The sequence below is a fragment of the Temnothorax americanus genome, unplaced genomic scaffold, assembly GCF_048541705.1.
Source record: "Temnothorax americanus isolate GAGA-0224 unplaced genomic scaffold, ASM4854170v1 Scaffold69, whole genome shotgun sequence".
Lineage (NCBI taxonomy): Eukaryota > Metazoa > Arthropoda > Insecta > Hymenoptera > Formicidae > Temnothorax > Temnothorax americanus.
The window spans coordinates 516918-589006 of NW_027509791.1; the positions used below are offsets into that span (position 1 = coordinate 516918).

Sequence of the window (72089 nt, forward strand, 5' to 3'; positions counted from 1 at the left end):
AATCCACGCAAGAACAGCATCAGAAAAGCCAATCTCCTTTAACTTGATAAGTAGCTTGAGATGTGGAACAGTATCGAACGCCTTACTAAAATCGAAGAGGATCATAATTATAATAAGACCCTTATCAATCGCCTCTTTGATGTCATCGCAAACCCGCAGAAGAGCTGTCTGTGTATTGTGACATGGTCGATACGCAGACTGTCTCGGATTTATGAGGTTATGTTCAATCAAGTATTCAGTAATCTGCGAAGCCACAATCCTTTCAAGTAATTTAGACAGCTCTGGCAAGTTAGCTATAGGCCTTGTATCAGTAGGGGATAAGGGAATACGAATCTTCGAATGCGGGCGGATTAATGCGCGCTTCCATTGACATGGAAAAGAAGAAGTTTCCAATGAGTGGTTGAACAAAGTAATGAGATGCGCCGAGATTATAGGCCAGGCAATCCGTAGGATATAGAGCGGTATACCATCTGAACCAGATGCATAAGAGTGGGCCGGTCCCATTGAGATAAGTTTAAGGACCGTAGCAGGTGTTACAGCAGAGAACACAAACTCTGGTCTCTGGGATGATCGAGTCACTAAAGTAACAGTAGAAATAAAGTCAGTAAACAAGCAAGGTGGTTGAGCATTAGAGACCGAAACGTAGAATGAATTCAATTGACTAGGTGTAAAAAAGTGTAAAGGAGAGACTAAGGTTGACTTTACAAGACCAAACCGCGCCAGTTCTCTCCAAAGTTTAGCAGGATCAGTGATGTCTTTGAGAGAATTAAGTTGAAATTCACCTTTGACACGTTTGATGTCCGAATTAAGTTGGTTTCGGAAAAGTCTGTAAGTGGCATAGTCAAGCAGATCATTGGAGCGTCTAGCCTGCCTGTATAATTGGTTGCGATTACGAATTCGAGCTTTAAGCTCATCCGTCAGCCATCGCACCGGAGGCCTTTTAATTATAAATGTTCGCCTAGGGGCAAACACATCCAATGTTTGAAGTAGAGCTCCCGACAGTCTCATACAAAGCCCCTCAGTCCCACCAACGCCTGGTTGGTCATTTAGTCCCAGAGAGAGAGAGAGAGAGAGAGAGAGAGAGAGAGAGAGAGAGAGAGAGAGAGAGAGAGAGATGATGATGATGATGATGATGATGATATGATTTATTTATGCCCAAGCATAGGCTATAGGGCAAATACAGAATAATACAAATAACAAAATTATACATCCTCTCTCTAGCACATGTGAGTTCACAAAGCATGATAAGTGAGACATAATCAAAAATAACAGCGCAAATTAAGTAAGCGCGCAACTTAAAATAAAAATATGTACATTATACTAAAACTAACTTACCACTAACGCAACTAAGAACTAGCGCAACTTAAATCTAACAGAATAACGCAACGTAAACAAGAATACTAAAAGAAAAAGAATACCAAAGAAATACAAAAATAGGAAGTACGCAAAAACCAAAGAAGGAAGGAACAAAGACACGTCACTCCGATTCAGTTGAAAGCAAAAACATGCGAAGTAAGCTCTTAAATGATGTGAGAGACGAAGCTGATGTAACTGAGTTAGGAAGAGAATGCCAGAAGTAAATAGAAGAAAGCTGAAAAGAATTTCTGTAGGTGACGGTTCTATGAGCAGGAATGTGGAAAGTTAGAGTAGATGATGAAGCGAGCCGGTCAGACTTCCTTAGAGTAGGATCAGGGGAGGTAAAAAGTTCACGCAGGTAAGATGGTGAGCTCATATGCAGGATACGATAAATCTGGCATCCAAGAAAGTAGTATTGTCTGTTTTCAACAGAAAGCCACTTCAACCTACGTCTATATGGGGTGATATGTTCATCACACTTAAGGTCATAGATAAACCGAATACAACAATTGACAAGTCTCTGTAACTTGGTATTTAGTTCCTTGGTCAAACCATGGTATACGATGCAACAGTAATCAATATGCGGCAAAATCAAGGTTGTAACGAGCTTAATCCTGAGATTGGTGGAAAAAGAGTTTTTGTTATATTTCAAATTGTATAGTGCATGATGGACCTTCTGCGAAACCAACGAGATATGCTTCGTCCAGGATAAGTTGGACATGAAGATGACACCCAAATTCCGTACCTCACTCACAAATGGTAAAGGCGTATTGTTTACAACGATAGGTGGTATACTGCCAAGATCAATGTCATTCACATATGCTTGACTGCCAAATATGATGACCTTAGATTTGGCAGGATTTAGCTTAAGTCCGTACATATTAGCATAATCAAAAATAACATTAGCATCCTTAGTGATTAATTCTAGAGCCTGAAGAATATTAGCAGGTGAACACAAACGATAAATCTGAATATCATCAGCGAAAATCATATGAAACACATAACGTAAAATTTTATATATATTGTTAATATACAAAGAAAACAGCAGAGGACCAAGCACCGAACCCTGAGGGACACCAGAAGAAGTGAGTATCCAGTCGGAAAGATTGCCAGCGTCGTCTATGACCGCCTGAGAACGGCCAGTTAGATAAGAGAAAATCCAGTTTAGAACGGCATCTGAGAAACCAATCTCTTTAAGTTTGATAAGCAATAGTAAATGGGGAACGGTGTCGAATGCTTTGCTAAAATCAAAAAGTATCCTAATAGTGATAAGCCCTTTATCAATCCCCTGTTTTATATCATTACAGATACGTAGAAGTGCTTCCTTCAAACCATGGTGACTGGTTTATTTTATAATCTAATTTGGTTATTTTAAACGGCGCGAATTTATCTAACGCTTTAATAATCATATCTATGAAATCGTGTGCAACATCTACTACCTGTATTTCATTTACATCTTTCTCTTTTAAATATTTGCCTATCTCATGAACAAACAAATCATCATTAAAGCTTGTAAAGTCTCTAGCAGATCTTGATTGCGTTGGTCTACATACGTTTTCTAATTCTGTATTGATAACAATCATAGAGTGATCTGTAATCTTTGGTGTATGCTTTGTTTTTACTATTACTTTAAAGTTTGAAAACACCAGATCAATCAATGTGCTAGACTTATTTGTTATCCTTGTATTCTCTAGTACATATTGCGCGAAACCATACGTGTACATAGCATCGATCAGTTTCTTTGCATAATAATCATTTCTGTTTATGTCTATATTAAAATCTCCTACAATAATTACTTTATTAAATTCTATTAGATGTTCCCTCAACTCCTTTATAATATCTATAAACTCTGAGTCACTGGCATTTGGTGAGTGATATAATGTACATACAATTATATTTTCTTTATTATGATTTCCTATCTTTATGATGGATAACCATGTATTTAAATTAATTTCTTTAATTGCTATAATTTTTGTTTGCATATTATCTTTTACATATACAATTACTCCACCAGTTCTTGAATTACTTGTGTTACATCTAATTACATTATATCCATCAATCTGCAATTCATGATCACTCACCTCCTCAGTAACATGCGTCTCAACTGTCGTTAATATGAGAGATTCTCTATTGTATACTATTTGTGAAACGATTTCGTCAATATGTCCCAACAAACCTTGTGCATTTAAATATATTATTTCACCAAATGATTGCTATGCCCCCGTATAGTCGGTTTTACTTATTTTCCTATTAATCATTTTTATATAACACGGACAATCCCTATAGTTAGCCGTATGATTTGTCTCAAAATTATTCACTTTTAACTTACTTGCTAATTTATCGCAATTTACGCATTTCTTACTCACAGACTTACAGTCTTTACGGTCATGTTGCTCCGCACAAATTCCGCATCGCACGCAATCTTTACAATCCTTTGCCAAATGATTAAAACCCCAACATTTATAACATCGCATAATATATATATCTTCTAATACTCTATATTTTTTCCATCCTATGTTGAGTCTTCCTCTTTTTATTATTTCATTAAACATCGCTGGGTCACTCTCAATACTAATTGAAACATTTTTATATTTCTTATTTATTTTCTTATATATCTTATATATCTCTCGCAGTTGCGGCGGTGTCCGAATCTTCCCCTCGGACCTTGAAATTCCAGGCGAGGGCCACGTGGAGGTGTCGCGCCGGTTCGTACCCATATCCGCAGCAGGTCTCCAAGGTAAAGAGTCTCTAGTCGATAGACTAATGTAGGTAAGGGAAGTCGGCAAATTGGATCCGTAACTTCGGAATAAGGATTGGCTCTGAGGAGCGGGGCGTGTCGGGCTTGGTCGGGAAGCGGGTTTGGCTGACGTGCCGGGCCTGGGCGAGGTGAACCGATCGGCGTTCTCGCGCCGGTCCCGGGGATCCGAGCTCGGTCCCGTGCCTTGGCCTCCCGCGGATCTTCCTTGCTGCGAGGCTTCCGTGGCGGCGCGAGCCGTCGTGGTCGTCCTCTTCGGCCGCCATTCAACGCTCAGCTCAGAACTGGCACGGACTAGGGGAATCCGACTGTCTAATTAAAACAAAGCATTGCGATGGCCCTCGCGGGTGTTGACGCAATGTGATTTCTGCCCAGTGCTCTGAATGTCAACGTGAAGAAATTCAAGCAAGCGCGGGTAAACGGCGGGAGTAACTATGACTCTCTTAAGGAGATATGGAGACATGACGGTCTTGCGCGAGTCATACGGGGAGGCGGGGCAGGTAGCGCGTACTAGCCGGAGCCGTCCACCGACAGCCAGAGGGATTCATCTCGAAGGCCTAGGTGAGGGCGCCGCCACTAGCCCAACTCGGGTGGCGGATAAGGCCTCGCTCTGGGATCCTATAAAACTTATCAAGGTTCAAAGGATTTTGATTAAGACTGGTACGGCGCCCGGATTGGACCAGATTACGCCGAGGATGTGGAACGCTGTTCCTCTAGTTCTCCGTGCGCTTCTGTTCAATCTGCTGCTCCTGGCAAGAGCGGCGCCCTCGTTGATCGCCACAACTAGAACAGTATTCCTGGAGAAGGGAGGGATGTCCGACCGGCCATCACCGGCGGAATACCGACCTCTCAGTATAGGATCAGTCATGGTTAGACACTTCCACAAAATTCTTGCCAGACGTCTAGCGGCCCTGAACGTGTTTGACACTCGCCAAAGGGGTTTCCGGCCGGTGGATGGGGTGTGTGAAAACGTCACAGTCCTGTCCTCCGTGCTCGGTGATGCCCGGAGGCGGTGTCAAACACTACATCTGGCGTGCGTTGACCTGTCGAAGGCATTCGACACGGTCTCGCACCCAGCAATACATAAGACTCTCAAAGAACTGGACCTCCCTTGGGAGTTTAGGGAGTATATCAGGGCTGTCTATTCGGATGCGCATACGGTGATAGGATCCATCACCAGTAGTATATCGGCCATTAAAATCGGCCGTGGCGTGAGACAGGGTGATCCGCTATCGCCGCTGCTGTTCAATCTGGTCGTGAATAGAGCACTAGCAATTCTCTCGGAGGATGTTGGCTATCAGTTGGGAGGCGAGCGTATCGGCGCCTTGGGCTACGCAGACGACATTGTGCTCCTTGCCTCAACCAGGTCTGGTCTGCAGGAGAACCTGACACGGCTTCAGGCTGCCTTTGGGCGTAATGGACTAACAATCAACGCAAAGAAAACAGGAGTGCTGTCCATGGTGGCGTCCGGTAAAGACAAAAAGGTGAAAATTGACACAACACCTTACTTCACCGTGGGGGGAGCGCTGATCCCGCAGAGATCCCCTGTCGATGTCTGGGCGTACCTGGGCTGCATGTACGAGGGTGCTAGAGAATTCGCTGATAATCCGCCCTTAGCTCATTCTATCGAGCAACTTACTAAGGCGCTTTTGAAGCCGCAACAGCGGCTGAGGCTGTTGCGTGACTTTCTCCTGCCAAGGTATTATCACCGTTGGATAGTGGGATCAGTCACGGCCAAAACATTAAAGGGCGTCGATGTTATGGCACGCACTGCCATTAGACGATGGTTGCGATTTCCCCATGATATTCCTGCTGGATACTTTCATGCGCCGATACAGAGTGGCGGGCTTGGTCTGCCTCTACTTAAGACTCTAATTCCTATTCTGAAGTTTGACCGACTGCAGCGGTTGTATCGCAGCACTCTGCCCGCGGCGCGCGCCGCCGCCGAAACCACATTTGTGGCGAGGCGGTTGGTTTGGTGTGAAAATCAGATGCGCATCCGGGGTAATGGGGTGCGTACGACCGCTGAGCTCAGACAACAGTGTGCAGCCTGGTTGCGCGAGTCGTGCGATGGGAACGGACTCAGGGAGGCGGAAACGTCAAAACTGAGTTCGCATTGGGTCTCGGTGGGAGCCGACCTTATACCCGGAGCTGACTACGTGCACTATCATCACATACGGGCCAACTGTATTCCGTCTAGAGCGAGAGTCTCCCGAGGTCGTGGGGGGCGCGAGGTTCGTTGTCGGGCTGGTTGTCCCGATATCGAGACGCCGGCCCACTGCGTTCAACGTTGCTTCAGGACGCACGGAGGGAAAATCCTACGGCATAACGACCTGTGCCGTCGAGTCGGTGGCTTTCTTCAACAGAAGGGATGGCATGTCGATGCGGAATTAACCTATTCGACCTCTGCCGGCCTGACGCTGCCCGACCTGACCATTGCTAAGGGTGGTGAGGCAGTGGTCGTAGACGCGCAAGTAGTATCCAGCGAAACTGCGTTAGAGGTGTCGCATGAGCGCAAGGTGGAGAAGTACCGATCTTGTAATGATCTAGTGGACCGGGTGGCTGAGCGCACAGGGGTGCCGCGTGATAATGTCTGTTTCACCGCCATTACTATCTCATGGCGAGGTGTCTGGAGCCCTAGGAGCGCGGGTGAGCTGCGTAGTCTGGGCCTAACGCCTGTCCAGCTGCGTACGCTCACGACTCGTGTCCTTTGGGGCTCATGGCTTAATTGGAAGAGATTTAACGGAATAACAACCCGTTATGTACCGGGGCGGAACGTAACCGCGATTAGTGGTGCACGTCGGGGTGGCACGTAGAGTTGAGTGCCTCCGCATCGACGGACGAGTAAGAATGTGAATGTGCATGAGTAGTAGAGCGAGAGCTGCTAGACAGCTCCTTTCAAGCACTTCCAGGGTGTTAGCTGCAAACACCGACAGCAAACCACCCTGCAATATCGTTATAGGTTCAGAGTAGATGTGCATTATTGCGGCCGTTCTGCCTTAAACGAAACAAGTAGCCAAATGCCTCGTCATCTAATTAGTGACGCGCATGAATGGATTAACGAGATTCCCACTGTCCCTATCTACGGCGGGGATAGATGCCCATATGCGTATGGGCTGCCATGATGGCCGAACCGTCGTAATAATTAAGTATATGCATTATGAAGAACTCTAAAAACACCTCCAACCCGTACGGACAAAGAACTGTTGACAAAAAGGCAAAAACAGAAATGGACAAGGCATCGGATACGGACAAGACTGAGACTAAGACGGTGTCTGGACAAAAAATAATTACGAAGGCAGTGACGGTGGCACTGTCTAAAGTTGACGCGAAAGTTTCGGAGAAGACACCCACGCACGAACTAAAAAAGTGGGCAAACACACAGACGCTAGACGAGACAGGGACGGACGAGGAGAGCTTGGTGGGTGATCCACTCCAACGCACGTTCAAACGTAGTGGGAAGTTGAGGAGAAGCCCGCCTGGCTCTCAGACTATTATGAGGGTCACGCAGAGCGAGTCGAACGAAGCGGTAAGAGGAGGTATGGCCGGAGGAACCGGCCAGCAGCGGGCAAACTCGGCCCTGCCCACGTTGGGTGACAGCAGCGAGAGCGCGAATGACAGCAAGTCTGACGACGACGACGTATTTGTTCGGGACGGTGCGGGGAAAAAAGAAATATTGGCTGCTGGGGACGATGCATGACATCCGACTCAAGTTGGAGTGCATTTTGTCGGACCCCAATGCTAAATTCAGTAAGTTAACGGCACAAAAGGTCTCTGCGCTGTTCAGCGAAACCAATAAGTTAGTAATGCAATTGGGGTGCGAAAATACGTTTTTGAGGGGTCGTCTGGGGGAGAGGTCGGAGGCGAACAGACCACCGCCAGCCACGTTTGCTGATGTGGTCAATAGGCAGAAGGAGCCTCGTCGCAAGACCGAGGCGGGGGCCTCTGCGGTGCCGGAACCAAGCAAGGCAAGGGATTACTCGGTGGTCGTGGCCAGTAAGGCCGAAAAGAGATCGGTAGACGAGGTGAGAAAGACGTTGCTGGAGGCGATTGATCCGGTAGCGTCTAACATTAGAATTAAAAATGTTAGGAAGACTAGGGACGGCAGAGTAGTAGTACAGACACACTCGAAGGAGGATGTAGATAAGCTGGTAGCCAATCAGGCTATTAGAGAGAAGGGGCTTACGGCGGATCTGCCGATGGCCAGAAGGCCCCGTATAATTTTATATGATGTGCCCAGGAGGTTAGAGGTCAATGGTGTCCGCCAAGCGATAGCTAGGCAGAACCCGGAGCTCCTTCAGGGGGTGGGAGAGAGAACCTATCTGGAGGAAGTCGTATTCCGATTTAGGATGGGCAAAGGTGACGAGGAAACTGTCAACTGGGTAGTAGAAGTAACGCCCGGCATGCGTGACAGGTTTAAGAAGGCATCGCGTATCTATGTAGGTTGGAGGAGCTGTAGGGTCGCAGATTTTACGTCATTGACCAGATGCTATAGATGTCTGGATCTGGGTCATGTCGCGAAATATTGTAAAGCGGCGAAGGATGCCTGTTCTCACTGCGGCCTCGACGGCCATCGACAGGACAAGTGTCCAAACGCGACAGGGCCGAAAGTATGCGCGGTCTGTAAAAGACGGGGACGGCCGGCGAGTCATGCGGTTAATGACGTGGGGTGTCCCTCGTATAAGATAGCCAGGGACAGGTATGCGGGCACCATTGACAATGGCTAGGCAGGACCCGCAGGGTGTCTCGAGTATGAATGTGGTACAGTATAATTGTCAGAGAGCGTATGCGGTTATGTGTGATCTGGGTGAAATGTTGTGTGAACGTAGAGTGAGTGTGGCACTGCTGCAGGAACCGTGTGTGAAGGATGGAAGGGTAGTTGGACTCCCGCTACGAATGGATGTGATTGTGAGTGAGAGCGAGTATGTCAAAGCAGCAGTGGTGGTGAATGATCCCAGTCTCGATGTGTTGTGCGTAAGGGAGTGCTCGGATGAGTATAGCGTGTGTGTATGGTTGAAAGGAGACTTCGGCGAGATGTATGTGGTGTCCGTGTACTGCCGGTTCGGTGAGGACATCGAGCCTTACCTGGCGTACATGGAAGGGTGCGAATGGTAACTAGAGGAAAGCGTGTGCTGGTGGGTATGGATGCGAATGCCGTCTCTCCCTTATGGTACAGTAAGGGTAGGGGCGGCAGTAGAGAAAGCGAAATGCGTGGCAGAAAGCTTGAGGAGTGGATTGTCGCGAACGGTATGATTGTGTTGAATGAGCCGAGCGAGAGTTACACGTTTAGCGGACCCAGTGGGGAAAGCGACATCGATGTGACTCTCGTAAGCGATGCGCTTGGGGGGTGCCGGTACGAATGGGGAGTCAAGAGCAATTGGGGTATCAGCGACCATAACGTGTTGCTGATACGTATGACCTATGGCGAGAAAGCTGAGCGAATGGAAGGTATGCGTAGATGGGTGTGTAAAGACGTGGACTGGGAGGGTTACATGAGCGATCTAGCGGAGTATGCGTCGGAGGATGCTGTGAATGTGATGGATGACTGCGACGCGGAGAGCTTGGCGGAGCGCGTCACAACATGGATCCTGAGGGCGAATGATAATAGAATAAAAAGGCGAGTGTGTGGGGTTGCGAGGAAGCTTGTGTGGTGGACGAATGAGTTTGAGCGCATGAAGAAGGATGTGAGGAAGCGTAGGCGTGCCTACCAGCGAATAAGAGGGAGAGATCGAAGTCGAGTGGAAGGATGTTTGAATGTGTACAAACGTGCTCTTAGAGAGTACAAAAGAGCGATATGGAGAGTGAAAGAGGAGAACTGGAGACAGTTCGTGAGTGACAAGGGTAATCGGGATCCATGGGGTGATGTGTATAAAGTATGCATGGGTAAGTACGGACGTGATAGACTGAGTGCTATGAGAGTGGGTGATAGGACAACGAGTACGTGGGAGGAGAGTGCGAATGTGCTGCTAGATCGCTTCTTCCCGGACACGGGAATGGAAGATGTACGATTGGCAGAGAGAGAGATGACTGAAAGAACGTTCGAATGGAATGAAGTGGATGTGGCTGTAAGGGCGATGAAAGTGGGTAAGGCACCCGGGTTGGATGGAATCACGGCGGAAATGGTGCGTGCCGTTTGGCGCGCAATTCCGGGATGGCTGAAGAGAGTATATGATGTGTGCCTGAGTACCAACTGCTTTCCAAAGGTGTGGAAGAAAGCGAGAGTGGTTGTATTGCTGAAGTCCCCAGAGAAAGTGCGGTCGGACCCCGGGTTTTACAGACCGATCAGCCTGTTGTCTGTGCTTGGGAAAGTGTTGGAGCAAATGATGGTGAATAGGCTGGAGCGATTGATGAGTGGGAGAATGTGTGAGGCACAACACGGGTTTGTGAAGGGACGTTCGACCGAGAGTGCGTGAAATAGCGTGCGTGAGTGTGTGAGTGGGTCCGAGTACAAGTATGTGTTGGGAATTTTTGTGGACTTCCAGGGTGCATTCGACAACCTGGAATGGCCATGTGTGATTGAGAAACTGTGTGAGGAAGAATGTGAAGAGATTGGGTTGTGGAGGAGTTACTTTGATGAGAGATGGGCATGTATGATAGGAATGAATGAGGAAATGTGGGAGAAGGTGCTGCGGGGCGCACCGCAGGGATCCATCGGTGGCCCAGAAATATGGGTCCTACAGATGGATAAGCTCCTGTGGGAACTCCGCAGACGTGGATGTATGGCGACGGCGTATGCCGATGATCTGTTCGTGCCTGTCAAAGAACAGAGCCGGGCAGATCTGGAGAGAAAGGGGAACGAGTGGATGAGGATAGTGAGCGAATGGGGTGCGAGTGTCGGTGTGAAAGTTTCAGAGAGCAAGACAGTGATGATGCTCCTGAAAGGGAATATGTCGGAAACGAGACACCCGAGCGTTAGTGTGAATGGGAAGCATGTGAGGTATGTGAAGAGTGTGAGATATCTGGGTGTGTGGATGGGCGAGCAAATGAGTTTTAAGCCGCACCTGGAGCGTATGAGACAGAAGTGTGTGAGCGTAGTGGGAAACTTGAGACGCGTGATGAGGAGCAAATGGGGTTTGCGAAAGAGAGCATGGCGGGTGATTTATAAGGGTTTGTTTGCCGCGTGTGTTATGTATGGTGCGAGCGTGTGGTATGAAGCCATGGAGTACAAATATGCGCGAATGGCGATCAATAGGTGCCAAAGAGTGGCGATGAGCGCCTGTTTGAATGTCTGTAGAACGGTCTCCACGGAGGCCATGCAGGTGTTGATGGGCGGTCTTCCGTGGGACCTGGAGTGCGTGAAAAGAGGTATGACTGTGAGAATTAAGAATGGCTGGAGATTGGGTGAAAGAGGTGTTGTGAGCGAAGAGGAAGTGAGGGTGAGAGATGTGGATAAAAGTTTGGAGTTGCTGAATGCTAGATTGTATGAAAGATGGCAGAATGAATGGGATAACGGTGCGAAAGGACGAGTGACACATGGCTTCATACAGGATGTGAGGTTTGCCGAAGCTTGTCCGGGGTTTGAGCCGAGCCTATGGCTCGGCTATATCCTGACGGGTCACGGCAGTCTGAATGAGTTTCTGCATAAAAAGGGATTGTCTGAGACTGAAAGTTGCGCGTGTGGTGCTGAGTGCGAGGATTGGAAGCATGTGATGGTTGAATGTGAAATGTATGAGGATGTGAGGAACTTGGACGAATGGGGAGTCGGAGTGAGTGAGGATGGTAGAGTGGACGTGAGCGAGGTACTGGAGCAAAAGGAAAGATACGAGAGTCTGAGCAGGTTTGCGGCTTGTGTGTTTCAGCGAAGAATGAATGTGAATGAGTGAGACGGGTGAATGCGGCTTACCGGGGCCGGGTCTGCAGGAGACCCAACCGGGAGTGGCTTCGGCTGCAAAGATCCGACCAGTGATCTAGACTGGTACCACGGGGACCGGTCGCCCAGGGAGCTTGCTCCCGCCGGTCACGGGTAGGACCATCGTGGTGGCAGTGGTTCAGCCAAATGCTGGCTAGGATACCCGAGTTCACGAACTTGGGTGTCCGACGGGTGAGCTTGCGTCCCCACAGCTTGGGTGCCAGCCTGCTTAGCTGGCAGAGCGTGGATAGTCGCTCGCCCCGACCAGTGGGTTGCCGCGGGATCCTGCAATCCTGCGGCGCACTAGTAGTATCGACCTCGGTCGGTACGCGCTGATTGGGCGTATCCCAATCCTCGCGTTCATGGGGGCCGTGTGGATGAGGCTCTACGAGCAGGTGCCGCACGTTAAACAAAACGACAATTTCTGTCCCTATCTACTATCTAGCGAAACCACTGCCAAGGGAACGGGCTTGGAAAAATTAGCGGGGAAAGAAGACCCTGTTGAGCTTGACTCTAGTCTGGCACTGTACAGAGAGAGAGAGAGAGAGAGAGAGAGAGAGAGAAATTGATTGATTTTGATTGATTGAGCTTTATTAGCCTTCTCGGCTATTTTTACATAAAATATCGTTAAATTAATTCCTCTACATGAGGTACAATATATTCTCTTAACCTACGTTTGAAAGATTCAATTCTTTCGCATTGCTTAATTTTTATCGGCAGGGCGTTATACATGTTTAAACCTTCATAAAATATACTTTTCTGTGCGCTTCTCGTCCTGCGATATTAAATTCTAATATTCTCAGTCTGCTTCGTTTGCCGTCCACTCACATCTCCTACTATTTCTATCCTATTACTTAAATGTTTTGGCATTATGCCTCTTACTATCTTAAAAATAAAAATACATACATTGTACATTAGTCTCTGTCTTACATTCATAAACTTAAGGGTTTGCAGCATCAATTCTACCTTTGTATATCGCGAGCATTGCAGTATGACTCTCATGGCACGGTTTTGTGCCACTTGCAGTCGATTCAGTTGCGTCTCACCCATGCCTATTAACATCGTTGCGCAATATTCAAAGTTGTAACGGCCTGCCTTTTGGCTGTTTTTATCGAACGCGGACTAGCTCGCCGGACCAGGAGTTCGATGGTAGGCCCAGAGACAGAAGGCAGTTTTGATACGAAACGTGGTTTATTACAGTGGTTCAATTACAGAGTACGGAAACGCATTCGGTTTATGCGGCGGACGCGGGCGGATTATATGCTATAAGACAGCCGCGATAATTACAACGCATTCGGTGTATGCGGCGGACGCGAGCGGATTATATTCTATAAGACGGTCGCGATAATTACAAATTTCGGGAGCGCATCTGATTTATGCGGCGGACGCGGGCGGATTATATGCTATAAGACGGTCGCGATACTTACAACGCATTCGGTGTATGCGGCGGACGCGAGCGGATTATATTCTATAAGACGGTCGCGATAATTACAAATTTCGGGAGCGCATCTGATTTATGCGGCGGACGCGGGCGGATTATATGCTATAAGACGGTCGCGATAATTACAAATGTCGGGAGCGCATTCGGTTTATGCGGCGGACGCGAATCAGGTGGTCCGCGCCGGCGCGATGCGGTACGCGTGCGAACGGGCCTTGAGGCCGGCCAATGGCTGGTCGGCCCGCGGCGCGAGAATCGCGGCGCGGGCGTGTGTGTGTTATCCGGCGCGGTTTCTTTTCTCGCGATATGATCCGGTGTTAATTATGCGGCGCGGAGGTAAGGGAAACGAACGGCCAGGGGCTAGGCTGGTCGATCGGTTGACGAGGAGGTCCGACTGTTCCGGCGGCAAGAACTCTTGTCGAGAGGCCGAGCACGCTCGACCCCTGGTTACCGTGGCAGACGGGGTGTCCCGGGTAGGAAGGCGGTCAGCGCTCGAGAACTCTCGAGCGAGGCACAGAACGCTGTACCCCGTTTCGTGAGCTGGCCTAGGAAGCGGAAAGGTACTCGTCTCCGAGGGTAGCGGAGCACAGGTAGCTAAGCTCGGATTGCGAGTGTCGATCTGTCGCGGCGCCGGTATTTTATACTCGCCCGGGTGGTACGCTAGGGAGGGGAGGCCGATTCCCGCGTGAGCCGCGCCGCCGGCGGAGCGGAGCGGGATCGGCGTGGCGGTAAGCGTGCTCGCGCTCGGCGGCGTTCGGCTTCTCTCGGTGTCTGTCGGAGACCCGGGAAGATGTCGGTGCGGCGGAGTGCCGCGCACACGATCGCAGTTCCTTCGTTTAAAAAATAAGGTGGGCGCACCGCGCCCTTTCCTCGCCTGACGGAGATCGTCGGGCGGCATCCGGCAGTTCTTCGCCGGGAATGATGCATGTGTGGGGGTGCATCGTTACAAAGTGAGGCGCTATGATAGACTTATACACAGTACATCTAGTGTACGCCGATATATCATTTCCTATTCTATTCAGAAAACTCACTTTTTTCCCTATTTTCTTTAACATATAATCACAGTGATTCTCCCAACGGAGTTTACTATCGATCATTACACCCAGATGTTTTGTTATCTCGACACGCTCAATTATAGTTCCATCCAAACTTTTTACTATTATGTCTGTTTTTATTTCTTTTCTTATACTTCTAACTATCATATATTTGGTCTTATCTGCATTCATTTTTAACATATTCACATTCATCCATTCTTCAAATATACCGAGCACTATATTTAGTTTTATTTCTAATTCCTCACAACTTTCTCCTGTTACACTTGCGGTCGTGTCATCTGCAAATAATCTAAATATACTTCCCTCCGGACAGACTTTAACTATATCATTTATATATAAAATAAACAATAGAGGTCCTAATATTGATCCCTGTGGCACGCCATATACTGTCTCAATTATTTTAGAACATATATCATTGAATCTAACTTGTTGCTTTCTATTACTTAAATACGATATTATCCATTCCAGTACCACTCCTCTTATTCCATACTGATATAATTTTTCCACTAATCTTACCCTATCTATTGTCTCAAACGCTCTCCTAAGATCCAGGAATAACACCCCCACCATTTTTTTCTTTACAACTAACTCTAATACTTTTTCATATATCGGTAACATATTGATCGGTCTATACTCGCTCGCTTTTTTTGGTTTGTTTACCTTTGGTATCGGTATTATCGTGGATGTTTTCCATCCTTCTGGAAATTTACCTGTCCTAAGCGAATCATTTATTACACCTACAAACTCATCTTTTATCACAGGTAGCACCATTTTCAGTATATCACTATTTATCCCTTTCTCTGTTCCGTTCTTTCGTGGTAGTTCCCTAACAATTTGTTCCAGATCACTTGCACTAATTGGCTCAAAATTTTCCATAATTCCCTTATTCTCGATTACATAAATAGGTCTCTTACCTGTGCCTTCTATCCCCTTATTACTAATAGATTGCACAATGCACGGGGGGGTATGAGGCGCTCCCCGGATTTGCGATTGGTCAACAAAATTTCTCGAAGGAGCAGAGGGCCCGTGCCCTCGCAAAAGCGAATAAAGCGATCAAGCAAGCGAATATAAAAAATGCGAGGCGACTCACCGTGTCGTTGCCCGGCGCCTCCTGGGTGTCGACGTCGTCCTCCCGTTGGCGAGATCTCTGGCGTGCAAGGCGAAAGCATGCAACAGTCCGGTATAGCAAGCGATCCGGTATACTAATCGCGATCCACCGACGTTTCGCTAATAGGCGCGATAATTTAACTTGGTATAATTAATCAATGTGAAACGACAACACGAAATCAATCTTATAATTAACTACTATTTACACTATGATACACGGCGGTGCGCCAAACATTACCGCCCACCAAAATACACCGTATTTTCTATGTTTGAGCAAGTCCCTCCGGTGAGCCGTCCATCGGCAGAGGGCACAGCTTCACCAGAGGGCGACTAAGGAGGCCATCCGCCGTCCTCACCGTAGCGACCCGGGCGACCCCGTCACGACCCGGATGCAATTTCTCGACGCGCCCTCGTCTCCACGCCAGAGGAGGGGCGTTTTTGGTTTTTAGAAGGACCAACGTGCCCTTTGATATCGCGTCAGCCGGCTTCAACCACTTTGGTCGTTGCTGGAAGGTGTGTAGATATTCTTCATGCCACTGTTTCCAGAATTGTTGGTGCATGTGCTGCACCAGCTGCCATCGATCGAGTCTGCCTATCGGCACCGGGTCTAGGTCGGGATAGGGAACCGTTACGAGCGGCTCTAATGTGATAAAGTGCCCCGGGGAGAGCACCCCGAGGTCGTAGGGATCCGAGCTGGTGGGGCACAAAGGTCGGGAATTCAGGATGGATTCTACCTGTGCTAGGAGGGTACTGAATTCCTCCACCGTGAGGATCTGCGCTCCCACCACGCGTTTTAAGTGGGTCTTTGTCGCCTTAACCCCCGCTTCCCAGAGGCCACCAAAGTGTGGCGCGGAAGGGGGGTTAAAGGACCACTGGATTTGTTCTCGCCCTGAGGCCGCCTCCATGCAGCTGACGAGCTCGCGCTGAGCCCCCACGAAATTGGTGCCGCAGTCGCTGTAGATCCGCGAGCAGCGACCGCGCCTAGCGATGAAACGCCTCAGAGCCGACAAAAACGAGTCTGTAGATAAGGAAAAAGCAAGTTCCAAATGAACCGCCTTTGTGGTAAAGCAAACAAAAATACACACGTACGCCTTCAACGGCGTTGCCCCGCGAGAACGACGATTATATACGAAGAAGGGGCCCGCGTAGTCGACCCCGGCGATTGAGAAGGGTTTGGCCTGACGTACCCGGTCGAGCGGTAGGTCCGCCATGGGCGGTTGCAAAGTACGCGGGTTCGCCCGGAAACATTGGTAACAACGCGACAAACAACGTTTGATGGCCTGATAGGCCCCCAGAATCCAAAAATGCTGCAGTAGTTGGTAATGCAACGCTCGACGCCCCGGATGCAAGTGTAGGCGGTGGGTGCGCTCTACTATCAGTTCCGTGAGCCGGTGCTTACCGGGCAACAACGCGGGATGCTTGGCCTCATGAGATATTGCGGAGTGCGTGAGTCTACCGCCCACCCTGAGGACTCCGCGCGCGTCCACGAAAGGGGCGAGTTGTCGCAGAAGTTTGGAGCAATTCTGATTGCGTTTCAATCTATCGAGATCCTCTGCAAAGCGACAAGATTGAACAACATTAACGAGGTATAGCAGGGTCGAATGGAATTCGACTTTGTCTACAACAAGAGTTCTGTGAGGTGAATTCGACTTGAGTCGATTAACAAAACGAAGACAATCAGAGAATATTCTAACGAGCTTATCCAATGACGAAAAACAATCGAGAAGCGAATCAACAACAGAAGCAGAGTTTACGACATCAGCAGGATTTACAACAACAAAAGCATGAGATTTTTCTTCCTCCGGAAAATCGTCAGTTTCCAATATCGTTTCTGGAGTGGGTTCGAATTTGGCGAGCCACGCAGGGCCAGTCCACCAAAGCTGGTAATCCACTAATTCTTGAGGAAACAAGCCCCTTGAGCAACAATCGGCGGGGTTAGACTTGGTGTCGACATGTCTCCAGCAAGAGATATCTGTGTTGGACTGGATGCGGGCCACACGATTACGCACAAACGTCTTCCAACGGTGGGGGGCCGAACGTATCCAGGCGAGCGCGACCTCGGAATCAGACCACGCGTACGTGCGGTCGATAGTAATCTTAGGCCGGAGGATGTTCCCGATATACTCCGCTAAGTCCGACAGTAAAACGGCTGCGCAAAGCTCGAGTCTCGGCAAGGTGATGGCCTTAAGCGGGGCCACCTTTGACTTGGCGCTGAGCATTCGAATCAGTACCCCGTCCTCGGCGACGATTCTAATATATACAACGGCTCCGTAGCCCTGTTCGCTCGCGTCACAAAATCCGTGTATTTCCCGTCGGATTACGTTGGCCATGGCGATGGTACGAGGTATGCGAATGGAAGCTAGCGCGGGGAGTTCCGATTTGTATCGTCCCCATCGAGAACATATTTCCGAAGGAGGCCTATCGTCCCACTCTAATTTGAGCACCCAGGGTTGCTGTATCAGTCTTTTAGCTGCAAACGTAAGGGGAGTCAGAAAGCTTAACGGGTAGAAAATACGAGCCAGTTCCGAGAGAATGGTGCGTTTGGTACAATCTCTGTCCAACGGGTGGACCTGAAAGCCGAAGTTGTCCGTTTGAGGATACCAACGAAGTCCGAGAACTTTGAGAAACTGGTCTTCCGAGGATTCAAACGAGAGCAATGATTGACTGCAAAGCTCTGGATCGAGATCTGCTAAGACTGACGGATGGCTGCTGGCCCATTTCCTGAGCTCGAAACCCGCGGTTTTGAGCAAAGCTTGTAGCTGCCGCTGAAACTCACGGGCTTCCCCCTCAGATTCGGCGCTCGCCACCACGTCGTCGACATAGACGCTCTCCTCCAAGACCGCCGCGGCCAGAGGGTAGCTCACTTTGCCTTCCGTTGCCAATTTCAACAAGCAGGCGATTGCCAGGAACGGAGAACACGTCAATCCAAAAGTGACAGTCAACATCAAGTAGTCTAATATCGGGTCATTCTCCGAGAAACACCAGACTATTCTCTGGTAGTCACATTGACCGCGCTCGACCAAGATCCGAAGGAACATTTGTTTGACGTCCGCAGTGAGCGCCACGCGGCCTACCCGGAACCTCAACAATATCACGACTATATCCGTCTGTAACTTAGGCCCGGATCGCAATACGTCGTTCAACGAAACGCCGTTCAAATCCTTCGCCGAGGCGTCAAATACGACCCGCAATTTTGTGGTAGTGCTATCCGATTTAACTACCCCATGATGGGGCAAATAGAACACAGGTCCGTCCACCGGGAACGGCCGTTCAATCAGTTTCATATAACCGTTATTCAAATAATCCTGCATGAATTTGTTATAGTTCAATTTAAACTCTGCATCTAATTTAAAGCGACGCTCAAGTGCGCGAAATCTATTTAGGGCTACTTGACGCGTGCCGACAAAACAAGGTTTATCCCTTTTGAAAGGATACGATACAACAAAACGACCGGACGCGTCCCGACGCGTGGTCTGAGCGAATAATTCCTCGCAACGTTTATCCTCCTGCGAATACGGTGGGACCGATGGAATCTCGTCTAGTTGCCAAAATCGACTAAGAGATGCGTCCAACGAATCGAGAGTCATAAACGAATGTGTGGATCCCGGCGCCTGCGTCGATACCGAACCGACGAGATCCCAGCCGGTGATGGAATTGAAGGCGTCTGGTGCGCCATCCCTACCCACGCGACGGCCATCCCGAAGTAACGACGCGAAGATTTCTGCGCCGATCAGGATGTCGATAAGAACTAGACGGTAATACAGCGGAACGGCTAGATGCAATCCGATAAAATGTAACCACGCCCTTAGCACGATCTGACTGCTATGTAATAGGGCGGAGATGCGCGGAAGAATCGTAGCATCTACTGGGGTGCGCGTGCTTTACCTGCCCTGTGCTTGTATTACAAGTGAGGTGCGGCCTCGAGTTGCAGCCGCCTTTGTATCATTTACCGCGAGAACTCCCGCATGGCACATGGTTCGTCCGACACCACCCCTCTGCATGCAACCTTCGGAGATAAAGTTTAGCTGGCTCGCGCTATCTAACAGAATACGAACGGGGAAGGGATTTCCGTGTGCGTCGAGCGCTTCGGCTTGTACCGTCGACAACAATACGATTGGGTTCGACCGCGCGACACTAGCCATGCTAACGAGGGGTTCGCTTCCCTGCGATGACGTTGTCCCCGATTCGGAGGGTGGTTCGGCGTCTGTGGGTGCATTCGCCGAGCCCGAGTTCTGCTCAAAATGCAGGAGCGTGTGATGTTTGGCCTTACACGACCGACACGTCCACGACGATGGACAGTCATTAACGCTGTGGCCCGCGCGGAGGCAGTTATAGCACAAGTTCGAAGTTTTAGCCGTTGAATGCCTTTCCCGAGGGGATAATTTCAAGAATCGAGGGCATTTAAACACGAGGTGTTGTTCCTTGCACACCGGACATTCGGCGGTTCGAGTTGCGAGCGACGAAGCCGGCGCGGAATTCTTTGACGCAGTCGACTGAGACTTTTGCGACGTATTTTGTGAGCCCGATACCGACGCGAGAACCCGGCAGTGATCAGAGAGGAACTTTGTGAGTTGCGTGAATTTCGGTATTTCCTCCGCCCGGTATTCAGATTCGAACTTCTCGCGGAGCGAACGAGGGAGCTTCTCCAGCAAGAATTTGAGAAGGAGATAATCCCAAGCGTCTGTAGGAAATCCTAATAGGTTCAATGCTCGCGTGTTCTCGGTGAAGGTGCTCAACAGCGTGCGCAGGGGGACGGCCGACTCCGACTTCAACGGCTGAGCTTTCAGCATCAAGTCCACGTGATAATCCGCCAAGTCTCGTTTGTTTTGATATCGCGAAATCAAGGCGTCATAAGCTATCGCGTAGTTATCGGCGGAGAGGGGGATGTTCTTGACGACGTTCAGCGCTTCTCCTTTCAAGCAGGATATCAGATATTGATACTTCTCTATGGTAGGGACGTTCCGGTTCTCGTGATTAGTGATGTTGTATAACGCGATAAACGAGGGCCAAAGCGTGAGGTCTTCCGAAAATTGCGGAAGTGAGATCTTGGGCAATTTGACCGATGACGTCTGGGCCGGGGCCTGCGGGACCGGACCGGCTACTCGGTCGGCGCCGACAAATCTCTCGTAACGCCCGATTACCGCGAAGCGCATCTCGTCAAAGTCCCGGCGAATCGAATCCTCCGTTTCGAACTCTTCATCTGAGGCGTTTTGTATTATTTTGAGGTGGGTTGCCTCAAAGTCCTCGACCAATCTGGTCACGATGGGATATCGCACGAGGAAGTTCGGTCTCTGACTTACATTGTCCGCGGCGAGCATCGACAGCTCATGAATCTCCCGCATACGTTTCACGCATAACTCGCGTTTGGTTACATTCCCTCGACTCATGATGCCCGGAATACAATCACTAGGTCAACCAAGATGACGATAGCAGTTCACTTCGATGTGAGAATATCAACAATGCCGGAAGCTAACGGTCTTCAAGTTCCGTAATGTTCGCAAAACAAAACAACTATCTCCTTGTTATGATGACGAGTCGGCTCGGCTCGAATTTCTGTTCGAAGGCAAGACGGATATTTTCGAGAGGCTATAATAACGATTCGTACAATTTTAAACGACGGTAGGTTGATGCAAAATGATAGGGTGCGAGCACTGGCGGTAGAGGGGGATCAAGTAGGATGATTAACGAGGAAGATGGTTGCAAAGGATACAAAATAATATAATAGTTAGACCAATAATAAATCAACAATCAGTAATCAATAATCATCAAAATCAAAATGATCAATTAAATTGGCACAGGTACCCGGTTACGACGAAGAAATTGCACTCAGGCACTTATCTGATCGAGCCTCAGTAATACGCGTTGCGCGCGGTCTTACTACATAAGCGAAATATACGACATGATCATACGACATGAGCGGTATACCACATGAGCAACCCACGCCACAAGCATTAATTTAATTGGCTCAATTCCAATCACAATCTCCAATGACTAATTGAAATATTATATGAGTGCTGATATATTTTATCCCGAGGACCAGTGCCGCCAAACAGTGTTGTCGATCGATGGCAAATATTCGCAAGCGTTCCAACGATCGAGAAAATGTGTATGTACGCATGTATTTTCGAATTGTATCGAAAACACACCCGGTAGCAACGAACAAGTATCGCGTGTTATTATCAACGCGAGCTTATGTAGAAAAAATGTGTATATACGCTGCCGGCCCGTGACCGAGCGTCAAGGCCGTCGACGGCGCGGCGAAAACGTATGGCTTAACCGAGAATATTCCAATGTTGAATATTTCGGTTAACGACAATATTCAATAACGAATGACAAAAGCAATTAACCACAAAGCGATCAAACGACAAGTTTCCCGCGCGTATTCTCGTCGCGAAGCAATGTTGCGGCCGAGAGATATCGCGGCGGGTGTAGAATACGCGACTGATTAATTGTAATGCAATCGCGATCAAAACTACTAAGAAATGCTATCCACGAGCGAAAGGTCGGCGTTATTGCTTTAGCGCGCGGATCCGGCTCGAAGGACCAATGCACGGGGGGGTATGAGGCGCTCCCCGGATTTGCGATTGGTCAACAAAATTTCTCGAAGGAGCAGAGGGCCCGTGCCCTCGCAAAAGCGAATAAAGCGATCAAGCAAGCGAATATCAAAAATGCGAGGCGACTCACCGTGTCGTTGCCCGGCGCCTCCTGGGTGTCGACGTCGTCCTCCCGTTGGCGAGATCTCTGGCGTGCAAGGCGAAAGCATGCAACAGTCCGGTATAGCAAGCGGGCACGGACAGGCAGGTATAGCAAGCAGGCACAGATAGGCAAGATAGCAAGCAGTCACAGATAGGCAGGATATCGAGCGATTAGGCCTTCGTGGTCTGCGGTAGGCGACCGAGCACTCCGAGTTTGCACATGCAAAAACGGTAACGTGTGAGCTTCACGACGTTCGACTGGTGAGTGCCTCTCTTCGGCGTTCTCCGGCTCGCGCACCTGCGAAGTACGGCGCGAGCGAGTACCGAATTCTTCTCATAATTGGGGATGCCACCCGTGGGCGGGCAGCACGAGTCGGGTGAGTCGCGCGAATATCGACAAGTGTACTAATCGCGATCCACCGACGTTTCGCTAATAGGCGCGATAATTTAACCCGGTATAATTAATCAATGTGAAACGACAACACGAAATCAATCTTATAATTAACTACTATTTACACTATGATACACGGCGGTGCGCCAAACACACAATGTTGCTAATACTTTTTACATAATATATATTAAATTTATCAGCTATATTGCATTCTTCTATGTCTTCTAATATTTCAAAATCTACATTATCGATGTTCTCTGAACTCCTTTGCTCACCTTTAATTAATTCTATCAAAGTTTTCCACATTTTTGTAGGATCACTCCTATTATTATCTATCATATTCTCATAATATTCTTTCTTTTTTGCCCTAATAAGTTTAACTACTGCATTTCTTTTATTCTTGAAAAATCCCCAGTCCTGTTCTTTGCCTGAGCTTATTGCTCTACTGTGAGCCTCATTCCTTCTATCTGTTGCCATTCTAATTTCATCTGAATACCACATTTTCCCTTCCCATATTTTCGGAATCTTAAACTTTTTCTTAGGTGCTACAGTATCCATTACACTTACTATACTATTAACAAATCTCTCCGCCCTTATACTTATATCTAGCCCTTGACCTTGCTCAGTTCTTTCTTCCATTATTCTAAGAAATTCATCTACATTAAATTTACTATAGTCCCTGCCTCTGAATTCTTTATATATTTTTTTTTTATTTATATTAGATTCTACTTTTAGCCATGCATGGTCCGTTATTTTCGGTTTCTCATTCACTTGTACCTTTATTTCTTTATTCGAAAAAATTAAATCTATCATTGTACGACTATCTTTTGTAACTCTCGTTGGACAATCAACGTATTGCCTCGAGAGAGAGAGAGAGAGAGAGAGAGAAAGAGAGAGAGAGAGAGAGAGAGAGAGAGAGAAAGATTGATTGATTGTTTTTTATTATGCCATGGTCGAACGACTTTTAGGCAAGAAATGAACAACGCAGAAGAAATAAAACACAAAGAGGCAAAACAAAAATTATAGATTAAAGCAAAAATGCGTGCATGCTCATTCTCTAAAGGACCAGAGATCGAAGCGCGCTGGAGCATGCTGCTCGCCCCCACGCAGGGTGCAGAAAAAGTGAACCAATACTATAGTTTCACAAACTGAAGACGCAAATCGCAGTGATAATGATACGAACTTAAGACTAGATAAAATTTTGAACAATATATATACAGTGAACAATAACACTTAAACTAAAACTAGATCAAATTCAGGAACTGCATATATATACAGACTATGTTACGCTTAGACTAGATTATGCTTGTACAATAGATAGCCCCGAGACAGAACCATGATCAGAACCCAGCTCAAGAAAATAAGTGATCATGGAGCTTGCCTTTAAATTCATTGAGAGACGATGAAGACACCACGCCGATAGGAAGAGAATTCCACAAATAAATTCCCGCGAGGTGGAAAGACCTATGGTAAGTCTCAGTTCTGTGGTTAGGTATATGAAACGTATGCGGCAATGCCAACCGTGACGAACGCTTAATCGAGGGATCAGCTTTTACAAAAATATCCAAGATATAGCTTGGAGACAAATCCCTCGATATTCTATACATTTCAACACCAAGGAAGTACAAACGTCTGTTTCTCACAGACAGCCACCCCAATTGATGTCGATAAGGCGTGATATGTTTATCGCGTCCCAAATTAAAAATGAACCGTATTGCACAATTTATAAGTCTTTGCAGTTTAGTATTAAGCTCATCGGTGACATCGTTGTAGACAAGAGAGCAATAGTCCAATAGAGGCCATACTAATGCAGACACGAGTTTTACGCGCAGTTGAAATGACAAAGAGTTCTTATGAAATTTCAGCTTGTGCAATGTGAAGTGTACCCTCCTAGAAATATGGGAGACGTGGCTTTTCCAAGAAAGATCTGAGCTCATGATGATTCCCAAGTTTCTTGCCTCGTCAACGTACGGAATGGAGGTGCCATTGACTGAAATAAGGGGCAGGTCTTTGAGATTCAACTGCTCCACGTAGCCTCTGCTGCCTAGTATTAAGACCTTGGATTTCTTGAGATTGAGAGACAATCCGTTCACAGTGGCATACTCAGAGATAACACCCACGTCATGTGCCACGAGCTGCAAGGCAATACTCAGCTGGCTAAAAAGGCACTTGCGATAAATTTGGGTGTCATCAGCAAAAATCAAATGCTCAGTAAACCTTAGAAAGGCACCTATATCATTGATAAACAAAGAAAAGAGGAGCGGTCTAAGTACGGATCCTTGCGGAACACCAGCAGAGACGGATAGCCAGTCGGAGAAAACACTCTCAAGGTCAACAACCGCTTGAGAGCGACCTGAGAGGTACGAGAAAATTAGCTTGAGAGCTAAGTCAGAGAACACCAATTTCCTGAGTTTGGTTAGTAGCAGAAAGTGGGATACAGTTTCAAAAGCTTTGCTGAAGTTGAAAAGGACTAGAATCAAAACCTCACCCACATCAACGCCACTCCTAATGTCATGAGATAGTCTTAGAAGGGCAGACTGGGTAGAGTAACCCTTGCAATAACCAGATTGACGATCATCTAGAATATTATGGGAATTGATATGGTCCAAGATTTGTCGGTGCATGATCCTTTCAAACAACTTAGAAAGTTCACACAAGTTGACTATAGGTCGCGTATCCGAAAGAGAGGCAGGCGACTTGACTTTAGACAGCGGGCGCACTATGGCTCGTTTCCAAGGAGACGGAAAATAACCTAGATCGAGACAGCAATTGAAAAATGAGGTCAAGAGATTACCAATGTGGGGCAAAGCCAAAGCAATAGCGAACAGTGGTAGTTGATCATGGCCAGAGGCAAAAGAAGCAGACGATGTTGAAACCATTAGAGAGCATAGATTGTCGTGCGATATATGAGAGAAACAGAAATGTGGTTCTTCAGGTATAGTGGAAAGAATGATATCGGAAAACTGAGATTGTGAACAAGGAGGGTAACAGTTTGAGATAGAGGCGTAGTGGGCATTCAAAAGATCACGAGAGAAAAAATTAAGAGGTGAAGGAAGAGGCGACTCGATTAGACCCAGATTGGTGAGTTCACGCCATATCTTAGACGGATCAGAAATAGTGCTCAACTTCCCCAAATGATACTGCTCTCTGGCCCTTCTCAACTCCACCGTGAGATTATTCCTGAAGAGCCTGTAAATGTGGAAATCGAGGACATTACCTGATCTACGCGCGGCTTTATAGAGCCGGTTGCGATGCCGAATTTCACGAACAAGATCGCCGGTGAGCCAAGGCGCTGGCGGACGGGTTACGCAAAAGGTATGGATAGGAGCAAATGAATCCAAGCTGGTGGTGATGTCATTAGTAATAGTACTTAGGAAATCCTCGATATCCAACTCGTCAGGACTCGTGTGGCCAAAATCTTGCGGAAAGGATAAAAACAGTTTAGAGGTGAGACTTTCAATAAACCCCTGCTTATCGAATTCCCTGTAGGAACGCTGAATCAAAGTACGCTTTGCGTAGGACGGAACAATAAATGAGTAAGTTAATTCGATAAGATCATGACCATTGATGAAGGGAGCGTCGGACTTGCGAAATGATGAAACCTTGTCCAAGTTGTAGACTACAAAAACATCTAACCATGAGTTAGAAAAACTGGTATGGTAAGTCGATTGCGACTCAATAATATTCAGCGACAATTGTGATACTGTGTCCCTTAAGTGATTTGATTCATATGCGGAAGCAAGAAGATTACAGTTCAAGTCGCCAGTGATAATGATGTTTTTGTAACTGTGCAAGAACACCGTAATCGCATCAACATAAATATTAAAATTTCTTCCCTTTGGTCTACGGTACATAGAGGTGAATAAAAGAGGTTCGCGTGTGCCGCCGCGAATGTCCAGAATAATATACTCCGGTTCGTTGGAAAAAACAGAAGGCGATGACGCCAGGACACGCGCCTTTAGCGTCTTATGTATGTAGCAAGCCACACCACCCCCCTCCCTACCCCCTCTGTCAACACGCAACAAATAGTATCCGGCAATTCGTACTGTATCATCAGAAATATGCGAGTGAAGCCAAGTCTCGGATACGGAAACAATATGGAAAAAATTAGACGCTAAGAGAGCTTGAACTGATTCAAGATGGGCAGGAAGTGAGTTGGCGTTAAAATGAACTACGCGGAGCAGAAAAGAATCACAAGTTGAATCATGCCGAGCGATCAGAGGTAGTGGACCATCAGGTCGGACCCGTCAAACGATCTTGGCAAGATCAGTATCTGAATCGACATAAATAACAGGCTCGCCGTTAGCATGTCTCACACATATTCTGCCATTCCTTATCCAGACATACTTATATGACTTCTCTTTGGCGATACTCTTAGCACGCTGAAGCATGTCATAAGCACTCTTTGTCAAGAATTCATTGACATGAATAATGCGATCCGAGTTACCACCGCACACCTCACTCGCCCTAAGTATGCCCCTTGCTCGCTTCTTGATAATAACCGCGTCGCGAACGGCATTCGAGGCCAGGGTGACAATCACCGAGCCTGAAGATGTCGAGGATGCGGAAGACTCAGACCGTGACCTCTTGACAACTCTAGGACCAAGAACGTGACATGCCAGGTCAGGAACACCCAACGCCGTCAACACGTTTCCCGCGAGCTGGGATGGAGAAATTGGTAGTGCTGACGGGAGACCCGATACCATCAATTCATTCCCATTATGGGATTCGTGAAAAAATTGAGCAGACTTAAGGTCATGAATTACACAAGTGAGCTCGGCGCTGTCTTGCTCGAGTTTCGCAATGCGCTGACTATTCTGAGCCACGGAATCAGTGAGACGATTCAAGTGATTTAGTTTATCACTTAGTTCTTTGTTTGTGCGTTGCTGACTGTCGATGAAAGCAGATACCTTGGCATCTGACATTTTCATCTGCTCAATCAATTCACGCAAAAGATCGTTGGTAGAGTCGTGAACAATGTCATGCACAGTGTCATGCCCAGCTAGCTGTGCTCCTTGAGACTGCGACTGAGGCAGCGACCGAGTGCCAGTGCTAACGGGCGTAGCCATAGTATCAAAACTGGATGATTTTACGATATTTTCTACCTCAGGTGTAAGAGGTAAACTCAGAGAAATAGATAACGCTTTGCAGCAAGTGTCAGCGTATCTGGTTACAGAATATGATTTGACACAACCCGAATGAAACACCCGCCTGCACTCACACTCAACGAAGGTAGTCGCGATTGACTTCTTACACCTAGTGCACGCACGCTGCATTCCCGTCGGATAAGCAAGCAGTAGATCACACGCGAAAACGCAGAGTTCAACGTAAAAGTTGCAGTGTATAAATCGTGAGCAGAGCACCACGCAAGGCAGTCACCGAAATAGCACGCGCAACAGATCGACACGCTCGGGCGTATAACAGCCAATCGAAAGACACTAGTAAGCACGCACCCGAGACAGCTTATAACCAGAGACGATTGGTAGTGATGGACACGCGCGCAGCAGTGAGTCACAATTCACAATCCCGCAAGCACCTCGCCCCGTAAAGCCGCCAATCAGCAATCACTCGAATAACATGCCAGGAAACAGCAACAAGATGGAGAAAGTTGGCAACCATGGGCGCATGCGCAGCTGTACTCGATATCACGCCTCTATCGATCGACAATTGTCAATATCGACGCTCGGCTCGATGGCTCGCAAGAACAGCAGGTGCAGGAGAGAACAGATCAGGCAGCAGGCACATGCGCAGAAGAGGACAACGTCCCCCCTGAAATGATTCTCTAAAACTGCACTGAAACAATGAGAAACATTCGCCACGCAAATGCCAAGATCCGGCGACAGCCCGACGCGAAACGACAACGGCTCGCAACGAACAGCAAAAAGACTTGCTTACACCTGTAACAAAAGAGCCTGGAGGCAGCTTACGGCAGAGATATGTTCGATTGTGACAGGAGCAACACAACGGACGTGCACACCGTACTCACCAGAGAGAGAGAAAGAGAGAGAGAGAGAGAGAGAGAGAGATTGATTGATTGATTTATTTATTATGCCCGAGCAATGGCTAAAGGGCAAAAGTGTATAAATGTAGTTATAAACATAATTATAAGCTCTCAACAAAATATAACGTAAGGTTAACATATTATACTAATTCTAACGAAACTTAAAACTAACAAAATAGTACCGCTTGAACATAATAGAAAGGGAGGAGACCGATCACTCAGACTCTGACAAAAGCAAAAACTCGCGAAGAAGACTTTTAAAAGATGCTATAGATGCTGCCAATGTGACTGTATTAGGAAGTGAATGCCAAAAATAAACAGCGGAAAGATGGAATGAATTTCTGTAAGCCATTGTTCTGTGAGCAGGAATATGGAAAGTTTGAACAGATAATTCAGCAAGACGATTAGATCGCTTGAGTGATGGATCAGGAAAGGTGAAAAGCTCAGACAAATAAGTGGGCGAACGCATGTGTAGAATACGATACATCTGGCAACCGAGAAAATAATGCCGTCTATTCTCAACAGAAAGCCATCCCAGTTGTCGTCTATACGGTGTAATATGGTCATCACGCCTAATATCGAAAATATATCGAATACAACAGTTAACTAGTCTTTGCAATTTGATGTTTAATTCTTTGGTCAGGCCATGATATACGAGACAGCAGTAATCAATGTGAGGTAAAATTAATGTTGTAACAAGTTTGATTCTAAGCTGTTTGGAAAGAGAGTTCTTGTTGAACTTCAATTTGTTCAACGCATGAGGAACTTTCTGTGAGATAAGCGAGATGTGTATCGTCCATGATAGATTAGATGTAAAAATAACACCTAAATTTCTTACCTCACAAACGAATGGTAAAGGCGTGCTGTTTACAACAATGGGTGGAAGACGACTGATATCAATACTACTTATGTGCGCTTGACTGCCAAATATAATAACCTTGGATTTTGCAGGGTTAAGCATGAGACCGTTAGACGTAGCATAGTCAAAAATAGCATTAGCATCCAACAAAATTAATTCCAATGCACGTAAGATGTTGGAAGGTAAGCTTGAATAATAAATTTGAATGTCATCAGCAAAGATCATATGCATCACATAACGTAATATTTTATATATATCATTGATGAAAAGTAAAAACAAGAGAGGACCAAGTACAGAGCCCTGTGGGACTCCTGATGAGGTAAACAGCCATTCCGAAAGATTACCAGTGTCATCAATAACCGCTTGAGAACGACCTGTTAAGTACGAAAAAATCCAATTGAGGACAGCATCTGAGAATCCAAGTTCTTTAAGCTTGATGAGCAACAGCAAATGGGGAACTGTATCAAACGCTTTACTAAAGTCGAAGAGTATCATGATGGTGATTAATCCATCATCAATGCCCTGTTTAATATCATTACTCACACGTAGCAGTGCTGACAGTGTGTTATAGCCCACACGATATGCAGATTGTCTGGGATTTAAGATGTCATGATCATGTAAGTAATCAAGAATTTGAGAAGCTACAATCTTCTCACATAATTTAGAAAGTTCAGATAGGTTTGCAATCGGTCTCGTGTCAGACGGTAATAGAGGTGTTCAAATTTTTGAGAGTGGACGAATGTAGGCTTTTTTCCATTCAGACGGAAACACAGAAGTGTCCAGAGATCGATTCATCATGGATGTTATTAAAGGCAGGATGAAAGGCAATGCAAGACGTAGAATGAACAAGGGAATTCCGTCTACACCCGATGCAAACGAGTGAAGAGGTTTTTCGGATAAAACCTTGGATACTGAATTCGACGAGATGGTAGAGAAGACGAATTCAGGGCGATCAGAGGGACCACTGATTGAAGCAATGGCTGAAATAAAGTTAGAGTAAGTACAGATCGGCTGAGCGTTCGTAACAGATACATAGTATGTGTTTAACCTGTCAGGCGAGAAGAATTGCAAAGGAGAAGCAAAAGTGGATTTGGCGAGTCCAAGCCGAGCAAGCTCTTTCCAGAGTTTAGCAGGATTATTGACGCACATAAGGGAATTAAAGTAATATTCGCTCTTAGCTCGCCTGATGTCAGCATTGAACTTGTTACGGAAAAGTCTGTAAGTGACATAACCTAGGAGGCTATTAGCACGTTTGGCACGCTTATACAACTGATCACGAATACGTAACTTTGCCATCAGTTCCGAGGTAAGCCACTTTACAGGAGGCTTCTTAATTTCAAAAACACGAATAGGGGCAAAGACGTCAAGTGCACCCAATAAGCTGACAGACAGCACTTCGCACAAACTGTCCACGCCGGCATGACAGGGTAACGAGTCCAATTTGGCACGTACAGAGTCAGCAATGGAACAAAGGTAATCACAAAACTTAGAACCATCGATGCCCCTATAATTCCGTCGAGAAATAGTAAATGATAGGCAGAGTTTGGAATTAAGAGACACAGACAGCACAAGGAGATCATGACCGGCAATGAAAGGACACTGAGATTTAGAGAAGGACTTAATTTTTTCGACATCATCAATCACGAACACATCAAGCCAAGAATCAGAAGTCGCCGTGTGATAGGTAGGCCCAGAATCAATAATATGCAAAGCCAGACCAGACATGAGATCACGCAGGTAACTCGCCTCAAAACTCGCAGACATAAGATTACAATTCAAATCACCACCAACAATAATATTCTTATAAAGGTGAGAGAATTGGTTTAAGGACTCAACAAAATCGTGCAAGAAAAGACCTTTAGGTCTTCTATAAATAGTTGCAAAAAGAACGGATTCACCATCGGGTACACGTGTTTCAAACAGAATATATTCAGGCGAGTTAAAACAGATATTGCTGGAGGTGGCCAGAATTTTGACACGAAGAGATTTATGCACATAGCACGCAACCCCACCGCCCATACGTCCCACTCTATCATTACGAATTAGGAAGTAATCGCTTAACGCCACAGTGACGTCGGAAATGCCCTCATTCAGCCACGTTTCAGAAATGGATATAATATGGAAGAAGCGAGTGGTAAAAAACATTCTGATATAATCCATGTGACCGCGCAGAGAGTTGGCATTAAATTGAGCAACTCGAAAACAGGCAAACTGAGAACACCCGCCATCGCGAACGGCAGAAGTTGAAGGGTCGGAGCCCGCATGTCAAACAAGTCCGCTAAGATCTGCAATCGAGTCAATAAAAATAGCAGGCTTGCCATCAGATTGCCTGACAAGAATGCGACCCGCCCTTGCAGCCGGCGGCTGCAGTCGTGTCACCTGCCGTGAAGAGGAGGCAGGAACGAGAGGAGGCCACCGAGGGGAGCGGCAACGAACGGGCCAGCCCAGAGACAGTAAAGGCCCAATGGCGCCGAGTACGAGCGGCCAAGTTAGACGCGGCGACAGTGGCAGAGCGGCTGAGCGCCATGCGACGCGGGGCGACAATTTAAGGCGCCATAAGCGAACAGATGTACATATTAGAATAAGTAGATTAAGAATGGCAATATTAGAGTATGTTCAGTTAAAATAATAAGGTAAAAATAAGGAAAAACCTACCGGACAACCAATCATAAAAGGTTATGTTTTTTTGTGCGTTTCAAGTTTTATTTTCTTTTTCGAAAATTTTGTCACCATAATTATGATTCGATTATATACAAACTTGAACAAACGAGGAGAGAAAATGTTTATTTTCACCGAATAAAAAGATTGATTGTGACTTGGTAAAATAAAATGCGAAATATAATTTATCCCGAGTACCCAGCGAACACTAAAACAATAAATTAAGAACAAAGAATAAAAAGAGCGGGGAGACTCAAGTAGATAACCCCTGAAGGGGATGAGAGCTACTGGCGCGCGGTAAAGGCGCGTTCACACGAACTAGGGGGTAAATAAATAAGCCGAACCACCGAGCGAATCGGGACAAAAATAACGCGAGCGAATCACGGAGATAAATAATAACGTAAAGCAACCAACAAAAGTCCGACGAAGCGTGCGAAAACGAAAATTGGTTTACCACAGGCGATGGTAAGCGCGTCAGGTAAATGAACGACGCGAGCAATAAAGTTACGGCGCGAGGGTAACGAGAACACCTCAAAAAGAGGATTACCGCGAATAGATAACATAGCGAACTAATAGGTATCGAGATCGCATTACCATGCGGAATGGTAAGAGAACCACGCGAACCACGAGGTCGCAGGACAAATTAAGGACAACATAGGGATAAGTAGGCCGCGAAAACACCGTGGACATCGGCAACCGATAGGAACAATGTGGAACTCGCGAAATCGAGTTACCAAGGGAAATGGTAAACAGATTTCACGGAGGAAAAGCCGGAGCGATAAAATCGGAACGATAAAACAACCGTCGCGGGCTAAGTAAACGAGCCCATACAGAACGATAGACCAATGTATGCGACAAGTGACCAGTGGCCGTACCACGAGGCTTCACGAAACAGCGAGCGAAGCGTTAGCTATAAGTAATCAATTGTAAACGCGGGGTCCCATCTCTACCGCGAAAACTAAGGATAGAATCCAGACGAACAAATAATTAATCATGAATTAATGGAAATGGAACACCGGGTAGATTCTCGAAGGAATGTTCGAGAAAGATGAAAAACTTGTTATTGCGAGAGCCATTATCCCGAATAATAGGAAGGCGAATAATAAGACACAATAGGCCTTTTGTTCGAGGCAACATCTGCCTCAAAGGAACGCGGAAGCGATGTGTGGCACCTGGCATTGTAAGGCGAACAGGTGTGCAACAGATGTGAAGAGGCGGAGCCACGCCGAAGTGAGGAGGCAGCTCCGAAGTCGGAAGCCCAAGCGAAGCCCAAGCATCGAGGATTCCGCGCTAGAGCTTCAACAAGTACAGTCGATTCGGTCTTGAGAGCCTTACGATCAACACTTAGACTCTGCGTAACATATCCCGCGGTAGACGCGTTAAAACTTAAGTCGGTCACGCAAAATTTGTACAACCTGAAATAAAATAAAATAGATTATATTTTATTTGCTAAAAGAAATCAGAGTACTCAAATTTATTCGTGTGCGGGTAACCTACCTAAAAGACATACTTACCTGATCCTGATACTTACCTGTGGGCGATCCCAAGTCCGTTCGGGGAGATCCTAAGTCGGTCCAGCGCAGATCCAGAGACACAGTCAGCGGTGCACAGCTGCAGTCCAGAAGAGGTCCGAGGTGCTTGGTCCATCGACGATCCAAGATCCAGCGGCAACGGGGCGACCTGAAACAAAAATAAGGAAAGAGGAATCAGCGAGGCGTCGAAAGGTTGGGAAAATCCTAATATCTAGCGTTATCCTTTCTCGTTTTGGGGGTTAAAATCGAGTGGCGACCGTGTCGGTGACACCTAAATCTAAATCAGGGGGAATATCACTCCTCCGTTCGGTTACAGTAGAAAGATTGGGTTCGACGGGAAAATCGAGCGTTGTGGTGCGTGCGTGACGATATGGCGTGGGCCTGAAATCTCGGAGACGTAGCGTTTAAAAAACGCACCGATAGCTTGCCTGGCGCACGGGAGGGAACAAAACCCGCATTGATAAAATGGCGACCGTGACAGGATACGCGTAATCGAATTGCGTGCGAGCCGCAGCGCGAGAGTGAACCGATCGAGAATAATAGTCTGCAAAAAAACCGTAGTTTCTTGCGTAAAGACGGAAAGCGTAATCCGTACGATAGTATACAGAGACCGGAAGTAGGCGTGCGAATTAAGAGTTACGGTGGGAGCGTGAAACAACGTGCGGAAAAGGACGCGAAGCCGAGAATAGCGTCAGCAAATTCGTGACGAAAAAATTCGCGTGGAGAACGTACGACGTTGTCCACCAGGCCTTAAGCACAAAGCCACGTAAAGGTCGGATCACAAAGGCGGTACGCGAAAATCATAGGTGCTGTAGCGAAACAAAGGTGATTAGTAGCGCAAAAAGGTGCATTCGATAGCATGCGTGTTAAGAATATCGAAACAACGTGCGCCAAATACGACGCGAAGTTGCGAAAAATAGGGATTATCGTGACAAAACAATTCGCGCGAAAAAAGGGTACGGATATTCTTCGCGAATCGGCACAGAGCGCAGAGAGAACGCGAAAATTTCAGTAGAAAATAGCGTGAAGAGAGAAAATCTCGAAAAACAATTTAGACACCCGTTATACCTGGTATACGGAAGTCGAACACAGCGACCGAAAGTCACCACATACCGGGTGGGGCAACAACCGCGACGAGCGGGCATTTCAGCTATACATACCGGGTGGGACAGAAAAAGGTCGGAAATGGATCGAAGATATCCGAAACTAATAAAATCGTGGTAAACCGTTCGTTAGGCTACGGGATAGCGATACTAATAAGCGAGACGCGCGAACGTTGAAAAAAACGTGCGGAAAAGGGTACGCGTGGTCGTAACGCCAAAACGGGCGCACGATCGAGAAAACAACGCGGCTGAAAACGTACGAGCGTTACAGGCGCCGAAGAAAGTGATCGTGACCGGGAAAAGCTGAGAACGTACGCAAAAACGGCAAGACGAAGCCGAAAAAGGAGCGTCGTCGAAAAGCGGCGCGAGGAAAATTCCAAACGGGCATGCCCAATTTGCAAAGGACACCCGTAGGCGTAAAAACGCGATCTAAAGGAACGGCAACACCAGAAGAACAAATTCTGGAGAACGCCAGAATAAACGCGAGTCAGAATCAAACTCAACATGTTCCAATAATCGTCTATCGGAACGAAGAGGACGAGATGGCACAGGCACAGCAGGCGAATGAAAACGCTTTACGAGGTAACGAAAGCGATGGTAACCAAGTATTAAACTTGAGTAACGAACCACCGCGAAACATGGTCGACATCAATGCGATGAGACAACAAAATGCGGAATTAGTCGGAATAATTCAGCAAATGACGGAAGAGATGCGACAATTGAGAAACGAGGCGCGCGAAAATCGTGAGTTGCTTTAACACAATCGGAGCGGACGCGAGCTATCGGCCGGAAGACGGTCGGAGGAAAAAATAGACTCCCGTGTCTTCGACGAGGAACCCGCGCGACGCTACGCGCCACAAGAGTTAGTACCGTTAGGGGTCCGGCTTCCGCGAGGGGGTTGGATAAAAAACCCGTTTGACGAGGTGACATATAGAGGAAAAAACGATAAGCAAAATCCGATGCGATTTTTGCAAAAATTTGAAAAATTGGCACTGTACGAAAACGTTCCAGAAGACGAACAGTTGCACTATTTTGGACGATGCATGTGTGGGGCAGCCAGTCAATGGTTTGAGCTTCAGATGGCGGAGGATTTAACCGAAATAAAACGCTTGTTTACGCAGACGTATTGGGGATGCCAAGCACAGATGCGGTTTCGACAACGCGTGTACTTTGGAAAATACCGAGCTAAAGAAGACCAAATGTCAATGGCGGAGTACGCTTTGAGCGTGGCTCGCCAAGCCAAGACACTGTTACCGCCAATGACGGACGAAGAAATAGTCCAAACCGTCAGAGAACACTTTGGTACAGACGTGTCTAGAGAGTTGAGACCATCTGTGGTAAAGACGGTCAACGATATGGTGGAAATGTTGGACACCATAGAAAACGAAAGAGAAACGCGAAAGTTACGCGCAGATGCGCGACGCGCAAACGAGAGTAGCGGGAGTAACCGCACAAGTAACGCAAGAGTAGCCGAAAAGGGGAATTCGACCAATCGTGGAGGCGCGAGCGACCAAAAGGCAGATGGACGTTATAACAATTCAGCCAGACGCGACACGGCGAACAAGGGACAGTCGTCGTACAACAAATCGCCAGGATGGCGGAAGACGGACTCGCCAGAGGCGCGGCGCAAGGGCGCGGTCGACATCGTCGAGCTGCCAGACAGCGAAGACGACGATGGGAAACCCAAAGTTACGAGATACACGCAGGAACGCGAGGCGGAAGCGAAGCGCGAACGCGGTTCAAACAAATCGTCGTATGTGAAGAATGCAGAAAATTCATACGATCGCGGAAGAAAACTCGCGGCGATAACAGCCGTAGGTCACAACGATGACCAGTCAACACACGAAGAAGAAGATGAGAGAAGCGATATCGAGTCGAGCGAGGACGACCGAGAGTACGCGGACGAGAAAGCATGTTGCGCGATAATACGCGACGGCGAAGGTACGAGCAACATAGCGGGTGGCGAAAAGGTACCGAGCGAAGTCACCGAGAGCCCGGTAAACATCATTCGGACGCGAGAAATCGTTCGGGAACTCGACGAAGATATGGCGAAAGAGCAGGCGAAAGCAGTCGATCAGGCGGACGTGCCAACGATCGACATGAGATTCGGCAGATGCAGTACTAAAGCGCTTATTGATACAGGAGCGCAGGTCACAGCGATGACCCGTGCCTTTTACGACCAACTGCGCGAATTGAATGAGGAAATGGAATTGTTACCGATTAAGAAATTCACCCTGAGAGGGGCATTCTCGGAGAAAGTGTCCACTATTTCCAGCAAGGTACGAATAGTATTCGAGTACAAAAACGAGCGATACACGCACGAATTCTTTATAGTGGAGAACCTGGCATACGAAATAGTATTGGGAATCGATTTCCTGGTAAAATACAGGATGATGTTGGCTTGTGACGACGAAATCGACGTCAACTTTCGTAAATCGATCAATCCAATCATACGCGTGAATGCGATCGAACGCGAAAAAGAGGCGAAACAGCAATTGCAAGAAATGTTGGACAGACATGCCGAGCTGTTCAACGGAGAGATAGGTCGGGTGAACCATTATGAACATCGAATTGACATGAACGTGACGCGCCCGTACAAAAAAAAACCTTACCCGATACCGGAAATACACATGGATCGTGTGAGGAAATATATCAAGCAACTCGAACGAGAAGGAATCGTGAGGAAACAAGCGACTCAATACGTAAACCCACTGGTAGTGGTTATTAAGAAGAATGGCGACATACGGCTATGCTTGGACGCGCGAGAGATCAACAAAAACATGGCAAACGATCATGCGCAACCACCGACGATCGAGGAAATCTTTCGACGCATAGGAAAAAGAAAAGTATTTTCCACGCTTGACGTGAGTCATGCCTTTTGGCAGATTCCACTCACGAAAGATTCAAGGCAATATGCCGGTTTCCTGTTTGACGGCCAAACATACGTATTCAAACGAATGCCATTTGGATTGAAGACGTCAGGAGCGTCGTTCACACGGGCAATGCACGAAGCCCTGGGTGACCAAAGCTTCTTGTTGGTATACCTAGACGACGTTCTGATAGCGTCAGATTCATTGGAGGAGCACATGATACACCTCGAGTGGGTATTGACAAAATTGGAGAAAGCCGGGTTCCGACTCAATAGAGACAAATGTGAATTCCTGAGAGAAGAGATAAAATTCTTGGGACACACGTTCAACGAAATAAAAGCGGAAATAAACCAAGAAACACGCGAAGCGATAGCCAACTTCGAGAGACCGCGAAATAAAAAACAAATACAATCGTTTCTAGGGCTCGTAAATTGGGACCGTAGATTTATAAAAAACTTAGCGCGATTAACAAAACCGTTGGAGGAATTGTTAAAAAAGGGGCAAAAGTTCGAATGGACAACGGAACGACAAAACGCCTTCAATGAAATTAAGCAGGCGTTCCGCGAAGCGCCAGACCTGTATCTATTTAGGCCGGACGCGAAATATGGAATATACGTGGACGCGGCGCGAACGGGTCTTGGGGCTAGATTGTACCAATATCAACCAAATGCAGAGGCGGAAATGCGACAGACGGTAGGCTACGCGAGTCAAAATTTAAAAGGGGCTGAAGTCAATTACACAGTCACGGAAATCGAGTGTCTGGCTCTGGTATGAGCACTACGTAAGTGGCATACGTTGTTGATAGGACGACACGTGCGCGTGCACACCGATCACCAAGCGTTAAAGTTCCTCAGCACCTGCGTACAAAACAATAGCCGAATCGCACGTTGGTTCGCGTTCCTGCAGGAATTTGACCTATAAATCGAACATTTGCCGGGCCGAGAAAATGAGATAGCGGACGTGCTCTCGCGAAAAGCGACAAACGCGGACGCGACGAACGAAATAAAAAGAATCGCTTTGATAAGAGACGTGAATCAGGGAAACGACACGCGAAGTTGGATAGCTATAATCAGGGAAGCGCAAAAAGCAGAAGAAAAGCTACGCGAGGCGATGCGGATTAATCCGGAAGCGATATACGAACGCGAGGGACTCGTACGAATCAAACGCGAGGGGAGCGAAAAAATTGCAATGAGACATCCAGTGACGTGGACGATTGGTACGGCACGGAGAGGTGGAACGACGAAGACGATGGTGGGGACGTCGAGGAGCGAAGCGCCGACGACGGGAGAAGACAAGACAGTGCGCTAGCCGATCGCGAGAGCGAGACACGACGTGAAGCGAGAGGAATAGAAAGTGACGTGGAGGCCGAATCGGAGCAAACCAGCGAACAGTCAATTGACCAACCAGACGAATCAGAAGAAGAAGACGACGTGTGGATAATTGAAAACGCAAATCCGGACGAACGGGATAGAGACCGTACCGTGGAGCTGAGCGACACAAGCCGGCGAGAAGAAGAAAGCATACCGGAGGAACGCTGGAGAGCGATTCTAGACAGATTGCTACTGTCATCTGACGACGAAGATAGAGGAGACGTCCAAGGGCAAGACGACGTCATTGAGATATCTGATTCGGACGAACCAAACGTCGCGTGGATAAACGCCATGTGGATGGACGTGGACGACAGCGAAGCAAGCACCGTAGATTACGAGGACTTCTGTCAGGGAATCCGAGCACACAGTAGCATGGAGAGGGAAGGAAAACTATTCCTAACAACCAGAAGGAGGAATGGAGTACTTACCCCGGTGAGCGAGCAGCTGGAGGAATCCCACGACGAAGAAGAGGACGAACCCATGCGACATGAGGATGAACCCATACGAGGCGATGACGAACCAATGCAAGCCGAGGACGATCCAGATCACGAGGACGGCGATGAGGGCATCCCGGAGAGAGAACAGCTGAACCTGAAAATAAAAAAGGAAAGGTCAGTGAAGATAACTATAAAACAAGAAATAACAATCGAACGCGTCCAACAGGATCACGCGAGTGCGCAAAAATTACCGAAACGGCGAAAACCGCGTAATCCGAAAACGCTAAAATGGCGAGCTAAATTACGTACTAAGCAAAAGCGGCGCGACAATAAAGGTCGGTTTGCAAAAGAGACGACAAAAAAAACACACCCGGTACGTAAATTTCGAACAACGCGTAATTCGAGCGGCGAACGCGGCGTAGCGCGCACAGTACTAAAACGGAGCACACATAGTGCAAAAACCGAACGCGGCGTGGCGCGCGGGAAGCGAGCGAGGGTAGCGCGCAAAGGAGAAGCGGCCAGAGTCCGGAAGACAAGTGCCAAGCGTACACGTGCATTCCGAACCGTAAATCGAAATATGGACACCGCCGAAGCGAGCGAGCGCGAAAGGCGACTAGCGGTAATTAAAAAACTCCGCAACAACGCTATGGCGATGGAGCAGAGGCAACGGGCACGCCGAATCCTACAACTAGCAGAGGAGTACGCCGCAGCACTACCGGAGGAGCCATACGCGGGGGCGGATGCCACGCCCAACGAGGAGGCAATGGAATGCCAGCAAATTATGGAGGGCATTCAAGGCCTTGAAGAGCTCAAGGGCAACTATGATAGTGCGTCCGAAACACTGGACATAGTGAGACGGCTGGATAGGAAAACCGTGGCCAGTGCAATGGTAGCAGTGTCCACCGGATATACAACGAAGGAGGACCAGCCGCCCTACCAAATTATAGTCACGGTGAAGGGCCAAAAAATCACCATGGAGACGCAGCTCCTGGAAGAAAAGCCGGGAAGGAAAGAACAGTGCGACGCGAATAACAACGACGCACCACCGCCGGGGACCCCAGAGTACATACTGGGTGACCTCCCGGAACCCAGGCCACCGGTGATGGCGAGTCGACAAACGACACCACAACCCGGTACGAGCAGGGAGTCCGAGGGGGAGGAAGAGACCGATGAGGGCAGCGATAGCGACAGCGAAAACGAGGAGGAAGAGAGTGACGACACTCAAATAGAGGAGGCCCAATCGACGCCCATCACCGAACAAGTGACAACCGTACAAATAGAGTACGCGGAGAAGAAGATAACGACCACCACAAAAAGAACCAGTGGGAGAGTGGCGGCGACCAAAGCGGCGCAGAAAACGCGCGAGGTACTCGAAGTCGAACACGACGAGGACCTCGCGAAACGACGCGACAAAAGAAACGCAAAGAGACATCGGCAGCTCGACACGAGTTTCACGGAAAGCGACGAACCGGCGGCTTGCCGCGATCCATCGCTGACGGGGAGTATGCAGCCGGCGGCTGCAGTCGTGTTACCTGCCGTGAAGAGGAGGCAAGAACGAGAGGAGGCCACCGAGGGGAGCGGCAACGAACGGGCCAGCCCAGAGATAGTAAAGGCCCAATGGCGCCGAGTACGAGCGGCCAAGATAGACGCGGCGACAGTGGCAGAGCGGCTGAGCGCCATGCGACGCGGAGCGACAATTTAAGGCGCCATAAGCGAACAGATGTACATATTAGAATAAGTAGATTAAGAATGGCAATATTAGAGTATGTTCAGTTAAAATAATAAGGTAAAAATAAAGAAAAACCTACCGGACAACCAATCATAAAAGGTTATGTTTTTTTGTGTGCTTCAAGTTTGCGTTTAGTTATTTTCTTTTTCGACAATTTTGTCACCATAATTATGATTCGATTATATACAAACTTGAACAAACGAGGAGAGAAAATGTTTATTTGCACCGAATAAAAAGATTGATTGTGACTTGGTAAAATAAAATGCGAAATATAATTTATCCCGAGTACCCAGCGAACACTAAAACAATAAATTAAGAACAAAGAATAAAAAGAGCGGGGAGACTCAAGTAGATAACCCCTGAAGGGGATCAGAGCTACTGGCGCGCGGTAAAGGCGCGTTCACACGAACTAGGGGATAAATAAATAAGCCGAACCACCGAGCGAATCGGGACAAAAATAACGCGAGCAAATCACGGAGATAAATAATAACGTAAAGCAACCAACAAAAGTCCGACGAAGCGTGCGAAAACGAAAATCGGTTTACCACAGGCGATGGTAAGCGCGTCAGGTAAATGAACGACGCGAGCAATAAAGTTACGGCGCGAGGGTAACAAGAACACCTCAAAAAGAGGATTACCGCGAATAGATAACATAGCGAACTAATAGGTATCGAGATCGCATTACCATGCGGAATGGTAAGAGAACCACGCGAACCACGAGGTCGCAGGACAAATTAAGGACGACATAGGGATAAATAGGTAGCGAAAACACCGTGGACATCGGCAACCGATAGGAACAATGTGGAACTCGCGAAATCGAGTTACCAAGGGAAATGGTAAACAGATTTCACGGAGGAAAAGCCGGAGCGATAAAATCGGAACGATAAAACAACCGTCGCGGGCTAAGTAAACGAGCCCATACAGAACGATAGACCAATGTATGCGACAAGTGACCAGTGGCCGTACCACGAGGCTTCACGAAACAGCGAGCGAAGCGTTAGCTATAAGTAATTAATTGTAAACGCGGGGTCCCATCTCTACCGCGAAAACTAAGGATAGAATCCAGACGAACAAATAATTAATCATGAATTAATGGAAATGGGACACCGGGTAGATTCTCGAAGGAATGTTCGAGAAAGATGAAAAACTTGTTATTGCGAGAGCCATTATCCCGAATAATAGGAAGGCGAATAATAAGACACAATAGGCCTTTTGTTCGAGGCAACATCTGCCTCAAAGGAACGCGGAAGCGATGTGTGGCACCTGGCATTGTAAGGCGAACAGGTGTGCAACAGATGTGAAGAGGCGGAGCCACGCCGAAGTGAGGAGGCAGCTCCGAAGTCGGAAGCCCAAGCGAAGCCCAAGCATCGAGGATTCCGCGCTAGAGCTTCAACAAGTACAGTCGATTCGGTCTTGAGAGCCTTACGATCAACACTTAGACTCTGCGTAACATATCCCGCGGTAGACGCGTTAAAACTTAAGTCGGTCACGCAAAATTTGTACAACCTGAAATAAAATAAAATAGATTATATTTTATTTGCTAAAAGAAATCAGAGTACTCAAATTTATTCGTGTGCGGGTAACCTACCTAAAAGACATACTTACCTGATCTTGATACTTACCTGTGGGCGATCCCAAGTCCGTTCGGGGAGATCCTAAGTCGGTCCAGCGCAGATCCAGAGACACAGTCAGCGGTGCACAGCTGCAGTCCAGAAGAGGTCCGAGGTGCTTGGTCCATCGACGATCCAAGATCCAGCGGCAACGGGGCGACCTGAAACAGAAATAAGGAAAGAGGAATCAGCGAGGCGTCGAAAGGTTGGGAAAATCCTAATATCTAGCGTTATCCTTTCTCGTTTTGGGGGTTAAAATCGAGTGGCGACCGTGTCGGTGACACCTAAATCTAAATCAGGGGAAATATCACTCCTCTGTTCGGTTACACCCTTCCCCAGACATACCTATAAGACCGCTCTCTGGCGATTTTCTTTGTTTGTTGCAACAGATCGTGAATATTTTTGGGAAGTAGCTCATTGACATGCACGCTCCGACTGGAGTCGTTGCCGCAGACCTCCCTCTGCGTGAGCGACCGCCGAGTTTGCTTCCTCGCCATAACCACATCGCAAACAGCCTTCGAAGCCAGAGTAACAATTAGGGAGCCAGTCTGCGATGTACGAGTCGGCGAGGGGCGAAGGTCAGCAGTCCCAACCGGCAGAGGTTTACGTACAACAGGTCGAACGTCCAGAATGTGGCAGGATAGTTCAGGAATTTCTAAACTGTTAAATAACCTGCTTGCACATTCAGACGGAGCTACAAACATCTCGGCGGGAACTCCCGATATAATAATTTCATTCGCGGTATAGACATTCCGTGCAGGAGGAGAAAGCGCACGATCCTCCTTAAGCACACGGATCTCATTAGTGAGAGCATCGCAACGCTGCTCCAATTCAACAATACGTTGACTATTGCGCTCAACACCACTCGCAATGCAATTCAGTTGAGAGAGAGAGAGAGAAAGAGAGAGAGAGAGAGAGAGAGAGAGAGAGAATGAATGAATGAATGACCTTTATTAGCTTTCTCAGCTATTTTTACATACTACATATTTATACATACAACAGAACGTACTCTTTTAGCACACGTTTGAACATTTTTAGTTCTTCGCATCTTTTAATTTCGGCTGGCAGTGCGTTATACATTTTTACTCCTTCATAGAAAATACTTTTTTGCGCATTTCTCGTCCTACGAAACACTATTGCTATATCGCCGGTTTGTCTGGTTTGCCTATCAGTGTTCTTTCCCACTAATTCTAGACGGTCTTTTAATTGTTCCGGTAGCATGTTGTTCACCGCTTTAAAGATAAATGTACACACATTATAATATAGCCTCTGTCTTATGGACATAAACTGCAGCGCTTGCAGCATATGCTCCACTTTGGTATATCTATTGCATTGCAGTATGACTCTCATAGCTCGATTTTGCGCTTTTTGCAGCCTGGTTAGCTCCGTTTTACTCATGTTAATTAATAACGTTGCACAATACTCAAAATGAGGAGCTATGATTGTCTTATATATCGTGCATCTGGTATAAGCGATATGTAATTACCTATTCTATTAAGAAAACTCGTTTTTTTTCCTATTTTTTTTAGCATATAATCACAGTGATCTCTAAATCTAAGCCTATCGTCAATCATTATACCTAGGTATTTCATCATTTCGACACGCTCTATCTCAGTTCCATCTAAGCATGTCAACATAATATTACCTCTTAGCTCTTTTCTTACACTTCTAATTATCATATATTTCGTTTTCCCTGCATTCATTTTTAACTTATTTATATTCATCCACTTCTCTCTCTCTCTCTCTCTCTCTCTCTCTCTCTCTCTCTCTCTCTCTCTCTCTCTCTACTATAACAAACATCGAATTCATTTTCCTTTCTAGTTCTGCGCTACTTTCTCCCTCTACATATATTAAAGTATCATCGGCAAACATTTTTATCTTACACTCTTCTGGACAGACTTTGATTATATCATTTATGTATAAAGTATAAATAACAAAGTATAAATAACAGAGAGAGAGAGAGAGAGAGAGAGAGAGAGAGAGAGAGAGAGAAAGAGAGATTGTTTAATTATGCCCAAACAACAGCTATAAGGCAAATATACAAAATATCCACAGACAAGGAATGCAACATAATACCTGCATAGAACGCAGAAGCAACATGACAGTAGTAGAAGGCAATATTACTTAAAGCTAATGTTTAACTAAATAAAGCAAACGCAAAAAGCTAACTAAAAACTAGATTATATATACAACTTAAAACCAACAGAAAATATATAACGCAACAAAAATCAAAACTTATATAACGCAATATGACTAAAATGCAATCGCATAAAGAGCAAAAGTACTAACCGGCTTTAGATGTAAGCAGAAATGAGCGGAGAAGATTCTTGAAGGATGGAAGGGACGATGCTGAAGTTATGTTATTCGGAAGAGTTTGCCAAAAACGTATTGAGGAAAGGCGAAAGGAGTGCATGTACATCGTAGTTCTGCAGGACGGAGTATGAAATGCTTGTGATGAAGTGACTAAACGATCAGATCTTCTCAGTGAAGGGTCAAGAGTCAAGAGGCGTGAAAAGCTCACTCAGGTAAGATGGAGAAGTTAAGAAAAGGATACGATACATCTAACAACCAAGAAAGTACAACCGCCTGTTTTCCACTGTAAGCCATCCCAGTCTACGCCTGTATGGCGTAATATGTTCATCACGTCTGAGGTCAAAAATAAACCGAATACAACAATTTACAAGTCTCTGCAATTTGATATTTAACTCGTTGCTCAAACCATGATAAACAAGGCAACAATAGTTAATATGAGGCATAATCAAGGTCGTGACTAATTTAATTCTTAATTCAATTGAAAGAGAATTTCTGTTGAATTTTAATTTATGCAGCGCATAATGGACCTTTTGCGAGACATGCAAAATATGCTTCTTCCAAGACAAGGTAAACGTGAGAACAACACCTAAATTCATAACTTCACTCACATATGGAAGGAGAACTTGGTTTACAGTGATAGGCGGTAGAAGACTGAAGTCAATATTTTTTACGTAAGCTTGACTACCAAAGATAAGCACCTTGGATTTGGCAGGATTCAATTTAAGACCATTGGACTGAGCGTAATTAAAAATAGCATTCGCATCTCTGAAGATTAACTCTAACCCATGACGCATATTAGCGGGAGAGCACTTAAGATAGACTTGAATGTCATCGGCAAACAGCATATGAAGTGCATGCAACAAGACGCTACCAATATCGTTGATGAAAAGCAGGAATAACAGTGGGCCCAGCACGGAGCCCTGAGGGACGCCAAATGACGTAGATAACCAATCAGAGAAGTTACCAGCGTCGTCAACCACTGCCTGAGAACAGCCAGTTAAATACGAAAATATCCAGGCAATAACTGCGTCAGAGAAACCAATCTTCTTAAGCTTAATGAGTAAGCGAGTATGCTGCTTCGTTTAACTGAACAGCTGAGCGAGTCGAATGCAAAATTGACTGAGCAATTGATGGAGTCGAATGCGAAATTTTTTGCGTTTGTCGAGGAACAGCGGCATACGAATAACGAATTGAATAATAAACTTGATAAATTGAACTGTATTGCGGGCAGTGTTGAGCGGAACTGTCAGCGGATTGTTGAGTTAGAGCAGCGGTGTAATGCTCTCGCGGATGAAATTCGTGATATGAAGAGTGATCGTGCTGGTTCTCATTCTGATGTGTATGTTCAGAGTGCGAATGAGTTGATTGTATCGGGTGTGCCTGCCGCGATGTCTATCACCCCTTCGAAATGTGTTCGCAACGTGTTTTCGATATTGGAGATCCCTGAGTTGTCGTGCCACGTTCTTGATGTTAGGGCTGTCACTCGTAAGCCTCTGCCGGTGGCGGCTGGTGACCGACCTTTACCGATTTCTGCTACGAACTCTTACATCGTCACATTGGCTTCGGGTGCGGTTTGTGACCTTGTAATGTCCAAAAAACGGGCTCGGCGTACGCTCACGCAGAAAGATGTTTGTGGCAACGGCTCGGATCGGAATGTGCATGTTAACGAGATGCTCCCTAAGGACGCTTACGAATTGTTGCAACGGACGAAGCGTGTTGCTAAGGACAAGTCCTATGCGTATGTCTGGGTGAGGAGGGGTCGTGTCCACGTCAGACGTTCTGATGGCATGCCGGTTATTCAGATTAACACTATTGCTGATACAAGCCGTTAAACGCCTTGCTAAAATCAAAGAGGATCATGATAGTGATGAGCTTATTATCAATCCTTTCTTTAATATTCTCACAAACACGCGTAGAAGTGCTGACTGAGTGTTAAAATCCGGTCGATAAGCAGACTGCTTAAGATTTATGAGATCATGTTTAGTTAAGTAATCCATAATTTGTGAAGCAACAATCTTTTCAAGTATTTTAGACATCTCAGGTAGATTTGCTATTGGTCTCGTATCAGACGGGGATAGAGGAATACTGACCTTAGAGAGAGGGCAAATAAGCGCTTGTTTCCATTGAGACGGAAATGAAGAAATATCAAGTAAGCGATTGAATAAAACGCTAAGGGATGATGAAATAATGAACCAGGCAATACGCAGAATAAAAAGCGGTATACCATCAGAGCCCGACGCATAAGAATGGAGTGGTGCTGTAGAAATGTGCTTAAGAATCGTACAAGGCGTTATAGTAGAGCAACTGAGCATTCGAGACTGTAACATAAAAAGAATTTAATTGATCAGGCGTAAAAAAATGTAGTGGGGAAACTAAGGTAGATTTTGCTAGACCCAGACGAGCTAGCTCTTTCCAAAGTTTAGCAGGATCGGTGATAGACTTGAGAGAATTAAATTAAAACTCACTTTTGGCTTGCTTGATATCAGTGTGGCCGCTAGCCACTTACGCTGGGGCGTCGCGTGCCCTTCGCAGAGGATATGCCGTAGCGTGAGAGGGATCGCCGAGTGAGCTGAGAGACAGATGTATGTAATAAATAGGTCGTTTATTCTATGTCCTATGATACAGATGCGGGTGTGTCTGTGTGCTGAGGAAGGCCCTGAAAAGGTCCGTGGAGGCGGCCCTGAAAAGGGCCGTTTGGGTTCTTCTCCTCCTAGTCGCGGAGTCGCTCACGCCAGATGATGCTCGGCTGCGTCTTGGTTCTCCGGAAGGGGCTGAACTTTCGCCAAGCCGGCGGTGTCCCCGGTGGTGTGAGGGACTGCTCCGGTTCCTCAGTTTGTGTAGACTCCGATAAGAGTGCCGGCGGCTCCTCGGTCTGCGTCCCTTGTGAGGAGGTGATCTCCCACTCCGGGTCGGTCTGCACTTCCTGAGTGCCGCGTGGAGGCTGGTGCTGCACGCCTCGGTGAACACGCGCAGGCGGGATGGTCTGCGTCCCCTGGTGTACCCGCTCGGAGAGTGACGGTGGCAGAGGCGACAGGAGTGGAGGCATCGTCCACGATAGTCGAGGAGACGTGTAGCGCCCAACTCTTACGTCCCACGTTGAGATGAGCGCACGTGGAGGACGAGTCAGTCGCACCGGCGAGAACTGGAGCTGGACGAGCTTCCACGGTTGGCCTGGGCGGTAGTCCAGGGGCCGCTGAGGTTGTGGCGGTAGCGGCGGGCGAAGTGGCGCAGCTTGTCTCGGTGGTGGCCGTAGCTTTGGCGGCGGCAAGGTGACGGCGAGATCGGTTACCAAAAGTACTTCTCCTGGTCTTGGCTAGGAGCCGAAGAGCAGTCGAAAGCTGTCTAGGCCATCGCCGTGTGGCCTTTTATTCTTCCCTGTCGGGAAATGAAACGCGAGAAAGTCTGCTACCTGTCGGCGGCACTTTTGTATAGGTTCGCGGGCCGTAGTCTGGCCCACGCGCTCGGCTCGTGATCGGTGGGCGCGCGCGCGCCGCGCGTACCGTTTTGATTGTGCGGTCGGGAGACCGCCACAGTACCCCCCTGGTTGAGGGTGAGCCTGGGTTAGGCGAGGTTGAATCGGACCGGAGGCCTTGATGTTCTCCCGGCTCTGGTTTTGACCTTTGTGGTTGGTTGATCCTTTTGCTCTGCCTTCTCGTCTTCCTTGGCTGTTTGGTTGTGACTGTCCTTCTCCAAGGTGTAGGCTGGTTTGATGCGATCTATTGACACATTGATAGTTCTATCATTAATTTTCAGTTTAAAGGTTTTTTCACCTCGGTTTACAACCTCGTATGGGCCGTCATACGGAGGTTGCAATGCCCCATGTGGTGCGTCATGCCTTAGGAACACTTTTGGCGTTGTTTGCATGTTTTTGAAGACAAATGTAGACCTCTGACCATGACGTTTGATTTTCGGTCTTAGCCAATCTATCGTCTGCTTCAATCTCGTTATCAGGTCGTCTGTGTCTGCTTTACTTGTTGTCTCTTGCGTGCTTAGGAATTGTCCTGGTAAGCGGATTAATTCTCCAAACACTAGTTCCGCTGGTGTAGCGTTTAGGTCCTCCTTCCAAGCTGCTCTGATGCCCATTAGCACTACTGGTAATACTTCGGTCCAGTGTGTGGTTTCATGGCACTTTATAGCTGCCTTCATCTGTCGATGGAATCTCTCTACCATCCCGTTAGCTACCGGGTGGTAGGCTGTTGTCCGGATGTGATTGGATCCAGTCAAGCATGTTAATCTCCGGAAGAGGTCTGCTTCAAACTGGCGTCCTTGGTCCGTTGTTATCCTGGTCGGAGTGCCGTATCTCGCTACCCATTCTCTAAATATGTGTTCGGCTACTGTTTCTGCCGTTATGTCGGGCACCGGGATTGCTTCTGGCCATCGTGTGAATCGGTCGATAATGGTCAGGCAATACTTGTATTCTTTCGACATCGGAAGAGGCCCCACCAGGTCGACATGTATGTGTTCGAATCTCCTCGTCGCAGCCCTGAAGTTCCCAACTGGCGAGTTGTTGTGTAGGGTAATCTTAGATTTCTGGCAATGGGTGCATACCTGTGCCCACTGTTTGCAATCTCTCTGGATCCCCGGCCATACGTATCGCTCTGCTATCATCCTGGCCGTTGCCTTCGTTCCTGGGTGCGACAAGCCATGCAGGGATTGAAAGACCTGCTGTCTATATGGCTTTGTCACGTAAGGTCGGGCTGTTGGCGTGGACGTGTCGCATAGTATGGTCGTCTTGCTTCCTGGGACGGGAATCTCTATGAGCCTAAGTGATTTGCTGTTCTCTTTTAGCTCTTTTGTTTCTGGTTTTTCCTTCTGTGATCTGGCCAGTGCTTCGAAGTCGATGGCCTAGTGTACTGCATCCACCCTCGATAATGCGTCGGGTACGACATTGTCTTTTCCTGACACATGTCGTATGTCCGTGGTGAACTGTGCGATATATTCGAGGTGTCGTGTCTGCCGTGGTGAGCTGCGTAGAGGATCCTGGTTGAGGGCGTATGTCAAAAGCTTGTGGTCGGTGTATACCACAAAATCCCTTCCTTCAAGCATGTGTCTGAAGTGTTTTATTGCCGTGTATATCCCTAAGAGCTCGCGATCGTACTAGCTGTACTTTGTCTGTGCGCGGTTGAGCTTCTTACTCAGGAACGCGAGTGGCTGCCATCCCTTGTCCGTTCTCTGCTGCATTACTGCTCCTATTGCCATCTCTGAGGCGTCTGTCGTAACTGCTAGTTCTGCTCTCGGGTCCGGACGTGCCAGTACGGTAGCTCGAGATAGGCTATCCTTGCAGCTCTGGAAAGCCTTCTCCGTTTCCGTTGTCCATGGGACTGGTATTTTGCCTTTCATTTGAGGCCCTTTGAGCATCTCGTTCAACAGGGCTTGGTCCTTTGCTGCGCCTGGAATGAAACGGCGGTAAAAGTTTATCGTGCCCAAGAATCGTCGTAGCTGCTTTATGTTCTGAGGTTTGGGGAATTTCCGGATTGCCTCTACTTTCTCTGGTAGTGGTGTGGTACCCTCGGCTGATACCAGGTATCCCAGGAACTTTACTTGTTTCGCGCCAAATACGCATTTTGCCGGGTTGACCTTTATTCCGTATTGTTCTAATCTTTCGAACAATTGGCGTAGGTGGTCTCTGTGTTCTTCTTCCGTGTCGGATGCTACGATGATGTCGTCGATGTAGGCATAACAGAAGTTGAGGCCCCTCAGTATTTTGTCTATAAACCTCTGAAACGTCTGTGATGCGTTGCGAAATCCAAATGGCATGTAGAGGTACTCAAATAAGCCGAAGGGCGTAGTGATCGCCGTTTTTGGTATGTCGTCCGGGTTTACGGGTATTTGGTTGTATGCCCGTACGAGGTCCAATGTGCTGAAGATCCTCTTCCCGTGGAAGGTTTGCGCAAAATCTTCAATGTGAGGTACTGGGTACCTGTCGGCCTCTGTCCTTGCGTTACTCCGCGGTAGTCTCCGCAGGTTTGCCATGTGCCATTTCCTTTCGGTACCATGTGTAGTGGTGATGCCCACGGGCTTTTTGAAGGCCTTATTATCCCTTCTTGTAGTAGAAGATTGAACTCCGTTTTGGCCGCTTAGAGTTTGTCCGGAGCCAGTCGGCGTGGACGGCAGGCCTCTGGTTGACCTTTTGTTGTTTTAATGTGATGTGTAGTGCTATGCCTTCCTAGCTTGGCCTTGGTGCTGGGGTTCATGATTCCTGGATACTTGGCCAGGATATCATGATATCCCATTTCTATCCTCAGTGTCTTTATTGATGTCAGATTGCTCGTGCCAGTGGATCCGGGCGCCGCGAGTCCTGTCTGCCCGTCGATTAGCTTCTTATTTCTCACGTCCGGTAGCAGGTGATAGTACGACAAGAAGTCTGACCCGATTATCGGTACTGTTACGTCTGCGACGATGAATCGCCACGGGTGTGCTCTTCTCAATCCGAAATCTGGTTGCAGAGTGGTGAATCCATATGTTTCTATTGCGAATCCGTTCGCCGCGAAAAGGTAATAAGCTCCTGCTTTTCTCTCTCCCTGAGTACTGATGTAGGGAAATACGCTGACGTCTGATCCGGTATCTATGAGGTATCTCTTCTGGGTCTTGCGGTCTGTGACGTACAGGCGGCGGAATCCGGGGTTGTTGTCATTGGCCGCCGTCAATGACTGCCCTCCTTGTTTTCCGCCTTGAATGGGCACGGTTGAGTACACTTCTGTGCCTCCGCTCCGAAACGGCGGTGATAGTAGCACACTCCGTCTCGGCGGGGTGTCTTGCTGCGTTGGCAACTTCGGCTGCGATTTCTCTGGCGGTTTCTGCCTTGTGCTTGAATGGATTTGACCATCTTCTCCACTTGCAGAGTGAGCGCTACTATTTGTTTGCTCAGTGCGTCCTCTTGTGCCTCGTCTGTGTTTGCGGTTGTACTTGTGGGCGTTGGCGCGGCTGTCGCCAGGACGAGCGCTTTGCTGTTGACCTCGTGTATTCGGTCAGCCTGGTCTGCTACATCCTCTAGTCTATCTTCCGTTCGTGTAGCCAAGATAGCTTGTGTTTGTGGGGGTAGTCGCCCTAACCAGAGCGTTTGTAGGAGCTGGTTCGAGACGGTGGTCCCGGCTAGTGTCGATAAGTGCCGGAAAAACTGCGATGGCTTCCTGTCTCCTAGCTCCTCGTGCTCTAGTAGCTGTCTGATCCGTTGTCCCTGTGAATCCGTGAGCCTCTGGATCAGCGCCTTCTTGATTGCCTCGTATTTATGCTCTGCCGGGGGATGTGTGATGACATTTTTGATTTCCTTGGCTTGTTTCGGCTGGATCCGCGAGATGACGTATGCGTACTTGGCATCGTCTTCTTTGATCTCGCATAGGGCGAATTGTCCCTCTAGTTGTGCGAACCAAAGCTCGGGTTCTTCCGGCTAGAAAGGGGGAATTTGTATTGACACTCTCTTCGCGTTGTGTGGCCCTGAAAAGGGCCGATTGGTTTCTTCTCCTCCTAGTCGCGGAGTCGCTCACGCCAGATGATGCTCAACTGCGTCTTGGTTCTCCGGAAAGGGCTGAACTTCCGCCAAGCCGGCGGTGTCCCCGGTGGTGTGAGGAACTGCTCCGGTTCCTCAGTCTGTGTAGACTCCGATAAAAGTGCCGGCGGCTCCTCGGTCTGCGTCCCTTGTGAGGAGGTGATCTGCCACTCCGGGTCGGTCTGCACTTCCTGAGTGCCGCGTGGAGGCTGGTGCTGCACGCCTCGGTGAACACGCGCAGGCGGGATGGTCTGCGTCCCCTGGTGTACCCGCTCGGAGGGTGACGGTGGCAGAGGCGACAGGAGTGGAGGCACCGTCCACGATAGTCGAGGAGACGTGTAGCGCCCAACTCTTACGTCCCACGTTGAGATGAGCGCACGTGGAGGACGAGTCAGTCGCACCGGCGAGAACTGGAGCTGGACGAGCTTCCACGGTTGGCCTGGGCGGTAGTCCAGAGGCCGCTGAGGTTGTGGCGGTAGCGGCGGGCGAAGTGGCGCAGCTCGTCTCGGTGGTGGCCGTAGCTTCGGCGGCGGCAAGGTGACGGCGAGATCGGTTACCAAAAGTACTTCTCCTGGTCTCGGCTAGGAGCCGAAGAGCAGTCGAAAGCTGTCTAGGCCATCGCCGTGTGGCCTTTTATTCTTCCCTGTCGGGAAATGAAACGCGAGAAAGTCTACTACCTGTCGGCGGCACTTTCGTATAGCTTCGCGGGCCGTAGTCTGGCCCACGTGCTCGGCTCGTGATCGGTGGGCGCGCGCGCGCCGCGCGTTCCGTTTTGATTGTGCGGTCGGGAGACCGCCACATCAGTATTGAGTTGGTTACAAAAAAGTCTGTAGGTAGCACAACCAAGCAAACTGTGAGAGCGCTTTGCCTGCTTATATAACTGATTACAAGTGCGAATTCGGCATCTAAGTTCGTCCGTAAGCTACCTGGCAGGAGGCTTCCTGATTACAAATGTCCGCTCAGGGACGACCACATCAAGTGTTCCAAGCAGAGTTCCAGACAGTGCATCACAAAGCCCATCGACATCAGAAACACCAACGCGATCACGGTCCGTAATAACCAGACTACATGCCAACTCAGGACTATCCATAAGAGACCAAAGACGATCCAGAAATTCATCACCATCAATAGTTCTGTAACTACGCCTAAAGATGATGCGTTCGGTTGCTAAGTTGGTGCCCAGTGAGAGCGACAATTCAATAAAGTCATGACCAGCTATAAACGGGCTATCAGACTTGGAAAACGTCAAGACTTTATCACCATCATCTACTGCGAAGACGTCAAGCCACGAGTGAGCAGTAGCTGTATGGTGCGTAGCATCGGAGTGAACAATATGCATCGATATGCTTGACATGAGTTCACGCAGATATTTGGCTTCGAAGTTAGTCAAAAGAAGATTACAGTTAAAATCGCCACTAATAATTATATTCTTATACAAGTGCAAAACGCCCATGAGTGTTTCTACAAATTTATTTAAAAGAAGACCCTTAGGTCTCCTATAGACAGACGCAAATAACACAATCTCATTATCCGGCAAGCGGGTCTCAAAGATAATATACTCAGGGGCATTTATGTCTACTCCTGCAGACGCAGCAATAACTGTAACCTTCAATGTGTTGTGCACGTAGCAGGCAACTCCTCCGTCTCTCCTACCCACACGATCATGCCGAATCAAGAAGTAACCGTCCAAAGCCACAAGACTATCAGCAACATCAGCATGAAGCCACGTCTTTGACACAGAGATTACGTGATGAAAGCATGTGTCAAAATGTAGCCTGATTAAATCAATATGACCACGAAGTGAGTTTGCATTAAAATGAGCTACGTGAAATTGGGACGAGCAACGTGCCGAAGTACCACAAGCAGCAAATGAAGTTGTACCATCTGCCCGGTTAAGTCAGTTAATCTTAGCAAGATCCGTATCGGAATCTATATAGATAACGGGGGTACCGTTAGAAAATCTGACACATATGCGACCACCCTTCATCCAAACATACTCGTGGGACTTCTCCCTAGCAACACGCTTAGTCCGCTGCAACAAGTCATATGTGGCCCTGGACAGCAACATTAACATAAATATTGTGATCAGAATCAACGCCACACACATCACGCAGCTTAAGTGTACGTCTTGCCCGCTTTCTAGCAACCACAGTGTCACGGACAGCACTGGAAGTCAAAGTGACGATGAGCGAGCTAGTTTCACCAGTCCCTGAGGAGCGGTCGGAAGTAGCGGCTTGTTTAGGCTTTCGAACCATAGATCTGACCTCAAGAACATGGCAAGAGAGATCCGGAATGTCGAGTGCTTTAAACACCTTACATACTAACTCAGAAGGAGTTATCATCAACTCTGCAGGAGCACCCAAAATAATTAATTTATTCTCATTCTCATTACGGACTCGCGGGCATAACTGAGCGGACTTTAAGTCACGAATATCACATGCCAGGGCAGAGCTTTCCTGCTCAAGTTTGTCGATACGCAAAGAGTTCTAAGCAACCGTGTCCGCAACAAGATTAAGTCTACTCAGTTTATCATTGATCTCATTATTCACTCGCCGCTGATCGTCAATAAAAGCGGAAAGTCTCGCGTCAGAATCTCTCAATTGATCGTATATTTTTTGCAACAGTGCATTGGTTGTGGCGTGCTCCTGCAACTGCATCTGCGTCTGAGTACAGGATGACGCACTCAAAAAATCAAAAGACTGCACACTCATTTCAGCAACTGGTGTACTGGTGAAAGGTGTATCTAATGAAGCTGCAAACGATTTGCAGCAAGTATCAGCGTATTTAGTTGCAGTATACGGTTTAACACAACCCGGATGGAATACTCTTTTACACTCCTCACACTCAAGTGACTGATTCGCAATTGACTTCCTGCACCTAGCGCGCGCACGCGATTCCATGTATTATCGATAGTTAAACACAGTACAATGCGAACCAATCAGCAAAAAGAATGCTTACGATCATGCGCATTAAAGGTCCAATACAAAGCACAGAATCTGATTCTATTAAGCAGTCTACAGGCGTACCAGCGCAAAACGAACCAATCAGCGAAAAGTATGCTTAAGCTCGTACGCACTAAAGGTCCAATACGAAGCACAGTATCTGATTCAATTAAGCAGTCCACAGACGTACCAGCGCAAAACAGATAGATAGCGTATCAAGGTCCAATCACACAAGTAGCACAGTGCAGAGGTGAACAGGTGCACGTGCACCAAGGATCGTCGTCATGCAAAACACAGCTCAAAGATAGGTTAGGGCACCAGTAGACTTGTCGCCAGAATCACACGCATAAAGGAAACAAGCACAGAAGAATCTAATATCTGCTCGTAACAAGCAGCAAGAACTCTGCATATACCTTCAACAAAAGGGCCCGAAGGCAGCTAGCGGCAGAGATATGTTCGAAAACGTAAGAGCAATAAAATAGGCATGCGTTAATACTCACAGAGAGAGAGAGAGAGAGAGAGAGAGAGAGAGAGATTGATTGATTGATTGATTTGTTTATTTTATGCCATAGTCAATGACCTTAGGCAAGTAATGCATTACAAAGGTAGAACAATTGAAAAAAAAAAGTTGTAAATAAGAACAGAAGTAATACATCTACATGAGAGGAACAGTATAAAATAGTATAATATAAAAGCGACAGATGTGCATTAAGCAGTAACCAGCAGTGGAACTGCAACCTAAGCGAAGGAATCGGTAGAATGAAGAAAAGGGTTGAAGCACACCGCCAATAGTACGCAAAAGATGCACAGAGCAATAGAAAAAGTCTCAGATTCAACTCGCAAGAAATGCAAGAACAATTAATAAACACTAAAAGTTACTTAAACTAATCGACGCATAAGCGATAGGTTGACACTCTCAATCAGATCATGCATAAGGCAGAGACTAATAAGGCTCCTAGATAGAGTTACGCTCAAGCGAGAAAAGATAGTCGTATAGCTTACCCTTAAAAACGGCGACAGACGTTACTGAAACAACATCATAAGGAAGCGAGTTCCAAAAGTACATGCGCGCGAGATGACAGGACCTGCGATAGGTTTCAGTTCTGTGATTTGGAACATGAAAAGAGTGCGGTCGCGCCAGTCGTGACGATCGCCTGACTGAAGGGTTATGATCAACCAAGATTTCAGAGAGGTAACTAGGAGATAAGTCATGGGACACCTTAAACATTTCGATACCAAGAAAGTAAAGACGGCGGTATTTGACCGATAACCACCCCAATCGATGCCGGTAAGGTGTGATGCGTTCGTCACGCCTTAAATTGAAAATGAAACGAATAACACAATTTAAGAGTCGCTGAAGCCTGGTATTTAGCTCCTCGGTCACGTCGTTGTATATAAGAGAGCAGTAGTCCAACAAAGGCAAAATCAAGGTGGTCACAAGTTTAACACGTAGATTAATTGATAATGAATTCTTGTGAAATTTCAGTTTGTGCAGTGTAAAGTGTACTCTTCTTGAAATGTGTAAAACGTAACTCTCCCAAGAAAGGTCGGAGCGCATAATGACCCCGAGGTTTCGAGTCTCCGTAACAAATGGGATGGAGGTACCGCCAACTGAAACGAGAGGTAGGTCATTTAAATTTAAGTGTCTAAAGTAACTCCTGCTGCCAAAAATCAAGACTTTTGATTTCTTAAGATTGAGAGTCAATCCGTTGGTTGCAGCAAATTGTGAGATGACATCCACGTCATGCGCGACGAGGTGTAAAGCAACGCTCAGTTGACTAAGGGGACTTCTGCAATAGATCTGCGTATCATCGGCAAATATAATGCGCTCAGTATATCTCAGGAAAGCACCAATGTCGTTAATAAATAAGGAGAAAAGGAGAGGACCCAGGACAGATCCTTGTGGAACACCTGAAGTGACAGACAGCCAGTTAGAGAACACGCCCTCCAAGTCAACGACAGCCTGACATCGACCAATTAGATACGAAAAAATTAACTTGAGGGCCGAATCAGAAAACCCTAGTTGTCTGAGTTTGGTCAACAGTAGAAAATGACTGACCGTGTCAAAGGCTTTGCTGAAGTCGAAGAGGACGAGAATCAACACCTCACCCACGTCGACGCCATACTTAATGTCATGGAGCAACCGCAGCAAAGCGGACTGGGTGGAATAGCCTTTCCGGTAACCGGATTGACGATCATCGAGAATATTATGAGTAGCTATAAAGTCCGAAATCTGGCGGTGTAGAATTTTTTCGAACAACTTAGAGAGTTTGCACAGATTAGCAATAGGCCTCGTGTCCGAAGGAGAAGCGGGAGATTTAACTTTGGAGAGCGGTCGAAGTATGGCTTGCTTCCACGAAGACGGGAAGTGACTCAAATTCAGACAACAATTAAAAAATGTCGTAAGGAGATTGCCAATCCGGGGCAGGGCTAAGGCTATGGCGTATAGAGGTAATTGATCATAACCCGAAGCAAGGGAAACAGAAGAAGCGGAGACAAAGGAGCTAAGGTCCTCAAAGGTGATCTGAGAAAAACTGAAAAGTGGTGCGTCAGGTACTACGGAAGAAATGATGTCAGAAAATTGAGAAAGTGTACAAGAAGGAAAGCAGTTGGAGATGGAAAGTAATGGGCATTTAAAATATCACGAGAAAAAAAATTGAGCGGAGAAGATAGAGGAGACTCAATAAGCCCAAGAATGGCAAGCTCACGCCATAACCTAGATGGATCAGAAATAGCAGTCAACCTCTCCATGTGATAGCGCTCCCTGGCCCTTCTCAAGTTGTCTGTGAGATCATTTCTATATTGCCTATAGATATGAAAATCGAGAATGTCTCGCGATCTTCGGGCAGTATTATAGAGACGGTTGCGATGTTGTCAGTAAGCCAAGGCGCAGCTGGGCGAGTAACATGAAAAGTGCGGATGGGCGCATACTGATTAAGACAGGACGTGAAGTCGTCAGTCAAGGTATTTAAGATGTCATCCAAGTCAGGCCCATTAAGACTCTTATGGCTGAAGTCCTCGGCGAAAGATAAGGACAACGTAGAGGCGAGAGTCTCGACGAATTCCGCCCCATCGAAATCCTTGTAGCTGCGTCGAACTAAAGTACGATTCGAAGCAGATGGAACCACAAACGTGTACTTCAGCTCAATCAGGTCGTGACCGTTAATGAAAGGCGCATCCGATTTACGAAACGATAGGACTTTATCAAGGCTATCGACTACAAAAACGTCCAACCACGAGTCAGAAGAGCGAGTGTGAAAAGTCGATTGCGAATCGACAATGCTGAGCGACAACTGTGAGACCATGTCTTTAAGGTGATCAGAATCGTAAGATGAAGCGAGAAGATTACAGTTAAGATCACCTAAAACGATAATATTTTTATAGTTATGCATGAATGTAGTGAGAGCATCAACATATTTACAGAAGTTTTTTCCCTTACGTCTACGGTACATTGACGTGAACAAGAGAGGCTCACAATCGTCGCCTCGAATGTTCAGAACAAGAAATTCAGGCTCATTCGAAAAGACAAGAGGAGACAACACGAGAACACGCGCTCGCAGCGAGTCGTGGATGTAGCAAGCGACACCCCCTCCCTCAGAGAGAGAGAGAGAGAGAGAGAGAGAGAGAGAGAGAGAGAGAGAGAGAGAGAGAGAGTGAGAGAGAGAGAAAAAGAGAGAGAGAGAGAGAGCCGGCCACGCGCCCGCGGTCCCGACAAACCGCCGCGATAATCTTCCCGGCACTCACGATGGCGGGAGCCGGTAGCCAAATACGACACGTAATCAGGCCAATTTACCCGGTAATCTATTCGATATACGCTTCTACTGACGCTGGGTCGCGACCGAGATCGAGCCCACAATTACTTGGTAGCACCGGAGTGGAGATCTTACAGGTTTCGCTGCTCGCTGCTGCTCGGCGGCGTTGGGGCGCTCGTCCCGGGGTGGCTTCTCGTCAACGGCTCGATCGACAGTGAGAAGTGGTCGGCTCGGCGGAACTACGCCGGGCCCCCGCACTTGCGCCCTCAAGCTCGCGGTTCGTCCGCCCCGCCAATTGGTCGTGTGCGTCGCCCTGTTCGCGTCGTTGCAGACGATTTTCCGCCATTTTCTCGCGGCCCGTTTGATTTGGCTGCTGATTGCGCGCGGGCCCCTCGCGGTTTCCCGCCCGGCTGGCTAGGCCGTGGCGGCGCCGCTTGGCCCTCGGGGCGCAGTCGGGGGAAGTGTGCGTGTCGTGTTTATGTTGCGGCGGGGCCGTGTTACGCTGTGCGAGACATTCCTGGCGCTTCTCCAGCGGCAGGCCCCGGTAGCCCGCCCGTCGGTCCGACCCCTCCGCCCTACGTCCTCCGAGCGTCCGTTCTTCCCTCGTCGCGACTAACGTCGATACATTAGGTCGTGATCCCACGCTCCGGCACCACCTGTCATCCCTACGGAATTTAGCTTAAAAGGGTTAGTTAACGCGAGTGGCCCTTCCTCGATTCGAGTCGAGGCGCCATCTCTGACCTTCCCCTCGGCCGAGCTACCGTCTGGGCGGAGGACGCGACAAATGCCACGTCACAACATATATATTGCCTCAAAAAATAATTGTTGCACTACTTTGACAAATTTTTACATTGTGTCAATTAGAAAAAGAATGTATGATAACAATTTTATAAAATTAAAAATGTTTATTTTATTTTAAATTTAACAAGGAAATACAAAATATTTAACAAAACGGGAAGAAAAGAGGCTATAAGGGTCAAACGCGGTTCTTCTTGCGAAATGTCTCATTTATTCATTTTCTTGGATATAACTTCAAACGTTTCGGCTCATTTTCGAGCCATCCTCAGCGATAACAATGGTTAGCCCACGATCTCCAAACTAAATAGCAAGCTCGTCGACTCGATTCGGTACAAATAACACGAGTCGACGAGCTTGCTATTTAGTTTGAAGATCGTGGGCTAACCATTGTTATCGCTGAGGATGGCTCGAAAATAAGCCGAAACGTTTGAAGTTATATCCAAGAAGATGAATAAATGAGACATTACGCAAGAAGAACCGCGTTTGACCCTTATAGCCTCTTTTCTTCCCGTTTTGTTAATTCTCGAGGGTCCGTTTACGATTTATACAAGATATTTAAATACAAATTACATTACAGAGGTAACAATACAAAATAAAAAAATTTTATAAATACATAAATTTTTCTTGTAAAAAAACTTGGCGCTGCTAGACCTCGTAGGCGATGATCCACAGGAGGGGCCCCAAAACAGACCCCTGTGGAACACCGCACTCGACTAACTTGACCCTAAGATTCCCGTCCTTGTCCGCGTACAAATGTTCCCTATCCCGGAAATAATTCTTAATTAGCCGGATCAGATAGGGAGGGACATCAAAAAATTCAAGCGCCCTCCTCATCACCGGCCAGGGGAGAGAGTTGAAAGCGTTCCTTACATCAAAACTAACGCCTAGCAAAACTCCTCTCTCCCCCGTAAAGGCCTCCATGCAGGACAAGACGCTAAGTATAGCGTTGACTGTGGATCTTCCCGCACGGAAGCCCCACTTATCCTCGCTAAGATTTTTTCCTTCTTCCCGGGATAGGTGCCGGACGAGGCGTTCGGCTATTATCTTTTCTAGAATTTTGCCTGCCTCGTCCAGCAAGCATATGGGACGGTACGCGAACGGGTCGTTCGGCTCCTTGCCCGGCCTTGGGTAAAAGCACCAAGTTGGCCATTTTCCAGCGTTTGGGAAACTGACCGGTTCGGAAGCACTCGGTGAAAATCTGGCGCATCCAGCCGGCCAGCCCCTCGGCGGCCAAAGGTCCATATCCTTTTTGGAACGCCGTCAGGGCCAGGGTCTTTGCCTCTCCTGACCTTGCGGAGGGCCCTCGCCAATTCCTCCTCTGTGACCTCCAGGTCGTTGTTCCACTCGACTTCTAGTATGTCGGGGAACTCGACCTCTCCACCCTGGTTGGGAGGGAAGAGGGTATCTACAACCCTCCCGACGAATTGGGGGTCCAGAGTTTCCGCAATTGGGGGCGCCCAAGACCTCAATTTATTGAGGACTAATTTGTAGGGGCGCCCCCACGGATCTTCGTCCAAAGTGGCGAGGAGCTCCTTCCAGGAAGCTTCCTTGGCCACCTTAATCGCCTGGGAAAGGACCTGGCGATCCCAGGCCTTGACGAGCTCATTTCGAGCAGCCAAGTAAACTAGTCCTGAAAAGAGAAAAAATGATTATGTCCGAGACAAACAAGTCATAAAAATAAATAAAGAGATACTTACCCGATTCTATATCCTATATATAAACATATGCGAGAAAAGTCAATAGTATTAAGTGTGTATTATATGTGCGAGATTTCGTTAATATCAGCAATGGTATTTTTCGGTTTAATTATTATACTTTTTATGGACTTCCGTTTCCGGTTGGTTAGGTGTGAGTTGGCGATTTTTGCGAGCGAAAAGCGAAGTGCGAGTGTGAGAGATAGAGCGAGTGAGAGAGCGTGGCGAGTGAGAGGTGAGCTCGGTGAGGGAAAGGGAAGGTGTGAGAGTGGAGGCAGCGCGGAGGATAAGGGAGGAGAGTCCGTGGAGGCGGAAGAGAATTGGGAAGGTTGAGGTTAGAGAGACGAGCGTAGAAGGGGAAGGATAGAGAGCGCGAGAGTGAAAGGCTAGGGAATTCTGGGGATTTCGGGATAACGCGGGGAAGTAGTACGGCCGTAGAGTAGAGGACAGATGGCGCATTTTGCGGATAGGTTTGGGAAAGAGAGACGCGGAAGTAGGGGGAATCTAGATGAGCTTTCCAAGAGGAAAGAGAGTATAGACGAGCTGTTTAAGAGGAAGAGGGATAGAATAGAGAATAAATAGAGAAGGAAGATGGCGCGGAGGGGGAAGAAGACGAAGACTTCTCGAAGAGAAGCAACAAGACGGTGTGAACGCCACCAGGGGGGGGCAGGGGGGGAGGATATGGATGTGAAGGGGTTGTTGAGAGGAATAAGGGAGGAGATGAGGGAGGGGTTAAGAGGAGTGAGAGAGGAGATAAGAGAGGTGGCGAAGGGGCAAAAGGAGGCAATGATGGAAGAAGTAAAAAAGATAAAAAGCGAACTGAAAGAGAGAGAGAGGAGATATGGAGAAGGGAGAGGGGAGAGCTTCAGAAAAGAATAGAGGACATGGAACGAAAGCTGGAGGGGATGCAGATGGAGGTAAAGGGAGGAGGTCTTGGGGGAGGAAGAGGTAGAGAGGAAAGCGGAGGAGGGTCGAGGGAGGAAGGGAGGGGAGAGGCTGATTGGAAGGAGAGGGTGGAAATGCTGGATAGGAGGTACGAAGTAAAGGAGAGGGGAGAAAGGAGAAGAAACATTCTGATAAAAGGAGTGAAGGAAGATGCGGGAGGAATAAAAGGGGGAGTGGCGGAGGTGATGAAAAAGTTAGGCGTGGAGGTGAAGATAGAGGAGGTTAAAAAAATAGAAGCGGGGAGAAAAGAGAAGGGGGATATGGCAGTGGTGAAAGTGGGAAGTGAAGAAGAGAAGGTGAAAATAATGAGAAATAAGTGGAAACTAAGAGGCGAAAATACGTGGATAAACGAAGACTTGACATAGGAAAAAAGAAGGATAAAATGGAAGATAAACCAAGTGGCATGGAAGGCAAGAGGAGAGGGTAAAAAGGTACGGATAGGGATGGGAAGGGTATGGATAGAGGGGGAATGGTAGGTGTGAGATGAAGTGAGAGGTGTGCTTAGGAATGGCAGAGAGAGGTGCTGGGAGGAAGGGCAAAGGAAAGGAAAAGAAAGTGAAAGAGAGGAAGAGCAATGGCAGGGGGAGTAGAGGAAGGAACGGGTAGGGGGGAAGAAAGAGGAGCAGAAATTGAGAAAGATAAGAGAGAGGAACTGGGTGAAAGAGTGGGAGAGGAAGAGGGAGAAGAGGGAGAGAGAAGAGGGAAAGAAGAGGGAAGTAGTATTTATAAGGTAGCTTTTTGGAATGTGGCGGGGCTAACAAATAAAGATAAAGAATTTTGGAAAAGGCTGGAGGATTGGGACGTAATGGTGTTATGCGAAACGTGGGTGGACGGTAAGGGGTGGGAAAGGATAAAAGAAAAAATGCCAAGAGGCTACGTTTGGGAAGTGCAGAAAGCAGGGAGGAAAAGCCGGAAGGGAAGGGCGATAGGAGGAATGACAGTAGGGGTGAGGGCAGGGATCAAGATGGAAAAAGAGAAGACGAAAAAAGATAAGGAAGGGATAGTATCAATAAAAGTGAAACTTGGAAAAGAGTGGTGGAGGGTAGTGGGAGTATATATAAATAAGGATATGGACCGGAAGTTGGAAGACCTGAAAGAATGGGTGGAGGAGATTGAGAGGGAAGTGAGTGCTGATAGGGGGGGATTTTAACGCAAGGACCGGAAAGGAAGGAGGGTTCGTGGAAGAGGGAGAAGAAGAGATGGGGGAAGGAGAGAGGCGATTGAAGGATGGCAAAGTAAATGGGGAGGAAAAAAAGCTGTGTAGATTCCTGGGGGAACGTGGGTGGGCGATTTTTAACGGAGGAATAAGAGGTGATGAGGAAGGAGAATAGACGTATACAGGGGGAAGAGGGGAGTCGGTGATTGACTACGTGTTCGGGGACAGGAAGACAAAGAAAAGGGTAGAATGGGTGATGGTAAAAGAGAAGGTCGATTCAGACCATCAGCCAGTGACGGCGTGGGTGGAAGGGTGGGAGGAAGGTATGGATAAGGGGAAGGGGAGAAGGAGCGGAAGTGGGAGAGGGGACTGGTCAGAAGAGGGCAGGGAAAAATTTAGAGAGTTAATGGGGGACAGGCAAGCTCGGGGAGGGGGAGTGGAGGAGGAGTGGCAGGGATTGAAGGGGAGGATAAGGGAGGTATTAAGAGAAGTGAATGGGAAAAAAGAGAGTTGGCAACATGTTAAGGAAATGGAGAAGGGAAGGAGGAGAGGGGGACAGTTACAGGGAGGAAAAACAGCGATACAAGAAGCTATGTGAAAGGAAGAAAAAAAAGAGAAGTGGAGAAATGGGAAGCGGAAGTAAAGGAGGTCAGGACGGAGGGGCAGGTATGGAAGGTGGTAAACAGGGAGAGAAAGAGGAGAAGGAGGGTGAATGAGAGAATTAGTATGCAAGAATGGGATGGGTACTTTAAAGAGCTGTTGGGAGGAGTGAATGGGAGGGTGGTGATGGGAACAAGAAGAGGGGAGAGAAGGGAGGAGGAGGAGGAGGAGGAGGAGGAGGAAGAGGAAGAGGAGATAAGGAGAGAAGAGGTGTGGGAGGTAGTGAGGAAGCTTAGAGAGGGAAAAGCGATGGGAAGTGATAGAATTCCAAATGAGGTTTGGAAGTTTGGAGGGGAGGTAGTGAAAGAATGGCTATGGGAAGTGTGCAATAGAGTGTGGAAAGGAGAGGGGTGGCCGGAAGATTGGAAGAAGGGAATTATAGTGCCTATAGGAAAAAAGGAGGAGGGGGAGAAAGTGGAGGACTATAGAGGGGTGACGTTAGCACAAACGGCATACAAAGTGTATGCTGCCGTGCTGGCGGAAAGGTTGAGGAAGGAGGTTGAAGAGAAGAGCTTGCTGCCACCGAGTCAGACAGAGTTTATAAGAGGGGTTGGGACCACGGACAACATTTACGTACTGAATTACCTGATAAACAGGCAAGTAAATGGAAAGAAAGGGAAGATGGTGGTGATGTTCGTGGACTTAAAAACAGCTTTTGACTCGGTGGACAGGAGGATTCTAGTAGAAGCCATGAGAAAAAGGGGAGTAAGGGAGGGCTTAGTGGAGAGGTGTAAAGAACTGCTGGGGGAAACGATATGCAGAGTAAGGGTGGGAGAGGAGATGGGAGAGAGATTTTGGACAGGAAGGGGAGTCAGACAAGGGTGTCCGTTAAGTCCGATTCTGTTCACCTTGCTGCTGGCGGACATTGACGATGAACTGAAAAGAGGGGGCTGGGGTGGAATAAAGCTGGGAGGGAGAAAGATATATACACTGGCTTATGCAGATGATATAGCGATGTTGGCGGAGAATGAGGAAGATATAAAAGGAATGATAGGAAAACTGGAGAGGTTTTTGGACAAAAAGGGATTGGTATTGAACAGTGAAAAAACAAAAGTAATGAGATGCAGAAAAGGGAAAGAAAGATGGAAAAAGGTGAGTTGGAGGTGGAAGGGTAGGATAATAGAGGAGGTGAGAAAATTCTGCTACTTGGGATATGTAGTAAAATGTAATGGGAGGCAGGATGAACATGTAAAAGAGAGGACGAGGAGAGGGCGGCGTTGCTGGGACAAGTATGGGGGATCGGAAAGAGGACGTTTGGGGGGGGGATTGGGGTAGAAGAATATGGTTGTTTGATAAGTTGGTATGGACGGTGATAAGTTACGGAGTAGAAATATGGGGGTGGAGGAAAAGAGGGGAAATAGAAAGATTACAGGAAAGATATTTAAGGTGGGTGTTGCGAGTGGAAAGATGTATACCGGAATATATGATTAGGGAGGAGTTACAAAGGAGAAACTAAGAGGAAGGGCGGTTATGAGAGCATGGGGGTATGAGAAAAAATTGGAGGAGGGAAAGGGAGGGGAGCTGGCAAGGGAGTGCTGGGAGGAGGTAAAGAGGAGGGCGAAAAGAGGGGTGAGCAGGAGGGGATGGGAGGAAGAGAGAAAAGAAGCGGCGGAGAGCAGGGGTTGGAGGATAGAGGAAATGGAGGAGCTGAGGGAGGAGGGGATGTGGAGGGGGGAGGACGTGCTTGAGAGAGAAAAGAGAATGCAAAAAGAAGAGAGGTGGAAGGAGATAGGGGAGGCAAAACTTAACAAGTGGTATGGCATGATAAAAGGGGAGGGGATACCGGAATACTTAAAAAAGAACTGGGGAGAAAATAGGTGGCAGAGGGTGGCTAGATACAGGCTGGGGGGTGGTATGAAGGGGGTGAAACATTGGATGGCAGAGGAGAGAAGAGTGTGCAGGGTGTGTGGAGGGGGGGAGGAGACGTGGGAACATGTGTGGGAAGATTGTGCAGATTGGGGGGGAGGGAGATCATGGCAGGAAGCGGAGGGAGAGGTATTGGGGTAAGAGGGGGAGGGGGAGAGATGGCTGAGGAAATTAGAGAGAGTAAGGGAGGGAGGAGATGACGGAGGGGAGTGGGAGGTAGGGGAGGGGAGGAGTAAATGAGAGAAAGAGGATGAGTGAGGAGTTTGTAAACAGAAACGGAAGTCCACAGAGATAGGGAACTTGCGAGCGTGTGTGTGTGTGTGTGTGTAAAGATAGGCAGGGCGATTAGTATGTAAGGTTAAATGTAAGATAGGCTAAGGTAGGTTAAGAGAATGTATGTAAAGAGTTGGGAACGTCCCTACAAAACGCCTTGCAACCCTGAGGGGAGTCAATAAATATATCTAGATCTAGATCTAGATCTATTATACTTTTTTATTATGAATTATATCAGATGACAGCGTAACTTAGCTTAAGATGTATTGTGACGTTGCGGCCCGCCGCTTCGTGGCAGCGCCCCGCCGCCGTCACAAGGCGCGGAAATTTGCGCCCAGGGACGAGCCAGAGAGGCGACGACGAGAGATCTCCAGAGGCCAAAAAGTCGATATCGTTTCCGCGTTTTGATTATTCTTTTATTTTCATGTGTAATTATAATGCGCGCGGCGCCTCACCCACACCACGGCGAATCTTCGAGGGAGTACCGATAACGAAAGGGGTCCGGGAGGACCAAGGACCGAGGAGGGGTGGCGAGAGCGGAAACTACAGGGATCACGGGCGGCGAGAGCAACGCGGCAGGCGTGCGGCGAAAGGGGCAGCGATGGACAAGGCCGCCGATAGCGGGGCCCCAGGTACCGGGGAAAACCCGGCCTCAGCAATCTGCCTCCACGGAATACCGGCCCGCGGGGTGACTGATGACCGCCCCGAAGGCAACCGGAGGCACACCGGCCAGAACAAAATCCAGTCCGCTGCCCAAGGACAAATTGAAGAAGTTACGCCGCCGAGGGACCGTTGCGCGCCCCCGAAGGATCCACCTTACGACGATCCTGCGTTAGAATATCGCTCGAGCTTGCAAGCTCGCTCTCGATTGGTTGGCACGCCCCTACGGAAGGGGGTGCCGCATCGATTCCATTATCGAGCGAATCTAGCGAGACACTCTCTGGTCGTCCGTCGGCGAGTGCGAACGTTTTCTTTAAAAGCTACGCGATAGCCGCCCCGAGTCGGGAAAATCTGTTGCGTTGCGGCGATCCTCCGTACGAGTGACGGCCAGGAGCCCTACGAGGAGACATCACATCGGTGAGGTTGCCCGCAGTAATTAATCGCAAAATGTAACGCCACGACGCCGCCCTCCGGTGCACGCTCTCGTCCGGGATAACGTTGTAATATCGCGACGCGGGCGGTCCCTTGAGACCGCGTATCGAATGGCGATCGACAGCGAGAGCGAAGGGCCTCGGGATGGTATCGTGGCCGCGGAATTGAAGTAAAGACGCGATTGCGAGCCTCTGGAGATCGCGATAGATTCGTGGCGAAATCTGTTACGGCGCGTCCGTTTCGCATAATGTCCGCGCTCGTGGTTGTGCCTCGCGCTTTCCGTGTTCCCGGCGTATCAAATTACCAAACATCGCTCTTGCGGAGTTTCGCATGCGTCGGCACATCATTCGCGTTAATCGGCCGTCTGTGAGTGGCTAATTGCCTCAGAGAATCGTGCGTGTTAGAGTAGTTATGTTCGGATGCGTTGTTCGGTGATTGCGTGTTATTATTGCTCGCGGTAATCCCGCACATGTTCCTCGCGTTTCTTCCAGTATTTCGCGCTACGCCGATTGCCTCGGCGTCTCACTTTCGCGTTCGGAAATCCCTGAGGACAGTATTGTCTTTGCCCGAATGACTGGCGCTACCTTTGGTCATTTCTCGCGTTAGATTAAGTCCGTATTTTTGCGTATGTTATAGTATTTCGCGTCTCCTTGCGATCGCGCTGAAATTGTTCTCGCGTTATTGTGTTGCGTTCGATCCTCATTACGTTGGGACGTGGCTTACGCCACGATTCATACTTGCTTTAGGCTTAAGATAATTGGCGACAGAATTCTCGCGCGACTCCCGGCGTTGCGTTCACGCACTCTGAGCGTGAGGTATCGTCCTGTCGCGACTTTTCCTGCGAGATCTTATTTTCTAATTCCGTGCTTATTTCGTGTTTACCGTCGATGTTCCATATTACTTGTAAGTTTTGTCATACTGTTCTGAGATAATCGCTGCGCCTCCTCCGCGTTACTATGCGATAACGCAGTACCTAGTTTATTCTGCTGTCCGCGCTATTACTACTTCATTTGTTTCATTTCTGACGCTCGCGCGACTGATGATATGATTTGTCTGACCGACCGAAGCCAACTCGGCTTTTATTGGTTCACGCGTGAAATTCTAACGAATAAATGTTATTTTGATTTGTTAATTGCTTGAGTTCGTGGCCTTATTTATGGCGTGTCACCCCGCCGAAGATCGCGCCGCCCTTCCTCACCCCCGCCCCCGCCCTTAGGTCGAGCTAGCCGATTCCTCGCACATCCGCACGTCTCGCTTTGCGTCTCGTGTTGGCTTTCTTTCGCGATTTCGCGGACGCGCGTTGACGCGTCTGGCGCCCAACGGTAAATTCGTTTTGCGAAGTGTCGGAGGTGCGAGGGAATCGTCGGAGAGGCCCGTCATCCCGCTCTCCTTATCCCTTTTGATCCGGCACACGTCCCGGAGCGGTCCGGGAGTGAAAAAGTCGTGACAGTATATAGTGCGTATAGTATAAAGACACTTTACGGGAAAGTGATTATTCGCGAAAATAAGTTTAGATTCTTAAATGTAATTATATTTAAAATAGATTCACAAAGTTTTTCAAAGTTTTGTAATGATTAGATCGATAATTCAATAGTTAGTATGAAAAAGTTATCTGAGGACTTCAGACAATTAAAAATGATATTTTCTTACTTGTATTGTTACCCTGAACGCGCCTATATAGTTTTTATGCGGTAAAAATAACGCATTCCATTCGCGGGCATAAAGAGTTAAATTTTGCAAACTCTTTAATTAACGATTTATGTTGAGTTTTTCCAACGGAAGTTTGTTTCAAGAGACGGGACGAGTCGATCTAGTTCATTTGCGAAGCGATCGGACGCTTATTTCAAAAATAGGTATCAAAGGGTTAAGACCCCGAGACGCGAAAAAGTCAACTTTGCCATTTATGATCCGATCGAGCTCTATGAGAACTTATTTTGTTTCTCGTGATAAAATTAAGCGATTTATATTGTTTTTATTTTAATTTTGCAATTATTATAGTTTTTTATATGTTTGAATCGAAACTTGAACTAAGCGTCGTAGCGTTAGTTTAACGATAGATTTGTGATCAGAGGAACTAGACAAACAAATCCATATAATTTTTATACCGAGTTTTGCATTATTTCGAGAAATCACCTTTTTCGGTGAAGTTTTGCGTTATTATTAAGTACTCATTTTTGTTGCAATATTATGATTTGAATTAGCCTAATTAGACATAAGAAACGATAATCAGTCGAGAAAGACCGAATTTTCATACGAACATAGGTTTTCACGTAATGACACCCGTAATAATAAAAATCCGTAATATCGGAAAATCATCGATTATTTTGATGAATTCTCATTCAGAGGGATAAACCAACAGATCCTATATGATTTTTAACTCAGAATTCATTTTGGTTAACATTGACACATATCGACGATAGTTTTATGTTTTATCAATATCTAACGATATATTCATGTTTTTAACCACAAAATAAGGCCCATAAACTTTATTGCGCAAAAATCGGATGATTATTTAAAAAGTAGGCTTTAGTATGGAAATGAGTAATAAGGATAATAAGATGGGCAAAGAGCATAGAAGGCATTAGATTAGCGTGAGATTTGATAATCTGAAATAAAGAAATGCGAATTGTTTTAAAACAACCTAGCTTCCAAAGCGCGGATTTAGCTCGCGGCAGGTCAGGGTTCAGGGTAGGCGCGGAGGAAGACACAAGACTCGGTTAAAATATAACAAAACAAAATAAGGTTTATTCAATTATGCGTAAATACATAGAGATGCTCGCGGGAGCGGTGGATATGTACCAAAGATCGCGGTCGCTGCTACGATAGCGGCGGTATACAGTGATCGTGGAGTCGATGGATACGTGTGGTAGATTGCGGGCGCGGTTACAATGGCGGTGATATGCAGATATCGCGGGGTCGCTGGGTACGTGTAATAGATCGCGGGCGCGGTTACAATGGCGGTGATATGCAGATATCGCGGGGTCGCTGGGTACGTGTAATAGATCGCGGACGCGGTTACAAGGGCAGTGACGTACAGATATCGCGGAGTTTGCGGACGCCGGTAAAGCGACGATACACGGAGATTGCGGAGTTTCGCGGATCGGCGGGCGCGCGCGCTTGCTGAAGTACGGTGTACGATTTCGGCGCGGGTGACGCGGTGTCGCAGGCTTGGATAGCGGCGGCAGTGAGCGCGTAAGGCGCTGGATCGCGATGGGACGCGATATCGAGCGGCTAAGACCCTTAGCGGAGATAGAGAAGTACTCTCTATCTCCTGGCGCACCGATTCGTGTAGGCGGAAGGCGGCACCGGGTGGCCAAGACCCTTGGCGAGTAAGAAAATAACTCTCTTACCCTGGTTTACTCCGGTGTCACAGGTGTTCGTATGGAAGTTCGAGTCAACCGCCTAGATGCTTCACTCGGCAGAGGCAAAGAACACTCTCTACCTTCTGGTTGTTCGACTGTGGGATTTCGGGATCCGTGAGCAGCGGAGAATCGGTCGGATCGGTTGCTAGTTCACGGCGAAATCTAAAACCTAGCAACATTGCTCAGTTTATATACGCCCGCGGTGGCGCGTCGGCGTGGCGGGGGTATACGCGACGGCAATCGCGCGCGCCGGGATGGAGCGGCGGAGCGTTCGGGAAGTACGGCGTCCCGACGCCGCGATTGCGTTTGGTGGCTCTCGGCCGTTTTCGGCACCGCTCGGTGCTTCGAGTCGATTGCCGCGCTGAGTCCGTTTGCGGACTGATACGCGAGATTAATAATTTAAAATGGGCACCCCGTGCTTTGTCTCGCCCGGCGGGTGTTCGGCCGGGCGGTATTTGGCTGATGCTCGCCGGGAATAATGCGTTTTGAAACGCATCGTTACATCACCCCCCTCCTTTTTGAGCGCGAATTTGGCGCTTCAGGTCCGGGCCCTTGGTTTGGCCGGCAATTTTTGGATCTTTCGGACGGTCCCCTTATGGTTGAACCGTACGTGCCACCTGTAGCCCCTTTCCGTGGTTTTCCACTCCCGGGTGTTGTGGACGGCTCCATGGGGCACCAGGATGACGTGACCCGGCTCCACCAGTACCGGGATCTTTGGGGTTGCCAGCGGGCCTACGGGCCGGAGTGCCTGCGTCTCTGCGGGTGGTGGTGCGGCAGGTGGTGCGGCAGGCGGTGCGGCCAGCGGTGCGGCCGGTAGTGCGGCCGGTGGTTCCGCCGGTGGTATGGCCGGTGGTGCGTTCGGCGGTGGCATCGGCTGGGCGGCGATCGTCTTGCGCGCCAGGTACGTTGCTGCGATGATGCGGCGGGCCGGCCTC

The 72089-nt window shown here is 47.8% G+C and overlaps 3 protein-coding genes and 2 long non-coding RNA genes across 5 annotated transcripts; 2 read left to right on the top strand and 3 right to left on the bottom strand.

The window, feature by feature from the left end:
• Positions 1-1498: 1498 nt before the first annotated feature.
• LOC143905885 (uncharacterized) lies at positions 1499-1895 on the top strand. Its single transcript, XR_013259358.1, has 3 exons — positions 1499-1512; positions 1611-1714; positions 1789-1895. It is a non-coding gene; the product is annotated as an uncharacterized LOC143905885 (long non-coding RNA).
• A 13928-nt stretch (positions 1896-15823) lies between these two features.
• LOC143905903 (uncharacterized) lies at positions 15824-19147 on the bottom strand. Its single transcript, XM_077421559.1, has one exon. It carries the CDS (start codon positions 19145-19147, stop codon positions 15824-15826), a length of 3324 nt encoding a protein of 1107 aa, XP_077277685.1.
• Positions 19148-19441: 294 nt separating this feature from the next.
• LOC143905904 (uncharacterized) lies at positions 19442-20947 on the bottom strand. The gene has a single exon (XM_077421560.1). The coding sequence runs from the start codon at positions 20945-20947 to the stop codon at positions 19442-19444; it is 1506 nt and encodes a 501-aa protein (XP_077277686.1).
• A 5946-nt stretch (positions 20948-26893) lies between these two features.
• On the bottom strand, positions 26894-27715 carry LOC143905905 (uncharacterized). The gene has a single exon (XM_077421561.1). The coding sequence runs from the start codon at positions 27713-27715 to the stop codon at positions 26894-26896; it is 822 nt and encodes a 273-aa protein (XP_077277687.1).
• A 1458-nt stretch (positions 27716-29173) lies between these two features.
• Positions 29174-30706, top strand: LOC143905928 (uncharacterized). Its single transcript, XR_013259371.1, has 5 exons — positions 29174-29325; positions 29599-29688; positions 29777-30123; positions 30268-30502; positions 30562-30706. It is a non-coding gene; the product is annotated as an uncharacterized LOC143905928 (long non-coding RNA).
• The last annotated feature ends 41383 nt before the right edge of the window (positions 30707-72089 follow it).

What these genes read in the sequence shown, in the direction of transcription:
- LOC143905905 (XM_077421561.1), bottom strand. Translation starts at nt 27,715, where the DNA reads ATGGCTACGCCCGTTAGCACTGGCACTCGGTCGCTGCCTCAGTCGCAG.
- LOC143905904 (XM_077421560.1), bottom strand. Translation starts at nt 20,947, where the DNA reads ATGAGTCGAGGGAATGTAACCAAACGCGAGTTATGCGTGAAACGTATG.
- LOC143905903 (XM_077421559.1), bottom strand. Translation starts at nt 19,147, where the DNA reads ATGACTCTCGATTCGTTGGACGCATCTCTTAGTCGATTTTGGCAACTA.